Here is a 72,089-nt window from a genome sequence, read left to right on the forward strand (position 1 = left end):
ATCGAATCTCGGCCCCACATTAAGGAAATGAACGGTTGGCGATGATCTTTATTGTTTTAATGCATGAGTTAAAGAACCAATGTGGTTTTGATCAGGGGACCCCAGTGAGTGAAATGGACGGTTTGGATCATCCTGAAAGTCCCTCAGATGGCCCAATTTGAGCCCTCAAGTCTTCCACTTTCAAATTCTTAAAATGGGCGGGAGAAATCCTCATTTTTTTGCGAGTAGTATCGGTCAAATGCGGTTGACCGTTAGGCTAGGTCCAGTGCACATCGTGCACACTATCTTTAAGGTGTACATGCACCATGTGTGTGGGCCAATTTAATGTTTATGTTAAATCCACTCCGTTCATTAGTTTTTGAGGTCCTGTATACGACTTTACACCAAAAATCAGGCGGATCCAAAGCTCAGGTGGGCCATACTAACCAATTGGAGGGTCCAATTATGTACCTACCCTGATCTGAGGGTCGGATGATTCTGAAATCGGATGTCAACGGTTAAAAGGGTCTTATTGGCTTTTTGTATGTCTTTTGTAATGAGTGACTACCCAGAGACTAATATTAATGTAATTTTTATTATTTTTGTACATTACTTTAAAAAAAAATTATTCAATGCTACCTTATTATTTAAAACTTGATTTTATGTCGTGAAATCATCATTCATTGTGTTTATTTAATATTATTTTTATAATGTCTTATATACATTAAATACGTACATATCATTTTATCATGAAAAATATATACATTTCATAGTGTACATATTCACGTTACGTTATATATATATATTGTCATTTTCTTATTTTATTTTTTCTAAAATTGTTATTGTGGGTCATGTCTATTTATTTGTCCACTTATCAAGAGTTTGGATAAAATTACATGGACATTAGTGAAAAAGGGAACAAGGATTTATACATCTTATTTGTTTATTATCTGTATGGCTATGCATGTCTTATGTTAAAATGTTAAATTATTTGAGACATTATTTATTATAAATTTTCATTACTCTTTGTAAAATAAATTTTACGATTCGTAACTTATATAATTTATTTTACGAATGTATAAATATAATATGGATTAGATTTGTCTGTCTTAAGAGTCAACGGTCAAGTGGCCTAATATTTGAATGAGATCGTATCAGATGGTCGAGATTGATAGATTGGGGGCCATTAGATGATGATGCATTAGGTGAGTCACGTGTGTTCTCACACAGGTGTAAGCTGATTCAGATCTCTATAGTAGCACCCGAGTACTTGAAAGTACGGGGTGTTACAAAGATGGAGTTACCTGAAACAAGAGTAGTCATGTATAAAGGTAATAAAATATTTGTGTTCACTTCGGGATGCTGTAAGGAATGGTCCACAAATGTCCGTATGTATTACCTCCAAGAGTCTCAGATTCCTTATTGCACTTTTTTTTTTTTAGTTTTGGAGAAGTCTAGAGAATGAAGAATTCCTTCTCCCACAAGCCTATCCAATCTCTCACGAGAGATATGGTACAACCGCCTATGCCACAATATGGAGGAATTTTCATAGTCTAGTCTTCGTTTAGATCCTGTTTTATTTCCATGCAGGCCATTAACATTATAGACGTGTGAGTATTCAAGTCTAAATGGTATATGTTGTTCACCATAGAGCCAGTCCCAACTTTAATCGAATTAAAGTAAATACTTAATCATTTATTCTTAAATTGAAATGAATATATCAATTTATCTAAACAAGAAATAGAGATCAAATTATGCCTTATATTAGGTACACAAAATGTATCTACCAAATTCAATAAATAACCTGACTTTAACCTAAGCCTATAGACTTTAATAGTCTCCACGTCGACTTTAACACTATTGCATACGTATATTGAGCGCTTTGCATCAGTTGATAGCATAGTCTATAGTAAGTCCTACATAGAAGTACAAATGTAAATAGTAGTTTCTGAATCTATCCAACAAGAATCCACCAACACATCAGTTAGATTAGATTAAAAAAACACTAGAATAGAATCATTATCCTTCTTTACGAGCCATTGCTTATATTTCATACAGTCATTATTTTGATGACTTGACTTATTGCAAAAGAAACAATTATTACCTTTAGCCCGCTTGCGGCTCGATCTATTTCCAGGTCCATTTTCATAATTCCTGCCGGAGGACTTGAGGATCCATTATTAGAATCTTTGTTCCTTTGTCTTTTTTCCTTTATGCCCATGTTCATGTCCTTGTCCTGAGGTTACCATATTAACATTTTGTGCTTTCTCTATCAACTTGATCCTATCATCCTCTTGAACACACTGAGAAATCAATTCATCCAATGTCCATTTGTCATTTAGAGTATTATAGTTCACTAGAAACGTATTGTATTGAGAATGTAAGTTGTTCATAACCAAGTGAACCAATTAGTCATTTGTAATTTCTAGGCCTAGAGATTGAATCTTAGATATAACTTGGATCTGCATTATAATGTATTCACGAATATTTCATTTTTTGTCATAAGATGAGCCGGTTAATTTGTTCAGAAGAAAACATACTTTAGCCTTATTCGATTTCTTAAATCGGTTTCCCATTTCAGTTAGGAAAATTTTAGCCTTATCTACATTAGGCACAGCATGTCTCATGGACTCAGAAATTGAATACTTTATTATTTTGAGACACATTTTATTTGATCTGGACCATGTCTTGTAATGGTCAACCTCCAATTCGGGAGCATTATCAGATGGTCTTGGAGGCTCTGGTTTTACCAAGGTAAGGTCTAATTGTAGGCAACTCATGACAATTCCAATTGATTCTTTCTGTTGAACATAATTTGTCCCGGTTAGGGCAGGAACATGGTGCGTTTGAATTGGAATTGAGACTGAAATAAAAGAGATATATACTCACATTAGTGCATTATTTCATAAAATAATTTATGAATAGAAACAAATATTAGGAAAAACTTATTAATTTAGTTGGTGGGGGTCATCAACTGAACTATTCAGGATGAATATGAGCCCAAACATCTGATCCTGGTGAGAGTTGGTTATATCATTATTACTCCTCCTATGGGAGGAAGTGATAACATAATAGTGACCCTCCTAAACATGAAGCTAAGCGATGTCAATCATATAAATCTGAGACATTCAACACCTGTGGGTAGGATGAGTCTTTTAACTTTACATCACCAACACCATTCACTCCACCTTATTCAAGTCTCTGCCAAAAGGTGATCATCTGTGTTTTCGTCACCGTCTGCATGAAGTATGAACGAAACTGCATGCAATCCTTTAACTTAATCCCAATTACACAATTTTGGACTCATAAAATTTTCACCGATTGAGGTCACTATGGTTGCTAACACAACCGGATTTAATCTCATGAATATGGACTTAGGATTACGAGTATAATCCTGCCCTCAATATGGATTATATCTAAATCAGTCTGATACGGCCCACAAGGTCGTTGGTATTGACCAGTTGAAAAATTGAGGAATCTTAAAGATGGGTAATGGGCTCAAAAATGGGCCGAATCAACACTCTGTATGATCATGTCGTCATTAATGAGCATTACAAGTCTAGCATATGATATTCACAAGATAGAAAGTTAGCATAGAACCATTTAGATGACTGGTTGGATTCATGCATTAGTGTCCATAAGATGGACAGATCAGATCATATTTTTAATATCCACTGATGAAAAGTCAGCATTCTTTGTTGTCCATCTAGTGAATGAGCCGAATTTATATACTCATTTTGAACTAACAGATGGCCCAGATCTAGGAACCAGATCTAAAAAATGGTACCAAAGGGAGGCCCCAAAGATTGAATTTGCACTTAATTGGTCCTAAAAGAATAGGCCTAACTTAGATCCCATACACATGGCCCATTAATGTGGTCCACGTGAGAGATGTAGAATGAGCCCGAATGAACCATTTTTTTTTAATGCGCCCCATTTATCAGTCAGGCCCAACACTCTTGAAAGGGTCTTATTCGGGTCCTGACGCGGGTGTGGAAGGTGGACCCAAAAAATCACTGTAATCGGGTCCGTTGGCCCGACGGAATAAAAAAAGTCGGTTTGCCATTATAAGAGGAACGAGAGGAGGCCCTCGTGCTGGCTTCCTTGAGGGAACGCAGTTCGCCATTACAAGAGGAACGAGAGGAGGCCCTCGCATTGGCTTCCTCGTGCGATCGGAAGCACGGGTGCCGTTAGCCATGGCTACAAGGACCCGTTGCAAATGGAGGGGTTTTACAAGATCCACCATCTGTGAAAGCGGAAGGGCTACGAAGGCTATCACGCTTGTTGGGATGGACAGCCGTAGGTAAGGTTTTTGATTAAGGAATAGATATGTTCAATTCCAGTTTTGGAATTAAAATCCCTAATTTCTGAATCTGGGATTCAAATCCCTAGTTTTCTATAGATTAAAAAAAACTGTTTTTCTGGATTCAGGAATCTAATTCTAAATTTCCAATTTCTTCTGGATTTGGGGATTAGTACCTAAAATCCCCAATTTGGGATTTCGGAATCAAAACCCTTAATGCTGTCTCGATTTGGGATCGAATGCGAAATTCCAATCTCTGGATACAGGGATTCGAAATTTGAGATCCCAGTGTTTAGATTTAGGGATTCGACAATCCCTAATTGCTGATTTGAGATCGGAATTCGACATCCCTAATTCTCGATTCTGGATTTGGTATTCAAATCCCTAATTACCCTAATTTGGGAATCAAAAGATCCCTAATTGGTGTTTGGAATCGGGGATTAACACCTGAAATTCCAATTCGGGATTTGGGATTCAAAATCACTAATTATTGAAATCGATCCTCCATACCTTTAAGTGTAACACCCCACACTTTTCAGTACTTTAATATAAGCATGAACCTAGCTTAGGTGAACGATCACGTTCCAACCGCCGAAAACAATCCACATCCATATGTTAAGTAGTCCGTCAGTTATTATTCAAAATGGGCCCTCATATATTAGAGAAGCCTTTTTTTTTTTTTTGTAGAATTTCGATTCCGTGATAGACAGATCCAACTGACCATCTTAGATCTAGAAGTCTAAATCACTAGATCCAGCCATTGGGTCGTTTGGATGCCAGTAAGGCTAGAACTTGTCAGATGGGCGTTAATAGTAAGAGAGTGAGTACCCGAACAAGTCCCTAGTGCCATAACAGCCGTGGGAATTCAGATTTAAACCAATCAGGCCGCTGGAGTAATAGAAACCAAAGGGAATGGACCACAGACGTTGAGAGCGGTCCATCTGACCTTTAGATTGGCCCCATTCTTGTGATCAGGGCCATTCATGCACAGGATGATCAGATGAACGAAGCAGATCCATGAAAATCACCCAGGTGGACCCCACAACACGTTGAGTGTGCAATGCAAGGACCACGCCTGCAGTGCACCGGACCGACGGTTCGGGTCAAAACCTCGATAATAGAACGGACTCGATTAAAAAAAAAAGAAAAAAGAAGAAGATTTTCTTCCTTCCGTTTTCCCGCCCGCGAGAAAATTCAAACGGATTGAACGTCCGAGGATTAAGTGGCCCACCAAGTAGGCCTGATCCCTGATCCGAACCGTCAATTGGACAGTGGGGCCCCATACGACCAGGGACACGTTGTCTGTTCGTCACCATGCAGCGCACACGCGCGCAAGCAAGGACCCACACAGGTACGTGCATCGATCTCCTCTCAAAACGGGCCACGTGTAGTTGCCACTTTGGCAATTTGCGTCTGCTCTGTCCCGCAAAATCCTAGCCCTCCATCCAACGCAAATCCCAGCCCTTCTCTCGACGCCGAGAAAGGTGAGGCATGCTGCTAATAACAAAAGGCGGTTGGCTGCTTTTCTTTTCGGGAAAACCACGCTGGCTGGATCCAAACCTTCCGCTCGAGCTCTGGAAGCCATCCCGACCATCCACATTAGGGTAGCAACGGCTTCCCGAAAATATCGTTAGTCCGCACGAGAAAAGAGCTGCGGCGGGAGAAACTCGTGAGATGTTTAGACAGTTGATCAGGGACGTGATTTGTGGGCCCCATAATGATCATGGGATATATTCGGTCCCTCCAAATGGATTGGATCAGTCAAATATACCGTCCATGGAAATCTACCATTAACGGGCAGTCATCTTCTCCGTTTAACCGGGAAACCCACCATGATGCAGTGGGCCCCATTTCTAGATCAAAGGTGCCCATTCGGTGGGCCATGATGACGAGAAAACTACCCCACTGGTGGATCGTTTCCATGCTAGACAGAAAGAGAGAGAGAGAGCCCAAGACCACAACATCCGGACCGTCCGTTGGAGGATAAGTGCGGCCCTAGCTCTATAAATAGGTCCTTACCTCCTCGGGTTTCTCACCAAGAAACTCACAGAGAGAGAGAGAGAGAGAGAGAGAGAGAGAGAGAGAGAGAGAGGTCAGGCCGAGTGTGGGTGTAAACCAGGTGCCGCACTGCACCAAGTCGAACCGTCTGAGTCGGATCGAGTCAGGTCAGTGCAGCCCGTAGACACCATTGAGAGAGAGAGAGAGAGAGAGAGAGAGAGAGAGAGAGAGAGAGAGAGAGAGCCACTGCAAGATGCTGAACTCGGTGCTGCACTGCACCAAGTCGACCGTTCAAAGTGGAACGAGTTGGGTCAGTGCAGGCTGGTAGCAGCTGCGTGAGGAAGAAAGTAATGTAGGGGCATTTTCACACTGGACTGGAGTGGGGTCGCCGGTGGGATGCAGGGGCACACTTGGGGCGGGTGACCCATGTGATTTGGGGCCGACGGGAGAGGTCTCGTGTTCGAGACTCCTCACTAGAGGTGATTAATACACATTTCACATCGGGGTCGAGTGGGTTAGCCTATGGGATGCGGGAACACACTCGGGGTGGGTAGGCCATGTGAGGCGGTACCCATGTGATTTGGGGCCCACGAAGGGGGTTCGATCGAGGTCCTAATCCATGAGATGTGGGGCCTGGGCTATGAGATGAAGGGGTTAACTAACAGTTTGAGCTTTTAGAGCAAGTGGTTAATTGTCCTGCGTTAGAAAGAAAGGAGGAGGAGAATCGGCCAGAAAGAAGGAGATAAAAAGAGAGGTTTAGAAAGGAAGAGAGAGTGGTTGCACGTCCATCCAACTCCGCCGAGTTCCAGCAGCTCGCTGTGCAACTCGGTTGGGTTTGCCCAGACCCCCAACCGAGTCCAGACTCTAAGGGTTCTAGGGAGAAAAGAGAGAAGAGATGAAGAGAGAGAGAGAGAGAGAGAGAGAGAGAGAGAGAGAGAGAGGTTGAGGGCTGGTGGCTGTTGGAGTCGGGTTTTGGAACTAAGTCCGACTGGTCCGTGTCCGTGCTTTGCTGAGTCATGTCTCGGGTCACTGAGTTAGGCACAACTCAGGCTTGGTTCTGGTATCCATACCTGGACCAGACCTAGAGAGGAAGAAAGAGGGCAAGGGAGAGAACAGGGAAGAGAGAAGGAAGGAGAAGGAAGGGAGGACTTGGGTGGATCCGAGTGATCCAACCGAGTCAACTCGACTCGGTTGCTGCTCGATTAGCACCAACTTGGTCCAACTCGGGTTTGGTAACACCACCAGTAACAACACCTGGTTTCTTGGTCCTAACTGAGTTACATCTTCAGTTGAGCCTCTTCTTATGATTAAACTACTTTATTAAGTAGGTTGTAGGTTTTTAACTTGGCAAGACATGAGGTTTAGGAAAGGTTAATCTGAATTGGTTCCCCTGGACAACAACAATTGAGGGTGTAGCAAGCTGGACCTTTACTTAAGTATGGTGGAAATCAAGCCCATCGCCTCCTTTTGATAACTAAGACTATAGGAAGATGTTCCTCAATTACTTTGTCACTTGGGGATTAATAAAGTAAATGGGTTTCCAAATTCAATGCCTTATTTGACCATGTCTTCACCTAGGCAGGTAACTCCCGCTCAAAACTGATTTGAAACGACCGCCTTACTCCAATTAGAAGGAAAGCAGATAAGATTAAATCTTAAGGAGCACACACTCACACACTCCTCCACCATAAGGAAAAATGACTCCCAAGGTGAGGATTTGTCATGCCCCAAACTCGGAAAACGGGCTCACAAAATTTTCGATCGTCAAATCCGGCGCCGACAGCCTCCGTAGTGCCCCATTCTCGGATCCCGACACTCACATGCTAGATTCCGATCCTGGGATCCTACAAGGAAGATTTTCAGTATGATATTTTTTTTTTTTTTTTTTTTGTGATGGAGCATAAGCACAAGTATAACTAAGTTACAAAACAACATCACCACATATCCACTATATTAAAAACTTTAAGTACAACGCGGGAAGGGAAATACAAGGTGAAAAAAAAACTCCAAAATGATCAGATGCGCACTCTTGCCTCAACATTGCTGTTGTCCAACGACACCTGTACGCAACGATCGTGCATAAGCTTACAAAAACTTAGAGGATGGTGTAAGTGTGTGCGTAAGGCAAGTGCCAAGTGTACAATATCAGAGTAATACGGAAATACGTGGTAAGTCCATGAATGCTATCAGTTGTATCAAAGCTATGTGATGCAAGACATGAATACTATCGACCATACCAAGGCCATATGATGCGAGGCCTGTGTAGCCAAATGTCATATGCGAGATGCAAAATAAGAATGCCAGTCTTCATCAAGTACACATATCAGTACAGGTCCTCTCTGGATATCACCGGGGTCTAATATACCTCACACTGACTGCCTCCTTCCTAGCTGCACAGTCAAGCAAGTGGAAGAGACTACACTATCCGCCTGACCAGTAGTCTGTCAATACCTACCCGGCTCATCGATAGCGGACTCATTTGCGAGCTGGTCAAACCCAGCCTAGCTTATAGCCCCCTCACTTGGGCGGATAAGGCCACACCCCCTTTCAACCGACCACGACACAGTGGGAGATGCGGCCTACTGGTATTGGGCACTTGGGCGCTCGTGTATTCACTCGGTCTAGACGTTGGAGCAACTCTTGGTACCAAAAAGGTTCTGAGACTTTCATTCAAGGACATCCTAAGTGCCCACAGTGCTAGAACCAAGCATTTCCAGTATCCGATACGGCCATCCACGATGTGCCTGTGGAGTTACGACCCTGATGTCACTAGGGCGTACAATGATCAAGTCACTCATATGCGAGATGCATGAATCACACCGTACAATCATGCAACAATCCCGCACGTACCATGTGCTCATGTGGGGCACTCTGTCTCATAAGGAGTCCCGTAAATGCCTCAGCCCAACGGCTTATGCTTTGATTAAACATACCTCATATCAAGCATACATATGATGCGTATGGCATGGGGCATAGAATTATATTAAGCATGTTATAAAACGATGAACTATCTTCACAACGAAGATAGGCCTAGACGGCCTTCACACAACAAGTATGGGCCTATGAATGGGCCCTAGGGAGAGTCGTAATGCAGACATTTAACCAACATTACCTTACAATGTGGACGTCAAACCAACATTGCTCCCAAGGCATAGCCTACCATAAACATCATTAACTAAACCATGTTGGGATCACACATTGCAATGGACCTTAGGTACTTCACATTGGGCCTTCAATATATCAAATGGGCCATATCACATGGGCCTTATATTCATCAAGTGGGCCACATCAATGGGCCGCACCAATGAGCCTTATGTATATTGCAATGGGCCATAACCCATGGGCCTTAGAATGCATCAAAATGGGCCTAATCACATGGGCCTTACGTGTATCAAATGGGTCATGCCAATAGGCTCCATATATATATATATATATATATATATATATATATATATATATATATATATATATATATATATATTAAATGGGCCACACCCAAAATAAGTGGTGATAATGATTTCCATCACTAAAATTCCCAAGGCTCACCATAGCATTTATTTCCTGTACAATCTATTCATAAGGTCACAAGGACCTGGATTTAAAGGGAAACCAAATATCATACTTGTCCAACCTTGTAATCCAAAGGTTTTAATGGTGGACATTCAATCCAACACTGTTTCTATAGTGTGGTCCACATGACTCTAGATCTGCCTCATTCTTTAGCTCATGCCATAAAATGATCTTTCAAAATGGATAGACGGTTTGGATGCAACATATGCATCATGGTGGGTCCCACTGTCCAAACAGTGGACAGTGTGAATAAACACATATATCATTGTGGCGGATGGTGCGAATGGAACACATATATTACTGTGGGCTCCACCGTCCGCCTGGACGGTGGGAAACAAACACATACATCACTGTGGGTCCCACCATTATTTTTATATGCAATCCAACCTGTTAATAAGGTCACACGGACCTTGACTGAATAGGAAAAACAATTTTCATAATCATCAAAAACTTCTGTGGCACCCAAAAGGGTTTTAAGGGTAGATGTTCAATCCCATTGTTTCCATGATGTGGGCCATCTGAGTTTTAGATCGGGCTGATTTTTGGAGGGGGGCCCACTTCAAGGAGGGGCCCACCCAATGGACGGTTTGGATACTAAACATACATCATGGTGGGGCTCACGGCGGGGGCCGTGGGTCACTGTCGTCTGCCTGCCCGTAATGACGTAGGCGCTGCCTGCCCCCTGCAACAGCAGCGCCTGCTGCATGTTATTATTATTTTTTTTGAAATTGATTTTTCTGAGGTTTTTCACGTGTGGGGCCGGCATCAGGCAAATCTACCCCGCCCACTGGTTCCCATGGCTCGGGACAAGCCAAACAAGCCCAATATCTAATATTTTTCGGTGTATAGAAACGGCAGGATGATTTTTCAACGGTAGAAACCACTATTTTATGTACTATGGCCCGCTAAAAGATCGGATGGGCTTCATTTTTCGGCTCAACGCCTAAAACGGGCTGAGGAATGAAATGGACGACATGGATTGAAGACATACATCAAGGTGGGGCCTACACAAGTGGCCTACCCAATAAGCTTAAAATCGAGCTTATATTTGTTTTCACGTCCAGCGTCCAGGGACGCTGGATGTCCTGGCTCACACCAACGTTCAAGGCGGGCCCTACTCAGGTGGGCCACCACATGGCTGGGTGGTGTGGGACAACACATAAAGTGGGCCCCACCTACAAATGGATTGGATCCAATACATGCTTCATGGTGGGGTCCATCCAAGTGGGCCACACAGCCACCTCATCACACAAAAAAAAGAGGGGGAGAGAGAGAGAGAAAGATAGAGGGACACGCATGATGGAGGGACCCCGATACTATGGGCCCTCCGTTTCAAGCATCCAATCATACATCAAGTGGGTCCCATTGCATGTGGGCCCACCAAATCAAAGATCAACGGTGGAGATCCCTTCTCCACTAAGATGTAAGGTCCAGATGACCCCTTTTTAGACTAGAAAGTAAATATCATGATGGGGTCCATGGAGAATGGCCCTATCATGGAATGATAATAAAATAAAGATGGGCCATCGGCCACATCTAGGGTCCCAAGTGAGATCCATACCATCAATCCGTAGGCCTCACTTGGCCTATCATCAAAACATGAAAAGATCTAGCCTAATAAGCACCCACCTTCGATCTTCTTGGTCCGTTGGAAAGCTAATCTCCTTGTGTCTCACTTTGATGGTGGAAGATGATGTTTGAATGACTAGGATGAAGGTTTTTGGGATGGGAAGGTGGGCCACACACACACATTCTCACATGGAAGAGAGCTTGGACGTGAGTGTTTTTGGTTGCTTGGACTTGTGTGTTGAGAAAGAGAGAGAGAAGGGGTTGTAAAGAGAGGTGATGGATGGGTGAAAGGGTGAGTGATGTATGATGTGTACTTGACATGTATGGTTGTGTAAGAGAGGGTGAGAAAGAGTTGACTTGGTGGTTGCTTGCGGATTGAGTGAAAGATGATGTGTACTTGATATAAGTGATTGATTGATTGATGAAGTGATTGATTGATTGATGAGACATGTTGTAGAGATTCTCTTGAGATTTGCAACGCGCAGTGTTTTCTTCGAAATAAACGCCAGCTTACATCTCTTAACCAGGGTATCGGATCAGTGCGCGAGACGCGGCATCGGAACAGCGGCGACAGTGCGGTCACAATGGCACAAGTCTCGGATTAAGCCGACTCAATTCTATAGGATACGGCTTAGGGTCGCGCGCAAATATCGATTATACGTCGCAAATTGCCAGACTTCAACGGGAAGGATTGCAGGAGTCGACGGAACAGTACGGACTAGGATACAGGTCTTACAGGATTCTACCCCTTGAGCTTTCCTCTTCCATGTTAACTCATGCGTAGTTCAACTATAAATTTACCTAATAATTAATGACTCTACTTTTAAAATTATTTGCATTAGTTATTGAATTTAATTACATGCTCAATACTTATTTTGTGGAAACCTATATATGTGGTATATGCTTAAAGGACATTTATGTAATGCATGCTTGTAAACCTTGAGCCATTACACTTATTTGAATGTCTACCTAAATTAGCTGCTTGTAAATTGGAATAATAATGGCTTGGATTAATTATGCATTCATGACACTTCTATTTTTGAATGGACTGACTGTTTGAAAGGCCATTCATTTCTTAAGTGAGCCGATTGTTTGAAAGGCCAACTATCTTACTTGAGCGAGTCGACTGTTTGAAAGACGCGTTCCTTTGCAAGTTGAATGAGTCGACTGTTTGAAAGATCCATTCTCTTGCCTGAATGGACCGACTATTTGAAAGGTCCATTCCCATATTCGAGATGAGCTGACTGTTTGAAAGACCCATCCCTAGGCATGAATGAGCTGACTGTTTGAAAGGGCCATTCATGTCTAAGTGAGCTAACTATTTGAAAGGCCCACTACCTTGCAAGTTGAATGAGCTGACTGTTTGAAAGGGCCATTCTCTTGTATGAATGGACTGACTGTTTGAAAGGTTCACTCGTTTAGCGAACTGGATATGCATCCCCAGTTGGTGTGCATTCACGCATCCATGCACTTAAACAAGATCGTATCATGAAATGTTTTGTATGTCTTATTGTTTAAAACAATGCTTGGTTAATGCGGTAGTGTGTAAATCTTGAGGGGAGTTCCCACTAAGCTGGCCACTCATCCTTTGAATATATAACCGTACAGATGATGCAGGCGTAGATGAGGGTGTTTATGGGGTGAACTTGGATGCAGATCCCACGGGAGTGGGAGAAAACTTCTATGAAGAGGAGCCCCTCCAGGAAGCGACAGAGTTTTACGGGCTAAATCAATAGATACATTTATTTCCATTCCTAATTATTGATGCTTGAAACATTTGGACCTTATGGTCTGTACTAAATGGTCCCCAACTGAGCGGACTAGAATTTTAGATATGATTTACTATGAAATGGTCTACCATGGTTGCTTCTAGCTTTATTGCACTCTGATTACTGTAAAAGGCTACACGTGTGTGGCATCCTTGCTAACACCTGGGTTTTCAAGTTTCAAAAAGTCGGGTTGTTGCATTAACCTTATGCACAGTGTCTCTGATACCAACTGTTAGTTCTTCACAATGCAGAATTGCCGAAGGACCTGCTGTGCATTGGATATGAAGGACCGATGAAGAAGGTGGCTTACCTATATGTGCCGCCATTATTGTCAAATCGGAGCTCTGAGATCTTCCTTTCCTTACACCCATTAGAGAAGACGTCTATCGGTGATGTTGGATTGGGGACCCAACTCTGTTTTTATAATAATAGCGGGTAGAGGAGTTTGAAACCCATCAAAACTCCTCTCCCTTAAGGCTCCACATGAATTTAGTTATCCCAGTTCTATCAAGACACCGTGTGTGCATCATAGTAGTAGCACACCACCCCTTACATGAATTCTGAATGTATCACAACTTAGTGGGGTCCGCTGGTGCACCCAATCACATTATCCAACCATTAGGATAATCTAGATGGTTGACCAATGGTTGATCAATAAGTCCCACCTTATAGAATTCTTACGAGTAGATCATCTGTTTTGAGGCCTTCATGGTCAATTCACAGATACAATCATGCAAACATAAGAAGGTAGTAAGCGCACCATCATTCTTTATGGCGTGTTAGTTTCTCAACCATTATCTCCACACGCAAGGGAAAATGCCCCATGAAAATCTTCTGTGATGAATTTTTCATAAGGGATAATACAGGGGGGAGTGGATGGCATGCAGGTACTCAGAAACTGTACGTGCGCCATACTCTAGTTTAATGTAAACATACAAATTTCCCTGGCCAGCTATAAGAAGTTGGCATCTCAAAAATAAAAGAAGAAGATTGGTTAAAAGATTCCAAACTCTGATTCGTGGGCTGCTTATTTTCTGAATTAGTATCGTTGGATATTTTCATTTCAATCACTTGGTAAATGTCAACCAATAAGTTATAGCTAGATAATCAGATCAGTGAATTCTTTCGGATTATAATCCATCTAATATGGAACTCAAAACGTCTATGGCTAAATTTGAGTAATTTGTCCGCTATGCATATATTTTCTTAGTGCTTGAGTATGAAGCATGCCACGTACCCTTCCAGAGTTTCAAAAGTTATCTCAAAATTATTATTTTGTTTTCCTACATATAAGATGTAGTGAAGGAATGGGCCTCCATATCTTCTTAGGCTGTCATGATAAGCAGTATAGAGTTGCTTTTATGCGAGTCGCAGCTAACTTTCACCTATCCTGCGTCTCCCCATTGGACCCACATACAGAAAAGTCTGATAGCTGGAACCGTCCATCTCCTAGGTACTAATATAGACCGGCTATGTTTCAATATTTATACTGAAAAAATAATCTTGAAGAGTGGTATCTGGATTTGAACGTGAACTTTGTTTTCAATGGCCCAGATTCATCTGTACACAAGCTAGATGATAGAATCATCCATTCAGCGTGATCGGCAACAAATTAAATTGGCGGTTTCTGTCAACTTGAATATGAACCGGATGGAACGATCCGTAGTAGATTAAGGTGAATCGTGCGCGCCTGACGCTAAAAGAAACTCCAAAGACCAAAAACTAAATCAACCATCCATACTCAAAAGCCCATCCCCTCATGATGGGAAGCAACAATCAATACCCATCCCCTCATGATGGGAAGCAACAAACAAACAATACATGGGGGAGAAAGTGGTAACCCTGGAAATGAATTTTGTTTGTTTGTTACTTGTTAGTCTCCAGTCTCAGGTCATCAATGCAATAATGGGCAAGGCTTCTCCCTTCTACCACTCCACTGCTTTCGTCTCAAGCTCGTTAACTGAATTGATAGAAACAAATCCCGTCGCGTGTAGGTATGAAATAGGAATAGCTTTTTACATATACCATCCCTCCCTATTTGTAACATTATAAATAATTCCTTTATGTTGTTTTAGTATTGCCAGCTATACCCTTTTCCATCTCCCATGTACGGATCATAACACACTCGACAGTTACCCTTCAGCCATAGTTGATGCTTAAAAAGAACATTTACCGTTGACCACATGAAGGCAGCTTTCCCCCTTTTTCGTGTAGAGGGAAAATTACCATTTTATCCTTATGAAAACACAGCAAGGTTATATAATTTTGGGTGAAATCTTGCCATTGGTAATGTGGGCCTAACGCGGCTAAATGATCCAGACCATCAAATGGTGGGTCATCCATGGCATTGCTATATAAACCATTCAGATGGGGAATATTCTAATACATCCATGTGGCAGACCATCTACGAGATGTGATGATCTAAACCACCCAGAAGGTGGATCTAAACAATCATTGTGGTGGTGGGCAATCTATGGGATGGGATCTAACCATCTAAATGATACTTCTAAACCATTAATGTTGCGGGCCATCCAAAGCATATGATCTAAACAATCTAAATGGTAAAACTAACCCATCCACGTCGTGGGCCGTCCACGACATGTGATCCAAATGGATGATCTAAGCCATCCATGTGAAGGGTTGTGCATGCAATTCGAAGCATCCAAATGGTAAATCTAAGTCATCCATATATTTAGCTGACCATGGGATACGATCTAAGCCATCCATATGGTGGAACATCCACGAAGTGCAATCTAAATCCTCCAAATGGTGGATCTAACCCATCCATGTATGGATGCCTTAAATCCACCATTTGGATGGTTTACATCACATACAGTGGAAGGCACACCATATAAATGGTCTACCATTTGAATGGTTTTGATTGCATGCCATTGATCCATCACCATATGGATGCTTAGATATGCCATTGATGGATCACCATATGGATGCTTAGATCCATCCTTTGGATGGTGTAGATAGCATGTCATGGGTGGCCGCTAAATGAATAGCTTCAATATACAAATTGAGTAGTTTAAATCCCATTTCATTGATGACCCACCACATGGATTGCTTATATCAACCTTTTGGATGGTTTATATCAATTTTCATGTTGGCTCATCACATGAATGGGTTAGACCCAGCATTCGATGGTTCAAATTGAATGTCATGGATGGCTTAAAACAATAATATGGATGATTTAGATAGCATGACGTGGATTACCTACAATATGGATGGTTGAGATCCACCGTCTGGATGGTTTAGATTGCATATTATGAATGGCTTAGATTCACCATTTGAGTAGTTTAAATAATATGCAATGGATGATTTACCGCATGCATGCCTCAGATCGTCCATTTGGATGGTTTAGATTGCATTCTATGGATGGTCCATCATGTGGATGTGTTTTATCCCCATTTGGATGGTTTAAATAGCCCGTTGTGGAAGACCCACCACATGAATTGGTTACATCGCTTATTTGGATGGTTTAAATCTTATCTCGTGGATTACCTACCATAAGGGTGGCTTAAATCCACCGTTTAAATGGTTTATATTGCATGGCGTGGATGACCTGTCATAAAGATGGCTTAGATTTACTTTTTTGAGGCTTTAAATAAGATTTTGTAGATAAAACATCATTGGTTGGCTTAGATTTACCATTTGGATCGTGTAACACGTGTTGTTGATGGCCCACTGCATAGATGGCTTAGACAGTCCATTTGAATGGTTTTGATCTTACACTAAGAATTACCCACCGTATGAATGGGTTAGATCTACAATTTAGACAATTTAGATCAAATGACGTGGATAGCCCATCATATGGATGCAGGGGTGTACACGAACCGAGCTAGCTCGGTTTGCTCGCTCGACTTGGCCCGAAAAAGCTTGACTCGGCCAGACTGAAAACTGAATTCGATCCGAGTCGGGCCGTTTTTTACCGCTCGAAAATAAGTTCAAGTCGAGTTTAAGCTAACCCTAGCTCGACTTGACTCGGATCGACTCGGTATTATATATATATATATAAAAGTAAAAACCCTAAATCTCATTTCCCTTTTCAAAACAAAGCCGCCCGCCCTAAGCACCCTCTCCTTGCTCCTTCTCTCCTAGCCCTGGCCTTGCTCGTCCCCCCCACCTTTTCTCTCTCACAACCATTGGTGCAAAAATCCATTCAATAGCTCCACCGGCCAAATCATCCATCCATTCACATTTTCTCACTCATGATTCCAAGAAAAAGACTTTTTTCATTTGATGATTCTACCCATTAGGTTGGGAGTTGGAGGCATCCCATTCCAGTGGAATCTGTGCCACTCTTGATAAGAGACCAATAGCCAAGATCATCATCAAATCAGGTAGGGCATTTGATTCTCCTCTTTCTTTTTCAACCCTTATTCCATTATAGTTTCTGTTGAAACATCTTTTCTTTCCTCAGCCCAATCCTTGGAAGAGCCACGTGAGTTTCTCTTCACATCTGACCCTGCATTCTCTCTCTCTCTCTCTCTCTCGCACGCGCGCTCAAACTTGGCTCAAAATCGGCTCGAAAGCTCGAATCTTGAAACTGGCTCGAACTCGGCTCGAACTGGTCCGATTGTTGATCGAGCTGAGCTCGAGTTGGAGATGTTGGCTTGGTCACCGAGCCGAGCCGGGTTCGAGCTAGGTGTGCCTGGTGACCGAGCCGAGCTGAGTTCGAGCTGAGGCCAGCTCAACTCGGTTCGGCTCGATGTACACCCCTATATGGATGGCCTAAATTTACTATTTGGATGGTTTAAATCACAAGTTATGGATGGACCACATATGGATTGAAGATCCACCATTTGGACAGTCCAACGCAAATCTTGTGAATGACAGACTATTGCACAGTCTATAGATCATTTGCCCGTGGTGGGAACTACATTACAAGTGGTTGAGATCGTGCTCAACCATATAATATTTTTATATTTGCATAGGTATAAAAGAATTTTTTTTTTTAAAAAATAAAGGATAAAAACCATCATTTCATTTGATTCACGATCAAATTTAACGGCCAATAATATCTTTGATCTCTTTAATCATAGGATATTTTATAGTATTTTATATAGACTTATGTACCAGAAAGAAAAAGGGATTATTGCCATATAAACTCATGTACCAAAAAGAAAAGGGGATTACCTGGCAATAATGACAAAGGGGTTATTTTGCATATATTAGAAAGAGAAGGTGGTATGTATAAAAAACTTTAAAAAATTTTCACCCCACTTAAGTCACCATTGCTGCCATCAATACCAGAAAGCATACATAGGTTTCGTACACACTTTACATGTGTCCAAACCTACTTCAAAATGCTAAATTGTATGGTACAGACATTTTTACACGCTATCGAGCCAAATATTCCTATGATGATGATCACCTGATTTGGGAATCAGGCCGATCCAAACGTACAAGGACAATGTCAGTATGAATGGACAGCTGATGGTATGACATTGTGTACCGACGTGGTCCACCCAATCAGTGGATTGGGTTCATCCTGGTGTGGCCCATCTATTGCACGGATAGGATCAAGATTATACATATGTGATGCATTGGCAGGAAAAAATGGCTGTATCTGATCGTATCTCTTTATTAGGGGCTTGCAATGTGACCCAAAATGGACAATTCATGCAGTAGCCAATCACAACAGTTTGGCGGGCCTTTATAAATATCACCACTCTAATCACATAGAAAAAGTAGACTACACCAATTGAAAATGGGTACAGGAGCGGTAGTAATAGTAGTAGCGGTTGTATGGGGTGCTGCTGCTAGCGGGGTATTGTTAGCCGTGGAGGATGAGAAGGCTGCCTTCAACTACGGGGATGCTCTGGAGAAAGCCATCTTGTTCTTTGAAGGACAACGCTCTGGAAAATTGCCTCACAATCAACGAGTCAAATGGAGGGGTGACTCTGGACTCTCAGATGGCATGTTAGACCAGGTATAGATGTCTCTGGGTCTGTATGTCTTTGTGCCTGACTTACACCAAGTGGGTGTTGTTTTGGGCCTTTTGGCAGGTGAAGTTGGTGGGTGGTTACTACGACGCCGGTGACAACATCAAGTTTGGATGGCCCGTGTCTTTCAGCATCACGTTATTGAGTTGGGCTGTTGTTGAATTCAAGGAGCAAATATCTTCAGCCAACCAACTAAGCTACCTTCTCTCCACCATCCGTTGGGGAACCGATTTCTTAATGCGAGCTCACACTTCCCCCACCACACTCTACACTCAGGTTACTTTTTCCCCCTGTTTCATTTATAAGCTGTAACTAATTCATCCTTTTGACTTGGACAATACCGCGAATGTATTGCCAACTAGACCGTATCTCTCTCATTTAGTTGTACAACTATCATATCACTTGATTATTTGGGATTAATCTGGGATTAGTTAGGGGATTTCTGCCGTTTTAAATGCAGACACTCCATTTTGGTGTCCTGATGAAATAAAAATAAATTTCGCCTAGAGAGAGAGCACCTGCATTTGATTAGCTAAGTATATATTTACACCTAATGGGGGACAAGCATCTAATACCTCAGCTCTCTAAATAACCATGGAACCATCCTTGGGTCAGGGTATCCACAGAACCCAAGCCGAAAGAGCTTACGAAAAAAAAGAAAGCCTTCTTGTTTTTTTTTTTTTTTTCTTTTTAAAATTTAAAATTTAAAATTTATTTTAATTTTAATTTTTTATTTATTTAACACATACACCCACACACTCCACATGGGCGGTGGAACCCATGACCCCAATGTTGAAACACAGTGTCTACCACTTAGCCATGAGTTGGAACCCATATTTGAATGATCCAAATGCTATGACAAAGATGCTCTGGATTATTCCGTGCTTTCCCAACTTGCCCAATGCACTGGATTAGCTTGGTTTTTTAGATGATGGCGGATGCTCCAAACTGATTTTAGATTGAATTTTCATTGTGAATCTGTCCTCCAATTCAGCCGGTCTGCTTCCTCTGATAATAGTTAAAATTTCCCTGACGATGGTGGAGAAGATCTTGCGGTATAGCTCTGTTCAGCTCTCTCTACTAAGCAGTCCATTTGCAGCTATGGCAGCCCTGACGCAACGCAGGGCTAATCCTTCATACGTTGCTGGTCTCCGATCTAGTTCCTAATCAGGCCGAAATCAGTCCAGTCTTCTGAGCAAAAATATATCACACCTTTTCCCAATAACCACCGTCAACTTTCCATCATTCTGTTAACAGTTCCAATTTCTATAACACATCAAACCACAAGAATGGTCTAAATCATACCTGAACGAGATAAATTACATGGACAAATTTCCACATGTAAATTCCGATGTTGATCCTTTAATTGAAGAGGTTTCTCATAACGTATTGGCGACGAAGGAGCCGAGAGAACTACACATGCAGACGTGTGATGGATATCAAGAAAGGGTGGGAAGAAGGGATGCTAACGCGCTCTCTCTTCCCTTTCTCCCCGAAGTGTTGTACCAGGGTATCGAAGCTCTCTCTCTCTCTCTCTCTCTCTCTCTCTCTCTCTCTCTCTATGCGTGTGTATGCACGAAAGGAAATTTAAGTTTTAAGAGGTCACTAAATTATGGTGCTCCACTACCCTACGAACTTCGGCTATACCATGCTGTAAAAGAAGTTTGTCAATCTGCCTCATACATACACATACTCATTATCTAATCCTTCTATTATCTAGGCCATTTATCAAAGATCCAAATCCCACAATGCTCAAGTAGTATCCTATCATATATGGGCCAACAAATCATCATCAAGTGCAATAAAATAAATTTTAATGGTTAAAATAAATGGTTAAAAGTATTTATAAAGCTAATTAAAACCTTTTTTTAGTGTTATGCCCAGAGATAAAACCATTTGATGAGTTCATAATCTAATAAGATCTAGCCCTGAAATAATTTCCTAAGTAAATCTAATGGATCCCATGTTGGTCCATGTAAGAATCAATGAACCTCGATGGATATACCCAACATTAACCACTTTCAATGGCATTTGAGAAATGTAAATAAAGAGAGTCAAAGCCACCCAATCAAGATTCAAGACCTATACACATTGTCAGGTCTAAGGATTGATCATCCTTTGTGCACTATTAAGTCCTTGAACACATGATTATGGTCTAGGCTAATGGGCCCTAGGCTATTGACTTGAACTTAATCTTCCATTGCAAGTGTCCAAATGTCCAACATGAGGATCTTATATCTATGACACACTCACACTCCCATTTAAGGTAGGGGAAAAGGCACAACTGAAACCAAGTTTACTTCCAATGGTGAAAGCCTTTCATCTTACCCAAGTTAGCCCCTCACACGGGATGAGCATACATCTTAAAACATGATATCTACAAATGTATCTCAAGCATCTATGTTGGTCACGGTTCATGGTACCGAGATCATGGAACACAACTCTCCTTGAATAGTGATGATTGCTTCTAATTTTAAGTTCCTAAGGACGGGACAAATAACTCATCACACAACCCATATCATATAAGTTTAAGAGAACACCAAATATCATCTAAGTTATATCACATTATCCAATAAGACCCATAGCCATAAAGATTCATAGCTGTGATCGACCCTATCACATTCACATGGCTAGTGGATCAGGATGCACATTAGTTTTTTAATGCACAACTCCGACATCTATTTGTCCATGACCACCTAGTAGGTTTTAGAACAATCCTATGATTATTCTTATGTAGTCATCCTTGTGAGGGAACTGATAATGAGTTGTGATGGAAGGTCTCCACCATCAAGCTCAACAACAAGTTGATGTTATTACCCTATCCCACATAAGAATGTGAGTAATTAATAGATATATGATTTTGTTATTAAACCCATTGGATGCTTACAATGGAAGATTAATTCACATCTCTAGACTTAGAGTCTCATCATTCTTGAACTAAATTGACTTTCGTATGTATTAACTTTAACTAATCCTTAGACATAAAAACATATGGAGACTTCAAGTTTTTAGTGTATTACGCCTTAGCCTGCCTCACGTAGTTAGGGGTGTACACGAACCGAGCTAGCACGGTTAGCTCGCTCGACTCGATTCGAAAAAGCTTGATTCGACTTGGTTCAAAGTTGAATTCGAGCCGAGTCGAGCTGATTTTTTGAGCTCGAAAATGAGTTCGAGCAGGCCCCAGCTCGACTCGACTCGGATCGAATCCATCTTGAGTCGAACTCGGATTGAACCAATTCGGTGACTCGGTTACTTTGCCATTGATGTTACTCACCAAGTGTTTGATAAAATGACTCAACGAAGTGTGGCTGGTGGTAAGGAAGGTATGTACATGAAACAAATACCCTTTTTTCTTGGTTTTTCTTGGTTTTTATGTTACTTAGAAGGTGTTTGATAAAATACATGTAAAACCATTGCTTCTGTTTCACATAAAGAGGGATTTTGAAGGTGCAATCCAGGTGTTTGTGGAAACGCCTCAATGGCGAACTCGGCCCGAGCTGCTGACCGAACCAAGCCAAGCTGGCCGGTCAGGCTCGAGGACCGAGCCGAGCCGAGTTCGAGCTGAGGTCAGCTAGTGGTTGAGTCGAGTCGAGCTGAGGCCAACTCGACTCGGTTCGACTCGATGTACACTCCTACACGTAGTCAATTATAATGGCTTATATCTGGGCATGATTGAGTAAACACATTAAGATATGCTTGATATCCATATGATCAATAAGTGATTCATTCATTGCCTAGAAACATTTTGATAGCTAAGATTTGGTAGATGATGCCATCCATCAAGGTTTTTTTTTTTTCCTGGGCTCATCACTCAAAAGGTTCTAAATAATTTTATAAATGTTTTCAACTATTGATATTTTATTATAACTCTTAAAAGGTTTTAAGTGCACTTGGTAATTTCGATGATTGACACCTTATGGTCCACTATCTAGATTTACATGGGAATTGGATCGAGGGTGGACGATCATGATAAGTGGAGTTATTGGTGCTCGTCGTCCTGGAATACCAATGTGCCCCCCTAATTCATTGGTTAAGTGGATGTGATGAGATTAATCTTAGTTGTAGATCTTGGTGACCATGGGTTCTTATGGACATGCGTGAAATCCATGACTATATTTGGTGTTGTCTAAATGCCGATTATTATATGGGTTATGTGAGGATTAGATCATGTGGTCCATAAAAACTTGACATTGGATACAGTGGTCATTGATCGAGGAGAACAGGGTAAGATCTAAACCATTCCTTGGCTTGCATATTTTTAAAAGTCTGATGTTATGGTACTCGGGTTGTTCTTGAATATGGATCCATTGTAAATCATAAAAATCATGTGCATCCGTTGCGTCTTTGCTCAACGGACCAAAAAATAGTTTGTAGAGTGGTGAAGCACTATAATTAGTATCTCTCCATCACCCCAAACTCCTTATAAATAGATCCTATGTCATAAAGATTAGGAGAGAGCTTGGGCATTTAAGAGAGAGAGAGAGAGAGAGAGAGAGAGAGAGAGAGAGAGAGAGAGAAGAAGAAGAAGAAGAAGGAGAAGAAGAAGAAGAAGAAGAAGAAGAACCCTTCTCTTGTCCCCTCACATTCATAAGACCCACGTGTGGGATTCACCTTTGGATGACTCTCGGGCACTCCCATAGCCCTACTCTAAGGGTGATGTGTTGGCTCTCACCTTTCTCCTTCACATGGGATAGATTGGGATTAGACCTTTTACTTTAAAGGAACAATATCAATTCTTTACTTGATTTTGTGAAAACAATGAAAATCTAATTTTAGTTGTAAAATTTTTGTTTTAATAGTAAAGACTTGACAATAGCCAAATGGGAATCCGTAGAACTAAGTTAAAAATGTAGAAATTTGACAAGTTTTAAATTCCCTACATTTCAAAAACTTTAATGGCATCGATAATGTTGCATGAACATTCTTTGAAAATCTTCTTCTTTATTCCGCATATACAATTTTTCCATGCATCATCTATATCAAAATCCTAGCCATAACCTAATTTAATCATCAAGGGAGGCAGAAAGGCGATCTGATGAAAGAGGCTTAATCTTTTTAAATTATATGATTGATTGAATTTTTTCCTTTTAATCAATAAGACTCCCTTCTTTCATTTTTCTACTCATCAAATTAGATTGTTAGGTGTGGTTATATTGTAGTAGTGTAGTCCTAGTAACATTCTCACACTCATTGATGAGTTAAAAAGTACATTTTGGTCCGTTTGTATCATCTATATCAAAAACTTTAATGACATCAATAACACCGCGTGAACATTCTTTGAAAATCTTCTTCTTTATCCCATATATACAATTTTCCCATGCATCATCTATACCAAAGTCTTACCCATAACCTATTTTAACGATCAAGGGAGGCAGAAAGGTGATCCAATGAAATAAACTCAAACTTTTCAAATTGTATGATTGATTGATTTTTTTCCTTTTAATCAATAGGACCTTCTTTCATTTTTCTACTCATCAAATTAGGTTGTTAGGTGTGGTTACATTGTAATAGTGTAGCCCTAGTAATATTCTCACACCAATTGGTGGGTTAAAGTACATCTTGGTCCATTTGCCAAAATGAAACTACCAAGATCACAAGATCTAAGAACTAGTTGGAGCATTTGTCTTGTTATAAAATATATTTAAAATATAATATAATATAATATAATATAATATATTAAAAATTTTTGTAAAAAGCTTTTTTGGAGGTTTTGATAATAGTCCTACATGAGAAAGGGAAGAGAAGATTTCTTGGTTTAAATGAAAACAGTGGAGTACCTTATTATTTGCCTAGATAGTCCATGGACCATGGAACTTGCGTGTACCAGTGCGTAGCAGTGGAACACCTGCGCGCGCTATCGGGCACGGACACGGGCTCGGTACGAGGGCGTGGGCATGTGAGGTAGTGTGGTTGTATAGGCGCTAGGGGCACACTTTGCACTTCACGAACTGAGCTATAGCCACTCCTATCCTATACTCTAGTGACTCCAGCAACAATAACAAGGTTGAACAATTGCTTGAAGATTAGACTAGCGGTGTGGTTTAGAACGATTCAACTGAACTAGTAGCTGAAGAACAAACCACTGCATTGGTCTAAATCACAAATATTCTTCTCTTTTTTCTTTTCTGTATTTCTGCCAGACTGTGTAACAGAGTTCCAGTAGTGGGCTTTCGTGTTTGCTGAACGCAGACCCACATCAGGCTCGTCGTATCTTAGAAGCTGTTTGCCTGTAACCTTAAAGCATAATCAATTCACTTGAGTAGGGGCAAATAACGCTTTAAGGACAGCGTCCCAGACATGCTTCAGCATGTCCTTATTCCAGATCACTTGGATTTTCGATTTTCAAATTTTACAGAAAAATCTATTTTGCAAATTTTTTGTAACGATCTTAAAGCGTAATTTTCTGATGGAAGCCGATAGTATATCATCCATCAAGTTGATGAATCAGGATTTGATTCATCTTGACCGGTTTGATGGAACCAATTTCACTAGACGGCAAGACAAACTGAAATTTCTTCTGACGGCATTGAAGATCTACTACATCCTAGATCCAAACTTACAGCCGTTGCCTGAAGCAACTGATAAGGATACTCCTGAACAAGTGGCTGCCCGTACCAAACGAGCTGAAGATGAACTCATGTGTCGTGGACACATTTTGAACGTGCTCTCTGACCGTTTGTACGATCTGTACACATAAATGTCATCAGCAAAGGAAATCGGGACCGTTCTGGAATTCAAATACAAGGCTGAAGAAGAAGGTACCAACAAATTCCTCATCGCCAGGTATTTTGACTTCAACATGGTAGATAACAAACCGCTGCTACCCCAAATCCAAGAATTGCAGCTAATAGTAAACAAAATCAAAGCCATCAAAATTGATCTTCCTGAATTATTCCAAGTCGGGGCTATAATCGCTAAATTGCCACCGATGTGGAAAGACCATAGAAAGAAGTTGTTGCATAAGACTGGGGACTATCATTGGAACAAATCTAGAAACATCTTCGAATTGAGAAAAAATCCTGTAATCGCGATAAAAAGAATGACAACGGGAATGCCTCGTCCAAGGTACGTGCAGTAGAGACTACTAATAACAAGAATCCCGAGAAAGACGATTCCCTGAAGCCTAATAAAGGAAAATTCAAGAAAACCACTCAAAAGAAGAACAAAAAGTTCAAAGGCCCACGTCATGTCTGTGGAAAAAACGGGCACTATGCTCAAGTACGCCGATATCGCAAGTCTAAAAAAGAGGCAAGTGCAGTAGAAGAAGGCAATATTGTGGCCATGATCACTAAGGTGAATACTATTCGAGGAAAGGTTCTTGGTTGATGGTATGATACTGCTGCTACCATATATGTGTGCTACGACAGATCAACCTTCAAAACCTATAAAGAATTGACCGATGGTCAAGAAGTCCAAATGGGTAATGAAGTTTGATCGAAGGTTATTGACAAAGAAACTGTCGAACTAATATTCACCTCTGGAAAAAATATGATTCTGACAAATGTCCTGCACGTCCCAGACATGAGGTGAAACTTAGTTTCTGGGGACCTTCTGGGTAAACTAGGAATAAGGGTGATGTACGAGTCAGGAAAACTGATTCTGTCTAAAAATGAGAACTTTGTCGGAAAGGGATATGCTTGTAACGGAATGATTAAGTTTTCTCTAAATGAAAGTAGCACTTCTGCGTATATGGTTGAATCCGTTGGACTGTGGCATGATAGACTAGCCCATATAGGATATAGTACCTTGAAGTTTATGGCTAAGAATGGTTTAATCTCATACATAAATAATGAAATCAAAAAAATGTGAAGTGTGTATATGATCTAAAATGACGAAAAAACCTTTTCCAAGTGTTGAAATATCGTCTCAGGTATTGGATCTTGTGCACAGTGATATTTGTGAGTTAAATGACACTTTTACTCGTGGAAATAAATGGTACTTCATAACCTTTATTGATGATTGCTTTAGATATATGTATGTTTATCTGTTAAAAAATAAAGTGAAGCATTGAACATGTTTAAAATATATAAAACAGAAGTAGAGAATCAACTAAATAAGAAGATAAAAATTTTCCGTAGCAATAGAGGAGGAGAATACTTCTTCAATGAATTCGATAATTACTTTGAAGAACATGGACTAATACATCAATATACTGTGCCATATACACCTCAACAAAACAGAATAGCTGAAAGAAAGAATAAAATATTAGTAGAGATGGTAAACTCAATGCTACTAAGAGCAAAGTTGTCACTAAGTTTATGGGGTGAGGCACTGCTTGTAGCATGCCTTATACTAAACATAATTCCATCTAAAAAATATAAAATATCTCCATATGAAATATATAAATGAAGAAAACCTAACCTAGGATATCTTAAAGTGTGGGGGTGTCTTGCATACTGCAGAATTCCTAATAAAAAAAGAACTAAGTTAAGACAGAGCTATTAAGTGCGCCTTCGTAGAATATGCACAAATAGTAAAGCTTATAGACTTCTAGATATAGAGTCTAATACAATAATAAAATCAAGAGACGTTGAGTTCTTTGAGAACTTACTATCCTTGGAGTCAAATAATAATAAAGTTCAAACTCTCGATAGAGAACCAGTTAGCACAGCTTCACAGATAGTGGAAGCTCCTGTTGAATCTCATAGGAGTCAAAGGACAAGAATAGAGAAGAGTTTAAGAGATGACTACATATACTCACAACGCGTCATTTTCCGTCTTGTAGAAGGAGATAGAAAATGTTATAAGAAAAATACCTATAGTAATGACTATAGAAGATGATCCTAAAACATATAAAGAGGCTGTATCCTCTAGAAACTCGGCTTTCTTAAAAGAAGCCGATGAAATGAAATTTATAATGTCAAATCAAACATGTGAACTAGTTAACTTACCTCCAGGTTCTAGATCCATAGGTTGTAAGTGAGTATTTAGAAAGAAATATCACACTAATGAGACTATCCAAACCTTTAAAGCTCAACTAGTTAAGAGTTTTAGACAAAAAGAAGGGATAAATTATTTTGACACATACTCTCCTGTAACTAGGATAACATCCATTAGGATATTATTTGCGCTAGCTTCTATACATCATCTTCACATCTACCAAATGGATGTAAAGACCGCATTTCTGAATGGTGACCTCAATGAGGAGGTATACATGGAACAACCTGAAAGATTCGTTCTACCAGGAAATGAAAATAAAGTATGTAGATTAATCAAATCTTTGTATGGATTAAAATAAGCATCAAAACAATAGTATAAAAAGTTTGATTTCAAAATATTATCTCATGGTTTCATGTATAATGTAGCTGATAAATGCATATATTCTAAAGTAGATGATTGTTGTACGGTTATTATTTGTCTGTATGTTGATGACATGTTAATAATACGTAATAAAATGGAAGGTGTGACTGAAACGAAGAGGTTTTTATCTTCCGTATTCAAAATGAAGGATTTTAGACAAGTTGATACCATCTTAGGTATCAAAGTTAAAAAATATTGTGGGGGTTATGCTTTATGTCAATCTCATTACATTGAGAAGATACTAAACAAGTTTAACCATCTAAATATAAAAGAAGCAAAAACCATATTTAATCCAAGTATCAAGCTAAAAGAGAATAATGAAAGAATAGTTGCACAATTGAAATATGCGAGTGCTATAAGGAGTCTTATGTATGCTATGTAATGCACGAGACCTGATATCGCATATGCTGTAAGTAAACTTAGTAGATTTACAAGTAACCCTAGTACTAAACACTAGAATGCAATCAGTAGAGTCCTTGGTTACTTAAAAGCAACCAAAAACTTAGGACTATTTTATTCAGAGTTTCCTGCCGTATTGGAAGGATATACCGATGCGAGCTGGATATTGAGTGCATGAGACAACAAGTCTACTACTGAGTGGGTATTCACCCTAAGAGGTGCAGCTGTATCTTGGGGATCTAAGAAACATACCTGCATAATTCACTCGACTATGGAGTCTGAATTTATAACCCTAACTGCAATAGGCAAAGAGGTTGAATGGTTAAGGGATCTTCTATTAGAAATCCCTTTCTGTGTAAAGCCTTTATTGGCTGTGTCACTACATTGTGATAGTGAAGCTACGTTAGCTAGAGCCTAAATTATGGTAAGTCTAGACATATAAGTCTTCGACATGATTATGTCAGATAGTTGATTCGAGATGGAATCATTACTATTTCCTATGTGAAATCAAGCAATAACTTAGCAGATCCTTTTACTAAATCTCTACTACGAGAGGTAGTAAAGGCTACATCTAGAGGGATGAAGTTGAAACTCTTCAACCAAAGTTTCACCAGTGATGGTAACCCAACTTAAAGTCAGAAAATCTCTAATTTCAGGTTTAATGGGTAAGAACAAGTCACTGATATGTGGAAAGTTTTTCAGGACTAAATTATAAAACCTAATCCATAATAGATAAGTTCTGAGCATTACGAAAGATGGTTAAGTCTTAGAACTCTTAATAAAATACAGTCTAAAGGACAAGGGTCTTATAGTAATGAAAGCACTGGAAGGATTTCACCTATATGAACATAGAGATGGTGCCGTCTCTCATGAGAGTTATGAGTTTTCTCTCGAGATTGTTCACAAAATAGGATAAGCACATGACCATTAATTGTGCTAAGCAAGATTGTGGGAACTCTAATTAGCACATAGCGAATATGTGTGTGGTTTCTCCGACTCTGTTATCTAGGAATAATTGGTTCAACGCTGCGGCTACCAGTAATTTCGATAGAGTTTTGAGATACTTACACTAAATGAAGATTAAAATCGAAAGATATCTTTTTGCATATAAGCTGATTATTCTGACCGAAATATTTAATCGAGAATATATATATATATTTAAAATCAGTGGGGGATTGTTATAAAATATATTTAAAATAAAATATAATATAATATATTAAAAAGTTTTATAAAAAGCTTTTTTGGGGGTTTTGAGAATAGTCTCATATGGGAAAGGGAAGAGAAGATTTATTGGTTTAAATGAAAATAGTGGAGTACCTTATTATTTTCCTACATAGTCCATGGACCATGAAACTTGTGTGTTCTAGTGCATAGCATTGGAACACCCGTGCGCGTGCTCGCACTAGGGCTCGGGCATGGGCATGGGCTCGGTCTCGGTCTCAGTCTTAGACACGGGCTTAGTGCGAGGGCGTGGGTATTTGAGGCAGTGTGGCTATAGAGGTGCTAGTGACGCACTTCGCACTTCGCACGGAATATAACTGTTGTAGCATATGTGTAACAGCTGTGCCATAATTGTAGAAACTATGCTGTAATTGCTGCATGGCTAGCCCAACAGCTAGCCAGCTCTTATGACAGTCAACATGCAGCTGCTCTGATGAGCCATGCACAACAGTTAGAAACGGCTAGTTCTCCAATAGATAGATTTGACTTAATGGGAGTTAATTCCCTGAACCATAACTCCCAGCCCCAAATTCCCTGGATGGGTTTCCAAACCATCACTCAACCTACTCCATCAAACCCATATGAACTGAGCTATAGCCACTCCTCTCCTATACTCCAGTGACTCCAGCAACAATAGCAAGGTTGAACAATTGCCTGAAGATTAGACCAGCGGTGTGGTCTAGAACGGTTCAACTGAACCAGTAACTGAAGAACAGACCAGTGCACTGGTCTAAATCACAAATCTTCTTCTCTTTTTTCTTTCTGGGATTTTTCTTTTCTGTATTTCTGCTAGACTGTGTAATAGAGTTCCAGTAGTGGGCCTTTGTGTTTGCTAAACGCAGACCCACATCAGGCTCATCGTATCCTACAAGCTATTTGCCTGTAACCTTTCAACATACTTAATTCACTTGAGTAGGGGCAAATAATGCTTTAAGGACGGCATCCCAGACATGCTTCAGCCTGTCCTTATTCCATATCCCTTGGATTTTCGATTTTCATATTTTACAGAAAAATCTATTTTGTGAATTTTTTGTAACAATCCTACCTTTATTCTTATATTTTAGAATATACCTGAAAAATCACATCCTTCGCCTAAGGATTAGTTTTGGGAATGGTTGTATGAAATCATTTCTTTTATAGAAATTAGAGCTTAAGCTGAGAGCCTTTTCCCTGGAGAGTTTGGAAGTATTTGAGCTACTTAATTATTATTAAAACCCTAAAAATGTCTTTTCATGATTGTTTGAAAGTTGCTCAAGATTTCATCAAATTGATTAATTTGAGTTATGTTACAAATCCTTTTCCACAGTACCACTAGTTTCTTTCTCCCGTGCATGCTTAGGAAATGCAATGATAATCTCAATAATTTTCTAAGGAGCGACTTGATTCTCCTTGAAATCTTCAATTTTCTAACCACATGCCATTGCTAAGTCATGCACATAAGGTGCCACCACATCCTACACGTGTCCCACTTGTAATAAAGGTATGCCCCACGATGTGTGCTTCATAATTTTTCCCAACTTGCAAGAAAATCCACCACAAGTTTGTATCTAGTTCACCCTAGAACATTGTCAAATCTTGAAAACTAACTCTAAGAAGAATGCAAATTAATTAAAAATGACATATTCTTCTCTTGTCATACCAATTACCATTTAATCTTTTTAGGATTTGACACAACACAATTATTTATTATGTAGTTTATCATGTGTTAGGGTTGATTAGGGTAATCTTCAAGAGAAGAATATGTTGTTTTTAGTTAAGGTGTTTTTGTTAAGATCTCTCTCTCTCTCTCTCTCTCTCTCTCTCTCTCTCTTCTCTTTTCTATAATTTTTTTATTTTTTTATTTTTAGCGAAATAAATAAGTTGTATTTTTTTACAATGTAGTCTTGTATGGTTTAACATGGTATTAGAGTAATAGTTTAGATCAACTGTGCAGCTATGCCCAACCACTACCATTTACCCATTTCTCTGCATCTTCATTGTTTCCAATACCTTCCTCTGGCATCTTTGTCTGCCATTGCCCTGCCGCTAGACTAAAGTGGCCACTAGCAGAATCAATGTCATGTGGTTTGTGCATGACACCATCACCCTTAGCACACAATGGGGTCGTACCACCACTGCTGAAACACCCTAATTTGATCGTTGCACTAGCTTGATACTATCTCCCAACTCTATAGCCATGGAACCCTTTAATCTCTCTCTCACCACATCTCCTGTTTCCCGATGTCACATGCTACCAATGGCTAGATTTGTGTATCACCCAAATTCCGCAACTCCACCGTTGATCTTAGCGTCAAACCTAATCTGACTAGTGCCCGATCCGAAATTCGCTTGTATCGACTTCATCTCCAGTGTCAATGACAGACTCACCGCTTGAAAACCACTCCCATACCTGTTGTAGTTCCCCAACTTTATCGCAGTTCTCTAATAATCATTTATAACCCCAACAACCATTGTCAGTTGAACCTATCTGTTTTCAAGTTCTATCTATTAGATTTGACTGTAATCGGCCATCTCTATAACATCTTAGATTTTATAACCCGAGTTTAGTACTTGTTTCCCGAAAATCCGATTGTTAACCTTTAAAGATGGCCAAAAAACTTTTTTTTTCTTTTTCAAGAGTGAGCATTGTAGCAGAAGAGACAAATCAAGCATAAAGGTAAGTCCGAGTACACATTCAATATATACGAGCAGCTGCCTATGGTGCTTATACAAACCAATGTCTCATTACTAACAAATACATGAAAAAAATAATTTGACGCATGACAGAGAATAAAATGCAAGTAGACTTGAGCTACAAGATGGTGCAACTTCTCTTGGAGCAGATACAGCCATACATCCCTGATATACGTGTCCTACTCCTCATCAATATGAACACAAGTGTCTTTCAAATCACCTACACATCTGTACGGTTATATATTCAAAGCATGAGTGGTTAGCTCAGTGAAAATTCCCCTCAACTTTACACACCACCGCATTAGTCAAGTATAGTTAAAACAAAAAATATACAAAACAATCCGCGATGTAATCTTATTTAAATGCACGGATTTGTGAATGCACATCAGCCTAGGATGCTCATGCAGCTGGCTTTTGGGCAAAACCCACGAGTGGAGTTGAACCCATATGCAAGTGGCTACTTACCAACGAAAATACATCAAGTATGTGCTAAAGTGACTAGCTCATACAAATTGGGTCGATTGTCGGTGGTCTGGAAGCTAGCGAAACATACCACGACAAAGGATACGTGGTAACATCCATAATTAACAACTCGTTATCGCCCGTGTGCCATGAATGCATGATTAGCTCAATACTTATTATTTCAATTGTAAACAACCATTTTAAGGAAGCTCAAAGGTCACTATGGGGGGCTCGTCACCCAGCATAGGCCAACAACTTGGGCATAGTATCCCATACCACCATCCTCGGCTCATAAGATTCCAACAACTAGGATGTTTAATGGTAACCTCTTCACTTAGTTGCCAATCATAGTTCAACAGGTGAAACTTACCATAACAGGGTTATACGGAAATAGTCCATCAAAGCCATAGGGCAAATAGTCCATCAAATGATACGATTAAAAAAAAAGATGATCTACAAAAGCTACATAGGTACAAATGATCCACAAGATGGTAAGTCTAAAAAAAAATTCCATTTAACCTAGTAGACAAAAATGACCACTAGTTTGAGGGACCGTTGTAATCATAATTATTCAAGTTTACATCCAAATTCTGGATATACTAATATTAGTGGAGTTTCCCACTAATTGATGTGACGATTCAAGCTTCGTAAACAATTCACAAGTATGAGAAAATAAATGTTGAGCATACGAATCGATGATCTATTCCAATAACTAACACGAGTAGTTATGAAATAAAACTATCAATTATCAGTCAAAATTAAAAGGAAAACTATCACTTAAACTAACATGAAAGTAGAAAGCCCAAGGGGAAAGGTCATCACCTTATGAGTTGAATCGCTTGCAATGTCGTTAGGAACTGCGTGTGCCTCTAGAGTCAAATCCTACCACGAATTGTGAAATTGTATGGTTAAATCAAAGTTCTATACATTATCCACGGTTAGGATCAACGTTAAGGTCTTAATTATGTAATCTAGTGAACTAACCTATAATCTAACCTAAGGTTGGAGTTTTACCAAATTTAAATCCAATTATCTTAAATTAAAATGGGATTTTCACACTAGAATTACAAAGACTACTAACCTCTCAAATTGGAATTGTAAGAGGTCGGCTCGGATCGCAATAACACTAATGCTCCTTAATGAATGGTGGATTTGAGTGTGGCAATTGGGGGAAAATATATTCCCTACATACCCATCACCGAACTAACTCAATTAAACTCGGCTTAGCTCTAATTCAATTCCAACAGAAAGTTGAGAGAATGACTCACCTCAACTACAATTCGATTCACTTTGCTTAATTCGATTTGAATCAACTCTGCTTAACTTCAATTTGGTCCAAACAACAGATGCCTACACATGGAATTTAGGTGCATCAATAAGAATTTAATGACATGGATTTAAATAGAACTAAAACCCTAAAATTTTCATGACTAACTCAACTTGTCCAAACTGAGTTGACTTGAAACTCAACTATCTACTCGAACCAAACTCAGCGAGTCACCTAGATGTGGTTGGACTAAACTCAGCCAACAACACTTCCCAAAAGTTGAGCCCAACCCAGATATGGACTCGACCAAACCCCAGTCTTAACCTGACTGAGACAACTCAACCGAGTTGATCTCTCCCTTTCTCTTCTCTTCTTCTTCTTTCTTTCTTCTTTCATTTCTCTGATTTTTCCAACAACAGTTGTTGGACTTGACAAAGCTCACCTGAAACTTCTTAAATCAGTTTGACCCAATGAAAACTCGAATTTCTGAATTAGATGCTGAGATAGTTGAACCTAATTAGCCCCAAAATTGGACCCGCAGAATGCTAGACTCGGTGATTACTACCAAGTCAACTTGGTAGAACAGTGCACAACTCTCTTGGTCTCTAATCAACCACGTCCAGCTAGATGGATCACCACAAACTCCAGCAAAGCTTCCTCACACTGTTGGATATGAGTACAACCCATCCTAAACGCAGTACAACCCGACTAAAACGAGCGGCTCAAGTTCAACTCGCCCGAGACACAATGGCAAACAAATAACAACACGACTACTCTCTCTCTCTCTCTCTCTCTCTCTCTCTCTCTCTCTCTCTCTGCTTCCCCTTCTCGTTCTTCTTCGTTTCATTTCTTTTTGTCTTTCCTCAACTCGTGGCCAGAGATGGTCGATGGATTCAACTTGATTGAACAAGTCAGCGAGTTGAGACCCAGCTGAACCCGATATTCTCCCACTCTCTCTCCCTTTCTCGCTCTTCTTCTTATCTTCCTTTCCTACTCTCTTCTTCTTCCTTTTCTCATTAATGGGGTGTCCAACAACCCTAGACCCGAACCAGACTCACCCCGATCCTGTCCTGACTCGGCAGCGAGTTGCCACAGCGGGTCACGAATGGCCGAACAAAAATCCCAGCTTTGACTTCTTCCTTTCCCTATCTCTTTCTTTGTCCTTCTCTTTCTCTCTACTCGGCCAGATATGGGCTGGCTTCAGCCCGAACTCGGCCCAGACGCAAGACTCGGTCCAAGTCACCTAGTGTGGCGAGTTAATGAAGTGCGGCACAAGCTCAAGCCGACTCTCTCTCTCTCTCTCTCTCTCTCTCTCGATTTTCTATTCTTAGAAAGGAATGCCCTAAAAGGTTTAAATAGGTCTGATTAATCCTCTAGAGAATTCGAATGCCAACTAATCACTAGATTAGTTATGGGCAACAATGATTTTACTCTGACGCCGCACGAAGGTTTCTTGTTAATCTCGGATTTGATCCAATCAAACTAACCTGCTTGGCTGTCATCAAACATTACAGATGGACCTCTGATTCAATGGTCCACATGATGATTGCCTCTAATTTCAAGATAGAAGTCCATTCCGGATGATGGGTTTTTCCATTCGCTTGAGGAAGATAATCCAGCCGTTAATGGTGGAAAATCTTCGGATGGCTTTTCCTTCAATCGAATGCATATGGATGGCTTTGATTGGATCACTAAACACAGTGGAACCCACATTTTGGAAAGTGATCAACGAAATCTCGGTGGTGCGCGAGATTTTCTCGCTCCGCACGGTATTTCCTGAGTCGGTGAGATCTCGTATGAGATCTTCAAACCAAGGAGAAGGGATTCACTAAGGCCCTAAAATCAACATCCCATATGTACTGAGGGGGCTTCTAGAAGCGAGGAAATGGTGGAGGTTTAGCCACGACTCAGAAAATGAAAGGATCCTTCTCCATACGCTCTCTTTTTCTCTAACTATCGAAACTCTAAAGTGGACTTATATTTGAATAAAGGGCTGAGATTGCCCGAACTTAGATGGCTAGGATTGTAAAAAGATTCCGCACTCGGATTGCCAGCTAAGGAGAAAACGGAGTTTCTGTTTTCAGAAACCATACGAGCGCACACTCCACTTGCGGCCAATGTTATGCGCTGCACTTGTGCATGAGTTCGTGTGGACAGCATGGTCTTGGTCGGATTTTCCTCCCGAGCACGATGAACTGTTCGGATCATTGAGATGATCTGTAATGGTAGGCCACAGCCGACGCAAATGGGCGTTGTCCATTTAAATTCCACCCGCACGAGAGATTCTGACGTTCGACACCGTGCGCTCGCACGTGCTCTGCAGCACATAAAATATTGGATTTGATCAAATCTTCCCGATCAACAGGATGGACGAATCAGATCATTAATCAAGATGATGAAGGTGGGCCTCATTTCAAACGAATGAACCTTGTTCGTCACTGGCAAGAAATGAAAGAGAAGGTGAAGATTTCCTTCTTCTAGGTCAAACTTTGTTTGACCAGGTTAGTGGTTCAGTGCACCGCAGCTGTGCACGGGCTGTGTACACGTGCAACCAAAACGTGGGGTCCACAAGACTTGTTCGCGAGATCTGCACCAATCATCAACTTCCTCCCAACACGTCTAGACTCCCGACCAATGATGAGGCAGATCCAAATCGTACGAGGGCCACAACAATGAATTTTGGTCTTTAAGAATTGATTTTCATCAATCCAACGGTCAAATTGACTCTTACTCTGAACATAAACTGTCCAAAGAGCCCTAGGACCTATCTATGTGAATATCATTAGTAGATTTGGTGATCAGATGACCCAATGGGGATGACCAAGTGGTGGGTTGTTAGATTGAGGGTTGTGAGTCCGATGAATGGTGAATCTTACTATCCGGATCTCGAAATTGATTGTGGACTTTTAAATTGATGCGTTATTAAGTTTATAGGCTAATCTTGAGGTCAATTATATGAATGGCCTTATTCCATGGTTAAGATGAAGATTGCTTTTGTTGGTTTAGGACAAAAATCGAGGGATTGGTTTTTTCTTTCTACCTGGATTGATCTGAAGTGTTCAGCTGTGACATCATATGCCTTAATAGGTAGATTTATATCGTGGGGTTAAATAACTATTGATGGTGTAGTTCTACATTGAGAAGTCAAGGGTCAATCAAGGACAGATTGATCTCGAAACAGAAGGTTAAGATGAGTGAATTGTGAGTGATCAAGTGATGTTTAAGTTATAGGTTACGTGTGTTTCCACATATGCTCAGACTAAATTTTGTTTAAATGGTAACACCTGAATACTGAAAAGTAAGGGGTGTTACAATCCATTTTCATATGCAATCATCTATCTCCAACAATATCTAGATCTGGTCCAATTGCCTCTTATTTGCACGCCTCCATTTCCCTCATATCTGCACATTGCTACTTCTTCAGTGCTGGTAGCAAGGCTGCAAACCCTTGGTGAGCCCTTTGCTAATTTTGTATTTGGGAAAGAAGGGCTCCCCTCGAGCTTTCTTCTTCTTCTTCTTCTTTTTTTCATTGCAGGTGCACCATGTTAAGTGTACCCTTTAGTCCTTTGGTACTCCTTAGTTCATCAGTTTTGACATTCTACAAGAGCACCTTCCTCTGTAAGTGCACCAAACTCGCACTTTTGATAATGTGTTTTTTCTATCAAGAATGTGTTTTTTTATTTATGCCAGGTATTTAGATCAAATTAATTTTTATACTTGACGTTTGAACTGGACTTACTTTTGTGTCAAGCGTATGAATAAATAATTTTTTATTTGTTGAAACATCTATAACTACCAGAAAGGCAATGATTGAACTCTTAGACAAGGAGTGTGTATTCATTGAAAGAGTAATAGTTGAACTCCTTGCTACCAGAAGTGCAACTAGATTATTCATTAGTCATTAGAAACGCCATCGTTTCATATCTCAAAAGTCGTCAAAAGTGTCTAGTCACCTCACATTACTCGTTGTTTTTTATTTTGTTTTGTTTTGTTTATTATTATTATTATTTTTTTTTTTTTACACCAACACCCCAACACCCACCCACGCACACACCCCGTAGTGGGATTTCACCACCTATGGGAACTCGACCCCAGACCTCATGTTGAAACTCACTAGAGACTACCATCGAGGCAAGGATAAGGACACATGCCATAGTTTCATTGCCTTTAGTCATATATTATCATTCCATTTTTCTTTTATTTTTGAATAAATATTTGTTGTACATCTCAAACTCAAGTTACTCATTTTAAAAGTTCCTCAAGATTGGGATTAGATGCATCAGGATAATGTTCAAGATCAGAATATTTTCTTTTTAGTTAAGATTTTCTATTATTCTTAGTGAAATAAGTTACATTTCTACAATGCAGTCTCTAGTGGTTTAATAATATAATTCCTACTAAAATCTATCCTTCCTCATATGCACATTTTAACAAGTTGCGAGTTATTCCTTTTAAAGTGCCTTGAGTTTGAGAGTAGATTTTAGAGTAGATTTGGGCAATATTCAATATTAGAATATTTATCTTTAATTAAATGCACATCTATTATAAAAGATCTCTATAAATTTCTCTTCAATATATTTTTATTATTCTCAATGAAATAAATAAGTTGTAGCTTTCACGATGTACTTTCTTGATGCTTAACTATACGTGCCCTCTTGAAATCTTTCCTTCCTGGTATGCACTTGTAAATCAATGATTCTGATTTATAATGGAAAACAAATACGGTTGTACAACATTGATTAGAGTGGTGTTTGTTTGTTTGGTAGATCGGTGATGGAAACTCTGATCACCAATGCTGGGAGCGCCCTGAAGACATGGATACCCCTCGAACATTATATAAGATCACAGCGACTTCTCCAGGCACGGAGGTGGCTGGTGAAGCTGCCGCTGCCCTTGCTTCTGCCTCCTTAGCATTCAAGGACGTTGATTCTAACTATTCATCAATCCTATTGATTAGTTCAATATCAGTGAGCGAGCAAACTATCATCTCAGTCTTATTGGATTCACATTTTTGTACATGATTGCCAAATGTTTTCCTTTTACACCGAATAAATAAATAATAAGAGAAATAATAAACTTATTGATATTTTGATTTTTTTCTTCTTTGGATAATCTAACCTCATACTTTGTTAAGTTCATCCTTATTTAATCAGACATTTGGTAATTAAGTGAAAACTATTCTTCATTTTCTTTCTCCATGTATTAATCACATGTAGTAAAAATTGGGCATTGTTTTTTTTATTTTTTTATTTTTTAAATAAAGTAGTGTACCTAATATATCTAACTGCATGTCCACAAAAAATGGGCTTGTCTTTTCTTTTTCTATTTCTTCCGTCACTTGGATGAGTGAATGATATTGCTATAAAAAGCTGATGGCCATAAATGAAGAATCCTCTTCAAGCATGCAATAGACATCACTTACATGTGTGTTTATTCTCAATTGTAAGCCTCAATCTCGTGGGTCCTTGCTCTTGCTCGGGTGGTATACTCTCAGGAGTTTCAACACTTGGTGGTGGGTTGAGTACCCATAGGTGGTGAAATCCCACTACGGGCTGAGTGTGTGGTGTGTGTGTGTGTGTGTGTTTTTTTTAAAAAAAAGCCTCAATCTCGTGGGGTAACTTGAAATTCGAAGAAAAGGGAAGAAAGGGGGGAAAAATCTCAAATAAAATACCGATAGAATTCTATGACCAGCGCTGATTGCACATTGCAATTAATTAATTACCATAGGCAGATCCATTCTCCTTAAGCCTTAATTTCTAACTCGATAATGGTGTTTGCTCTCAGCTTTTTGAGTTTGCTGACAACTACAGAGGATCTTATCAAGCTTCATGTCCTTTCTATTGTTCCTACTCTGGCTATCACGTGAGGCTTCTCCCATATTTCTTCAATCGCTTGCTGGCTTTGCTTTGTTAGCGTGTGATAAAAAAGAAAAACCAAGAAAAAAATTCCATCGAAGTTATCATACAATGCTCCAGGCTATAGACAAGTTAACATGATGGCACAGACCATGGAATGGATGGCTCATGTACTAAAAATCCCTTGGAATGGAAGGATTTAACAAGAGAATATTTGGAATATTTGGCCTTTCATTGCTTGAATGAGAACAGTTCATGTATTTTCTTTCTCAACCATTTCCTTGTTGGCCACCTGTTGAAAGATCTGACGTTTTGTCTATTTGGGAGATTTTTGGTGCACGGGACCAATCATAACGGAGGCACATAATACCAACCGTTTGGATCAGGAGTAAATGTGCCCCATTTTTACAAGCCAAAAGTAGAACAATATTGTGCTCCCAGCCTGAGCGTAGTATCATACCTCATAAAAATTAGCCCCTGTTCGCTTAAAATTGTCTGAATTTCCTTTTTTTTAAAAATGTTTTCTTAAAAAGGATGAGCTATTGTGGGCGGCTGCTTGGCTATTCAAAGCAAGTAAAGACTCAAAATACATGAGGTTTGTAATGGAAAACCAAGGATGGAGTCAACCTGTTTCCGAATTTAGTTGGGACAACAAATTTGCTGGAGCACAGACATTACTAGCAAAGGTTTCCTTAGCATCTCTCTCTCTCTCTCTCTCTCTCTCTCTCTCTCTCTCTCTCCAGTTGCTGCCTTTTGTTATGAGGAATGCTCTTACAGGAATACGTGGCCGGGAACACAAAACTGGGAAACTATAAGAGTGATGCCGATTCGTTCGTATGTGCATTGATGCCAGGAAGCAGCACTGTGCAAATTCAAACAACCAAAGGTATTTGAAGGAGAGAGAGAGAGAGAGAGAGAGAGAGAGAGAGAGAGAGAGAGATTTTCACTCCGCTTGCATCATATTTTGATTTGCCTTGCGTTTTGTCCTGTGCAGGAGGGCTGCTGTACACACGAGATAATAACAACATGCAATATGCTACGAGTGCTTCTCTCATATTGCTTGTCTACTCCAAAACGATTCATGGGGGTGGATTTGGTACAATCCAGTGTGGCTCACTTTATTTTTCAGCAATCCAAATCAGAGCATTTGCTAAATCACAGGTAGATATAAACACTATAAAAGGACCAACTAAGATAACAGTTGTGTCTTACTCATTGCTTCAACATAGAGTCAGTGTTGTTTCCCCACTCTCAATAAAATCAAGAGATTAGTAGTCTATACTGGCTAATTACAAAACCAGGTTGCAGTGACAACACTTGGTTAACTATATTAAAGGCGCATGTTTAGGACAATCAACATAACGTTATATGTTTTCTTAATGCATCTTCTTCCTTAGAAGAAAAAATGTGCAATTGGCCTTCGATATTATAGGCACTCCCAGGGAAAGTTTTGGAACCATTATTATCTTATAGCAAAATTTTAAAAAATAGCAGTAAGGTTTTGGATTTATTATCACTAGATTGTAACAGGATTGTTTGCCCATTTTTTATCTCCGGGATGTGGCGTCGATCAATCCAAAACCACATACAATTATCCACAAGTAACAAGAATATAGAAAACATTAGAAGGCTAACCACATTTAACAAAATGGAAAATTTTAACCAAACAAACTGCACTTACCCTTCATGGAAGAAGGAAAGTCTACTCTCCCGAACCATTTTTTTTCCTTCTCAATTTAACAAAGTTTAAGAGCCCTTTACACCCTTCTAATTACCTTTTATACTGTTGTAATGACAGCAATTCTCAGCCCTTGGACCTATTTCTACTTCTAATATCAAATCTAGATGAAATGAAAGAGGGTAAAGTTATTTAAGTGCTCTTATTATTAAAGTGTGAGGCGAGGGAGATGCAAATCCATGAGGAATTGGCAGAGTTCCCTACCTGGCAAAAAGTTCTTTCGTGCCAGCTAGAGGCCTGTCTGGAAAAATAAATTTGTCCACCAGAAAAAGCCTCCCCTTGCAGGAATCCATGTGGAATAGGCAGAGTTCGCTAGCTCCTAAAGCTTGTCATACTCTCCTGTAGGAAAACTTTCTTTTGTCAACACAGCCAATATGTAAAGACCAATTACAACCTGCAATTATCATTTGCCTATGGGTTCTTTGTGCATATAAAACCTGCAATCATCAGGTGGGCCACACCATATAAAACAAGGGAGAACCACCCGAAAACCTCGAAATTCATGTGGTGGGCCACTTGATGGTCAGACTTGCCTTATTTTTTGCATTTCCCATTTTCATTGCAGAGAGACCATGTTGAACAGGTTGGATGACATATACGCTTGATGATAGGCCAACGTGTCTACAACTAGTTGTGTATGAGATAGGAGTAAAAGTAAAACAGCCAATTAGTCGAAGATAGTAGTGTTGATAGGCCAACGCGTATACAACTAGCTGTATGTGAGACAGGAGTAAAAGAGTCAGTTAGTCGAGGATAGCACAGTCAATGGTTAGTGTGGGGAAATCTGCAATGAATCTATAAAAAGGAGGCACTTGCAATAGTCTAAACTACAACACTATATAAAAAAGGGCTTTTCCTATTATGTATAATTTCTTTATTATCTAATATACCATAAAAAGAGGGAGTTTCCGAGCATTTTCCTTTCCAATTCTACCCTACATATATACTATCTACAACACTATATAAAAAAGGGCTTTTCCTAAATTTACATGCCACTCTAATTCTTCCTTTCTTGATTTCAGTTTTGTCATGAGTTACCAAAATACCCCTTATTATTATTATTTTTTGATGGTAGTAAAGTCGAGAATTGTGAGGCTTACTTAGATGTGTACAGCAGCTTAGCTGTGTACAACATCCTATCCATCCAAGACATTCATCCCACGATAATTAACAAGCAAACCAAAAATCAAATGGATCCAATCATATGATACCATAAAAATCAATATATACTATGATGGTTTTTCACAAGAATAAACAGGGAAATTGAACATGTTTACACAAAAACATATGTTAGTGTCCAAAGGATCTCCGGTGTAGATCAGGTGTAGATCATGTTAGATTTCTAAATTAATATAAACATAAAAATGGTTTAGATCTTACCTTTACACTATCAACCGCTATCATTCACAACAAGAACAATCCAGTCGCCAATGTTGATACTCCAAGCTAGGACGTCTCTCTCCAAATCTATCCCAGTTGTAAGATGTTAAAAGCCATTGTCTATGCCGCGCACACATGTAGAGAGATTGACCCTCCCTCCATCCCATTTTTTAATAATTTTAAATCTTTATTTTGATAATTAAAGTTGTAAAAAAATGTATATTCCATTCAATGTTCAATAAATAAAAAATTATATTCCATTGCAAGTGTTGATTAACTTGGATATGGATATATTGCCCTTACTAACCTTAAATAGATCGGTCAGGCTGATGGGCCTGTATACATGGCCTGAGCTTGGTCCAATTAACAAATGGGCTTGAACTTCAGGCTCGGGTCCATTGCTAGGGCCAAATACGCTAGCCCAAGACCGACGGTCTTCTGATGGAGCTAGCCTATTGACAGTGCTACCTTCAATAAGCGCCTTCTCTTCATCCAAGAGGTCATGGATGAACGCCCTCAGCGTTGTCAGGACCACTGCATTTGCTCTTGCCAAGCTGATGCTTTGCCCTTAAGATTTCATTGACAACTAGCTTAACTTGAATCCAAAGACCTATGCAGCAACATTTAACCAGTCTACAAGATCTTCCTTAGGGGGCGTTTGGCGCAGGGCAGGGTATTAGATGGGATTACGTGGAATAGAATTGCATTTGGTCCCATGCAGCATTTGGAGAGGATGGGAAAGTTTGGGATTAACTGGGACGTAATTGCATTTAGTCCCATGCAATTGCATTTGGTCCCACGTAGGATTTTCGTGGATTTTGAAATCCATTACACATGAGGGCCCCACATTGATGCATGTGTTTATCCATGCCATCCATCCATATACACCATTTACATGTGACATTCTAGTTATATATGTGTACAAGTCAACGACATCCATTGTGAATTTGCTCCATTGATTACAATTCCATGGTCCACCAAACATGATTTGGCTTAATCCGGTGTTTTCCCATAGCAAAATTTTTATCCCAAACATAGAGTTGGATGGCAACAATACCATGGTATTTCTAGACATGCAATCATTGTGCAATAATGATGTTAATTTCATCTAATACAATTCAATACCATTTAATTCCACGGACCAAACATGCCCTTAAAGTCCTAAGTGGAACTCGAGAATCTCTACTATGGTGCCATAGTCATCACATCATTCCTCAAATTGACAGTTCTGCTGTCGATCTTGCCTCACTTCGGGTGCATACTTGTCAATGAAATGGTTTTCATCTTCATTCGGTGACATGGAATCAGTGCCTAACTTGATAGACTAATTAATCAATCTGCCTTTATAATTGTGCATTTTCCTCGATATGTGTCAATCTCTGACTATTCATGTTGCATTCTGTGCCCCGACTTGGAGTACAGGGTGGCATAGCTGCAACAAATTTCTGCACTAGTCTAGATTGGTTTGGAATTTTGTACAACAGGTGACGTGCATCACAGTGATCAACCCATCCTAAGCAAAATTTAGCGCAGCTCTTACAAACCGACATCTAGCCACACTTTTGGCCACGATTCACTCCCCTCATCACCTCAAACCAGTTCTAGCGATTCGTCAAACATCTCGACGACAAACTAACTTTGACACCAACTTACATAGGGAGGTGGTGCCCATCAATCCAAAATCACACACGGTCCATAAATGTCAAGAATATATCAATAATAAATCAACCAAATTACTTACCCTTTAAGAAAGAAGAAGGAAAGTTGAGTCCCCTCTCTCTAATTCTTTTTTATTTCTTCTCAATCCAACAAAGTTCAAGACTCTTTTACACCAATTCAAAAATCAATTTTTATACTACCCCAATTGCAACAATACTCGACCCTTAGCTCTCTAACTTCTAATCACATCCCCACATGAAAGCAAGGTAGAAGTACTTGAATTCACTTCCAACCTATGAGATAAGGGGATGCAAAAACCATGCAGAATTTGCAGAGTTCACTAGCCGGTAGAAAATTCTTCCCCGCAGAGCACTCGTTGTCTGGTGGAATGAATTTGTCTAGTAGCCAGTGAAGCCTCTCGCAGTTCACTGTCTGGAAGGCAAAATCATTCTGCCACCCAATCAACTCTGTCCCGAATAAGTCCTCCTGCCATGAGTGATGCTGACCTTATCTGAATCAATATATTCTTATTCTTGTATTGATTTTTTTTTTTTTCATTCTCAGGTGGATTATATACTAGGAAAGAATCCGCTGGGCATGTCATACATGGTGGGATTCGGTGTCAAATACCCAATGCAACTACACCACAGAGGTGCATCCATCCCTTCCATAAGAGCTCACCCAACCAAGGTGGGATGCAGTGAGGGTTACTCCACCTGGTATGCTGCAAACATGCCCAATCCAAACACTCATGTGGGTGCAATTGTTGGAGGTCCAAATTCCAATGACCAGTTTAATGACATCCGATCTGACTACTCGCACTTGGAACCGACCACCTACAGCAATGCAGCATTCATTGGTTCCTTGGCTGCAATGCTCGGGGGAAATGGGTGCTTGCAGGTCATAGGCACCCATGCAAACCATACCAATTTACTAGTAATGTAATGCAATGGTTTAAAATGTAGTAGTTGGATCAATACCAGTTCAATAATACAGTAATTGTGATGAAGCCGCTAATATAGAAATCCTGCTTGCTTGAGGGGAGCCAGTAATGACTAGCTTGTTCATGCCTAACAACCCAACTCCATTCAAGTTGGTGCCATCAAATGATCAACAAGTAGGCATGTATTTATGAAATTGAGCCATCACAACTCTGCCATGTTGCTTTTCTTTTTGTCAATTTAAATTGATCTAAACATCATCTTCCATCCAGCCGCTAGCAATTGGTTTTTGTGGGAAAGTAGTAAGGAGTGGCGACATTCTGTCCTTCTGTAGTAGCCATACCAAGGGACGCAAATTTCCTACAACCCTAGTGACATGAAGCCCCTAGGAACCTAAGCTCTAGGGGGCACGCAAATTCACTCCACCCTAAGCTCGTGTTAGGACGTGATCTCCAAAATTAGGTAGATTCAAAACTCAAGTGGGCACACCACAAGAAACAGTGGGGATAGAATACCCAGTTGGAATTTTCAATTAAAAACAGTGAAATTGAAGTTCAGATTTATTGTGCCCTAATGGATCACCGTTCATGATCATGCCACACAAAACACACATCCATGATGCATATACCTGTGTACGGAAACATACACCCTACTCTTGTTGTTGCCAACCACTCAACACAAAGTCTCTGCCCGATCCATCTCAAGTGAGTGGATGTAATTGTGTTTGTCCTTTGTCCATGTCTATGTGACGATATCAATAGATTGGATCTGCCTCATTTTTGGGCGCTTATGTCCTTTAATTGTTGTTGATGTCTGAAACCTTTAAACAAGAGGGTCTATTGATGCCATCAATAGACAACTCGATGCCATCGGAAAAATTCAGAAAATCCAAGTTTAGTCGCTGAAACGTTTCGGTGTTCTACTTGATGTCATCAAAGGTATTCGATGCCATCGACATTTTGGTGGCATCCAAAACGGCCCTAAGCGACATTTTTAAGAGAGCCCAACCCACTACCCATGTACTTGGCCCAAATCCTCCTAGGAAGCGGGTGTTGCCAGTTACCTGACCTGTTGCCACCCTTACAAATGACACAATTTTTAAAAATAAAATTGATCCTATCTATTAATTTTTCTATATTTATTCCATCACATTTTTTACTATCAGTTGTTTTTGTTTTCTTTGTCATTTTAAGGCCATGGATATTGGATGATTGCACTAGCCAACATTATTGTCTTTAGTGATTCACTTCACTATTTAGACAGGTTTGTTCTTCAGATTGGTTGAGAATTTACTATGAAGGATTTAGGTCTATTACATTATTTTCTTGGTATAGAAGAAAATCTCAAATGCAAATAGCGGCATCAGTATATTTTCGTAATGATTTTGCATTATAAATAATGAAAAAAATGCAATTATTATGATTTTATTGCCAATAAACCAAACAACGAAATAGATGGTCAAATGAGTTAAGATCTGTGGATATAATGCAGGCAACACGGTAGTCTCCACAAAGATGAGGGTTACAAGGGATTCATGTAACCCCGATTTACAGGCAAGTCGTCGGTATGGGAAGTAGATTGCGTACTGAGTAAACTCTGTGGGGCCATCATGATTTATGTATTTTATCCACTCCGTCCATCCATTTTATCAGATAATTTTAGGGCTTAGAGTCCAAAAATGAAGCATATCCAAAACTCAAGTGGATCACACCATAGGAAACAATGTGAATTGAAAGTCTACCGTCGAAAAATCCTTGGGGGCCAGGGAAGCTTTGGATCAAGCTGCTATTTGTGTTTTTCCTTCATCCATGTCTCTGTGATCTTAGGAACAGGTTGGATGACAAATAAACATCACTGTGGGCCCTAGGAAGCTTTCAACGGTGGAAATCATTATTCCCACTTTCTTGTGGTGTGGTCCATTTGAGCTTTGGATATGCTTCAATTTTTGGGCTCAACCCCTAAAATGATCTATAAAAACGGATGGACGGTGTGGATAAACCACATATTCATAGGGGCCCAACAGAGTTTACTCTATACGATAAAAGCGTACCAATACGCAATCCGATTTCGTCGGTATGTATTTCACCAAGCCTATGTAAGCTCTGGCGCACCGAGCGTATATTAGAACAGGGATGACAAGAGAGATTCGATTTGAACATCTTGTGCGTTTGGTAAATGCAGCAATGGACTTTTCAAATAGATCTCTTGATTTCCATTTCTCTTTCTTACAAAATACAATCCTCCTCTCTCTCTCTCACTCTCTCTCTCAAGGAGCATCGACTGGGATCAAATCTCCATCCCTACTGAAGCTCTAGATCTCCTCACATCCGAGAATCGATAGAGAATTACCAACTAGATCAGTGGAATTTGTGTTTTGTTCACATAAGATATAGTTTTAGAGGACCACGTATTGACACTTTGCAAAGAAATTTTCATTATTTGATAAATCCATACTTGTAAGAAATATAAATCGATAAAATTTCATTCGGTGTGACAAAATCTAAGAAAACAACCCCCATTAATTCATGCAGGTACCAGCCCAAGAACACTTTCAAGGCACCATTGATCGATAGAAAACAATATCACTAGGTAGCAAGGTAGTCAGTCAACTCAGGCATGATCAAGTATCCATGGAGTCTTGATTCCAGAGCCAAACCATGCAACAAGGAAGTAAACTGTTAAAGAAAATTAACATAATAACATCGATAATATCCAATATGATTGTGGACGGAGTTTTACAAATACTAAACTACTCAGTCAGAGGTAAACTGGGTTTAACTTCTCTCCTAAACCCTAACCCCTAAACCCTAAAACCCTAAAACCTATAACCCCCATAAACCCATAACCACTAAAAACCCTAAACCCTAAAACCTTAGACCCCTAAACCCTATATCAATCACCCATCACAACTAACATTCATCATTCAGCCAACTCAGTATTAAAAGTGAAGGAACGGTTTCAAAAATTTGCATGACTAGAATGAAAGTAATTAACCTAGTATTATCTATTACATACCCTGAACCCTAAACCCTATATTAATCACCCATCGCAACTAACATTCATCATTCAGCCAACTCATAACAAAACGTATTAAAAGTGAAGGAACGGTTTCAAAAAATTACATTAGTGGAATGGAAGTATTTAACCTAGTATTATCTACTACATACTAGCAACATACAACCAATGTTAGGGCACCATACCATAAGCTACAAAAATATTATGTCTCCCTAAACAAGGTATCCTCCATTGCTAACATATGATATACATATACAGACATAGATATCTATTATAAGTTTTTTATTTCCATTCATCATCCACTAACTATTAACATCATTTATAAAAATAAAAGATATCCAACCGTGTATAAAAACTTGCTACTTAACCTGCTGGGAACTGTCATACATTGTAATATAGCTTGGCTTGAATCGAGATCACTAAACATAAGCCAAATCATATGAATGGCACGTAAGATCGAATAGGGCTCAATCAAACTAATGGTTTGGATAAATGAAAATCAGCCCAAATATATAATGATCAGTTTATATCATTAAAAATCCTCTCGAATATGTCATTAATTAGATTACTAAACATCAGCCTTCGAATATAACTTAGCTAGAATCAACGAGATGGCCCGAAGGATATGAAGGGTTTGGATCATTAAACATAAGCCAGATCATATGAAAGGCTTGGAAAATCGAATAGGGCTCAATCAAATGAATGGTTTAGATCAAAGAAAAACATCCCAAATATATATAATGATTGGTTTATATCAATGACAATCAGCCTAAATATAAATCAATTGGATTACTAAACATCAGCCTTCAAATATAGCTTGCCTTGAATCAACGAATGGCTTGAAGCATATGAAGGGCTTGGATCACTAAACATAAGCCAAATTATATGAATGGCATGGAAGATCAAATAGGGCTCAATCAAACGAATGGTTTGGATCGATGAAAATTAGCCCAAATATATATAAGGATTGATTTATATCAATGACAATCGGCCTAAATATATCATCAAGTTTATTACTGAAAATCAGCCTTAGAATATGACTTGGCTTGAATCTACGAAACAGCCCGAAGCATATGAAGGGTTTGGATCACTAAACATACGCCAAGTCATATGAATGGCTTAGAAGATTGAATAGGGCTCAATCAAACAATGGTTTGGAATAATAAAAAATCCGCCCAAATATATATAATGATTAGTTGATATCATTGAAAATTCACCCACATATATCCTCAATTGGATTACTAAACATCAGCCTTCGAATATAATATATTTCAAAATTTCAAAATAATATTTGTACACCTCTAATCAACAAGTCACCAGGCAGTTTGAACTTAGAACCTAAGATCTTCATGATGATCGGTTTACCGTGATGTTCTTGTGGCCCGTTTGGCAGATCCGATTAGGATGGGTGGTTAGATGACTTGTTAAAAATATGGAAACTTGATGGTATGCACTCCGGCCATGTATGTGGGTTGATGTACGGTTAGTTTTGTAAACAGATGGACATAAAATAGGTTTCTGGAGTGATTAAGGGTAGGGCTTATATAACGTTCAATGACGATCCGCTCTATTCATCGTGTTTAACATGCCCTGCTAAGATTAAGGTCCAAAAATGGGGCAGATTTGTTGATCGGGTGGGCCATACTATCCGATCAAGCATTAATGGTGGCATGTAGTGGCATTCACTATTTACGAATTCGCCATCCATTTCTCAATCGGCATCCGACGCCCGTTATGTCGAAATGTGCCGTCTGAATGTCTTGAAATTTGGTGAACATGCATCATTTTTCGTGCTCTTTCCTGTGATCCAGTTTGGGTCCCGATCTCCCGAGGATGAATAAGATGTTCTTTTAATCATACTATCCGATCAAGCTTCAATGGTGACATGTAGTGGCATTCACTATTTACGAACTCACCATCCATTTCTCACAGGCATCCGACGCCTGTTATGTCGAAATGTGTCGTCTGAATGTCTTGAAATTTGGCGAACATGCATCATTTTTCGTGCTCTTTCCTGTGATCCAGTTTGGGTCCCGATCTCTCGAGGATGAATAAGATGTTCTACTTTTGGTTGTACGATCTAGTAAGATAGATCGTGCTGAATCTCGAGGACGAGATTCTCTTTAAGGGGAGTAGATTGTAACACCCCGAACTTTTCAATACCCGAGTATTGAAAGTCCTCGAGTGTTACCGTAAATTTAACCTACTAGCTAACCTAACCCTACATCCATCCTCTAACGTGAATCTGACCGATTAAGCATGATCTTCATCCATAAATCAAGTCATCTGACTGCTGATCAAGTGGTCTGATATACATACATTCCCTTGACTAAATCGGTGATAACTCTTTATCATAATGATTTGCATGTAAGTTCTTTTGTAAGGATTGTTTAAAAATGGGCATAGAACCACATAGAACCATTAGATTTCACAAAAATCCTATATCAACAATAATTACAAAGATGACATTAACCTAAACCCCTGAACTCTAGATTACATAGTTCCTATGATCTGTTTCATGTAAAATTTTATACTAAGCCTAATTATCATAAATTAACAATACATGTCAAATTTCCGCCCTTAGACCATCGTAAATCAGCTACTTGACCTCTACACTCGTTCGTACACTTATCAGATCAAGATTCTAATCGGCCGCTCTAACCACGGGCTTTAACAAAATGTAGGTGGGCTGACTGTGGGCCTCAATAAAATACAGGTGGGCTGATTGTGGGCCTCACCAAGATGCTTGTACCCTAGCCGTCCACCCTACCAGCCCTGGTCCACCATGACTTACATATTTTATCCTGGCCGTCCATCAATGGACGTCCAGTGCTGGACGGTTGGTACTTATATGTATATACATTCATCCAACCACTCATCCTGATTGGATCTGCCAAATGGGCCACAAGAACATTACGGTAAATCGATCATCATGAAGATCTTAGGTTCTAAGTCCAAACTGCCCGGTGACTTGTTGAGTAGAGGTGTACAAATATTAATGGAAAGGATCCAGATTATTTTACTTATTCATTGAGATTATTTTGGAATTTTGATAGGGAAAATATCAAAACAAAACCATGCAGGGCGAGTATCAAAACGAGCTACATAGGGTGAATATCAAAATCATGCGATAAAAGACCATCCTTAAAAACCATTGAACACAACAACCTTGGATGGTAGGCCCACATCAATGATCCATCTAGACCACCACTCAATAACCACGAAGTCGAAGGTCCATTACGATCACAACTAGTCAAGTTACATACCAAGTATGGGTGTACATTCATATGTGAGAATTTCCCACTAATGTACCAGTTTAAGTTCCATAAGCAATCCACAAAAAAAAAATTTACAAGCATGAGCAATTATACAGGATAATCATAAAGCATGTAATACAACAATTCAATTTTCGCCAGCTAACACATGTTATTATAAAGGGAGATATCAATTATGAATTTAAATAAAAACTATAACTTAAGCTAATGAGAAGATGGAAAGCTCAAGGGGAAGAATCATCACCTTATATTTTGAACCGCCTACCCGTGTTGTAGAGAATGCATATTTTCCTTAGAGTCAAACCCTATCATGAATTGTAAAGTTATACCGTTAGATTCAAGCTTTACACGCTATTCTAGGTCAAGTCTTAACCTAGGGTTTGGATTACCTTAGTTTTAGGGTTTTAATGTAGAACTAGGTTTTCGTCTTATAATTTAGGTCTATGATAGGTTTTTAGGATTTGGATTATAGTTAGCGTATGATAATTTTAATAATTGAAGAGTAATTGTAAACATTAGTGTTATAATTAAAGTTAGCCAATTTATTAATAATAATCATTATAATGCTAGTAATGGTATGATCTACTGTTAATGATTGTACCAAAGAATGATAATTAAATTACTAATATGTAATAATAATAGTTTTGTTTGTAAGCACTACTATTAGCATGAATAATCTGCTAATGGTTAGTTGTGTTTAATAACCGCAATTATTATCGTAATTCTAATGATAATCAAGTATCAATAGTGGATTCAATCATGATATATATACTATAATTGGCCATTACAGTATTTATAATCATTTGTTTGGCTCACCAAGTTGTGGTTCACAAATCCAACCCATCCATTAAGTGTGTCCCGCTAGTTTAAGGGGTCAAACCAAGTTTCAGGTGCATCCAAATCTCAGCTGGACCCCAGCAAGTGCTTTTATATGGTTTAACGTGTCTTCACAAGATTGTAGATGGTGTGGGCTACCCGAGCTCTATGTATGGCTGATTTTTGGGGGCACCCCATATATAAAGGGAACCCATCAGATGGACGGTGTTGATGTTCAACACAACACATGGTAGGGCCTGTGGTGGGGCCATGGTAGCCAAAATTTCAAGCACAAGGAGGTAGCGTCTTCTGGACGTTTACATGCATGTTCCTTATATATTTATTATTATTATTATTTTTGATAGGTGGGGCCCACCTCAGGAGGATCTACTCCGTTGGTTGGTTTTCAGGCTCAGGACAGCTCCAATAAGTCAAATATCAATATGTCTTGACGCACCGAAATATCACGGCGGGCCCTAATGATTTACCACTATTAAATTAGTCTTTCTGCTGGTGTGGCCTACCAGAGAGTTGAGCTGGCTTCATTGTTCAGGTTAACGCCTAAAATGAGGTGGGAAATGGGATGGACAGTGGAGACATAACATACATCTAGGTGGGGTCCCACTTCAAGCAAAATCGATGGGCAGTGTTGAATAACACATGCCACAGTCAGACCCACGTAACTTGGTAACGTCTTTACAGCAGTTATATAGCTGGTGTACACGTGCACCAGCAATCACTTCTTAAGTGGGTCCCAGGTGAGGCCCATCACCCACTTATACAGTACTATGTGTATATATACCACCTTATATGTTTTTATTATATTATTTTTAGATATATGCATATATGTAGATACATATAAGTACCAACCGTCCAGCACTGGACGTCCATTGATGGATGGCCAGGATAAAATATGTAAGTCATGGTGGACCAGGGCTGGTAGGATGGACGGTCAGGGTACAACCATCTTAGTGAGACCCACGGTCAGCCCACCTGTATTTTGGTGAGGCCCACAGTCAGCCCACCTACATTTTGGTGAAGCCCGTGGTCAGAGCGGCCCGTCAGCTGCCAATGGTGAAGAACGGCCCCCTGTTGCAGGCTGTTTTGGGAACCATTTCTGGCCCTGGTTTTCAGCTTAAACGTAGCTCATCCCGGGGCCGTTTTTCGACCCATTTCAGAGCTCAACCATTGGCACAATGGCTGCCATTTTCTCGGCCAAAAAACGGCCCGAACAGAGCTTATTTCCGGACTGTTTTTCGGGCTGTTTTTAGCCAGATTTTGAGGCGTGTTGCAGCTCAAACGGAGCTTGTTTGCATGCCATTTCTGGACTGTGTTTCAGCCTCAAGCTGGGACCATATATATGCCATGGTTCGGCCCCAAGCAGGGCCTAAAACTCAAGCCACGTTCAACCTTAAAGCAGCGCCTGAACGCAGGCTATTTCCCGTTTCAAAACAGAGTCTGCCTATGCAGTCCTTGTTGACGGTTGTCATTCAACTATGAACGCGTGTGGTTGAGGTGTGGTGGGGTCTTAGTTTGGGTTTTTATTCTAGAGTTCTAAAAAAAATGGAGGGAAAAGTTTTACCTCTCACGGTTGGGTCTGACCCGATCTTGAGCTGGCGTGTAAAGCTCCTACTCCTTTCTTTTATCTCTCTTTCCACACGTGTGGTGTGGCTGCAGACTTACACTGACTCGGCCAGGTCCGTTCTCATGGACTGAGTGGGGACAGTGCGAGCCGAGCTCACCTTCCTTCTCTGTCTTCTCTCTCTCTCTCTCTGTTTTCTCTCCTTCCTTCCTTTCTCACTTCTCTTCTGTGTGGAGTCTGGGAGGGTTGAACCTCCCCATTTATAGGCAGGGAGAGGAAGGGTCCAGCGGCTGGGATAGACTCTGCAAATCCCTAGGCAATGGCCGTCGGTGGCTGCCTCTGTTTTTCTCAAAACGGATAAATGTAGCTTGTAATTCCTCCCGTTTTGGCTATTTTTGGCATGAGAGAGAGAGAGCTGACGTCTGCACGTCGGAAATCCAACCGACGCGGCTCTCCCCATAACTTCAGTGGTCTGTTCGCCTTCTGTAGAACGGACGGTCAGGGATAAATTCCCTTCATTTGTTTTCGGGGGCCCATAGAGATGTTTAGATGAGATTCACTTCGTTCACTAGGTTCATTTACTTATATAAGGCTATGATCTCAAGAATGGGTCCGACCTAACTTGTTTGGGTGGGCCATACACCTAAACTTTTACTCCCAACGGTGGGTTTCTGACAGCACCTGAACGCAGGCTATTTCCCGTTTCAAAACAGAGTCTGCCTGTGCAGTCTCTGTTAACGGTTGTCATTCAGCTATGAACGCGTGTGGTTGAGGTGTGGTGGGGTCTTAGTTTGGGTTTTTATTTTGGAGTTCTAAAAAAAATGGAGGGAAAGGTATTCCCTCTCACGATTGGGTCCGACCCGATCTTGAGCTGGCGTGTAAATGCCCACCGCTCCTACTCCTTTCTTTTATCTCTCTTTCCACAGGAGTGGTGTGGCTGCAGACTTACACTGACTCGGCCCGGTCCGTTCTCACGGACTGAGTGGGGACAGTGCGAGCGGAGCTCACCTTCCTTCTCTGTCTTCTCTCTCTCTCTCTATTTTCTCTCCTTGCTTCCTTCCTTTCTCACTTCTCTTCTGTGTGGAGTCTGGGAGGGTTGAACCTCCCCATTTATAGGCAGGGAGGGAAGGGTCTAGCGGCTGGGATAGACTCTGCAACTCTGTCCTGCGCAGACAGATGATCGATGTATCGGGCGCAAACCTACTACGACCATCTATTCGTGTTAGCTTGAACATTGGAAATTTGAAATTTTTAAGGGGGGTAGCTTGTAATGACTCTAGTTCTAGTAAGATAGATCGTGCTGAATCTTGAGGACGAGATTCTCTTTAAGGGGGGTAGATTGTAACACCCTGAACTTTTCAATACCCGAGTATTGAAAGTCCTCGAGTGTTACCGTAAATTTAACCTACTAGCTAACCTAACCCTATATCCATCCTCCAATGTGAATCTGACCGATTAAGCATGATCTTCATTCATAAATCAAGTCATCTGACCGCTGATCATGTTGTCTGATATACATACCTACAACAACCTTGGATGGTAGGCCCATATCAATGATCCATCTATACCACCACTCAATAACCACGAAATCAAAGGTCCATTACGATCACAACTAGTCAAGTTACATCCCAAGTATGGGTGTACATTCATATGTGGGAATTTCCCACTAATGTACCAGTTTAATTTCCATAAGTAATCCACAAAAAGGAATCCATAAGCATGAGCAATTATACAAGATAATCATAAAGCATGTAATAAGCAATTCAATTTTCTCCAGCTAACACATGTGATTATAAAGGGAGATATCAATTATGAATTTAAATAAAAACTATAACTTAAGCTAATGAGAAGATGGAAGTTCAAGGGAAAGAATTATCACCTAATATTTTGAACCGCCTACCCGTGTTACTAGAGAATGCATGTTTTCCTTAGAGTCAAACCCTATCATGAATTGTAAAGTTATACCGTTAGATTCAAGCTTTACACGCTATTCTAGGTCAAGGTCTTAACCTAGAGTTTGGATTACCTTAGTTTTAGGATTTTAATCGAAGTTCAAATGAGTTCCATTAAACATCCTAAGGTGGTAGTCTCATGGGCCGGGGATGGTGGTAATGGGACACTATGCTCGAGCCGTCAGCGTACGCTGGGCTATACGCTCCCCGTAGTGACCTTGAGCTTATTTGAATTGGCTAATTATAACTGGACTAATAATGGTTTGACTAATCATGCATTCATAGCATATTGGCGATGACGGGTGGCTATTCTGGATGCTGTAGCACGTGCCCTAGAGTTGTTCGGGTATCATTTCGCTAGCTCCTAGACCGCTGACTATCGACCCCTGTTCCGACTGGATGATTTTCCCAGGTCAATGATTTGCATGGGTGATGAGCCCAAGTCCGACTGGATGTACATCCCTAGGTCGATGTGCATTCACGCATCCATGCATTTAAAAAGACTGCATCATGTATTGTTTTGATTGCCTTGTTGTTTTATAACTATGCTTACCTAATGCGGCGGTGTGTAATCTTGAGGGAAATTCACACTGAGCTGGTCATTCATCCATCAAATTTACAACTGTACAGGTAGTGCAGGTGCCCCTGTATATTGGTGAGGAGCAGGCTATGGTTGATAAGGGTGCATAATTCTATTTGCTAAGGGTTGCTATAGGATTTCACAGTTCAAGATTTTTGCAGTTTACCTTGTTTCACATGTAATATTATGTCATTTTGTATTCATAAGAATGTGGACATTGGTTTGTATAAGTCATTATGGGCAACCACTTGTATATTTTAAATGAAAATTGAAACTTCCCTTTTAGCTTACTTGTCCATTCTACGCTTATCTACTTACTCTGATAAAGAAAAAAATATGTGAATTTGACCATCCTTTAAGGCTAACACTCGGGTTTTTGGGAAACGAGTCGTGTACTCGGGTCCTGAAAACACGAGGTGTTACAGTTGGTATCAGAGCATAGTTTTGACAAACTTGGCCTTGGGAAATGACCTTATACAAACTTTAAATGTCTCAAGATAGGATGTTTGAAATTAGAAATTTGAACTTAGGTAAACTTTTCTTATTTTTATATATGCATATATTTAGATACATATAAGTACCAACCCTAAACCCTAAACCCAAAACCCTAAACCCTAAACCTTAAACCCTAAACCCTAATCAACAAGTCACCAGGTAGTTTGGACTTAGAACCTAAGATCTTCATGATGATCGGTTTACTGTGATGTTCTTGTGGCCCGTTTGGCAGATTCGATCAGGATCGGTGGTTAGATGACTTGTTAAAAATATGGAAACTTGATGGTATGCACTCCGGCCATGTATGTGGGTTGATGTACGGTTAGTTTTGTGAACAGATAGACATAAAATAGGTCCCCATTTATAGGCAGGGAGAGGAAGGGTCCATCGGCTGGGATAGACTCTGCAAATCCCTGGGCAATGACCATCGGTGGCTACCTCTGTTTTTCTCAAAATGGATAAATACAGCTTGTAATTCCTCCTGTTTTGGCTATTTTTGGCATGAGAGAGAGAGCTGGCGTCTGCACGTCGGAAATCCAATCGACGCGGCTCCCCCCATAACTTCAGTGGTCTGTTCGCTTTCTGTAGAACGGACAGTCAGGGAACGATTCCCTTCCGTTTGCTTTCGGGGGCCAACTAGTATGGTTTTCAGAAAAGCCATTCCTTCCATCAGTGTTGTAAGGTGATGTTAGGCTAGCGGCCACAATATGGGATGTATCCGAGTTTTGGATGAGCCACACTAGTGCTTACAAACAAAACTATCATTATTACATATTAGTAATGTAATTATCATTCTTTGGTACAATCATTAACATTAGATCATACCATTACTAGCATTATAATGATTATTATTAATAAATTGGCTAACGTTAATTATAACACTAATGTTAACAATTACTCTTCAATTATTAAAATTATCATACGCCAACTACAATCCAAATCCTAAAAACCTATCATAGACCTAAATTCTAGGACGAAAACCTAGTTCTACATTAAAACCCTAAAACTAAGGTAATCCAAACCCTAGGTTAAGAACCAATCCCAGCCTTTGAATCTCCATCTCCTTGCCTATAAAAGGGGACGTTGGTGCCCTCAGGATCCACACCCAAGGAAGGAAGAAAAAGAGGAGAGAAAGCTAAGAGAGGGAGGAAGCAGAGAGGGAAAGTGAGTGTTAGGTGAGCTCGGCTCGCACTGTAATGACCCGAAAAATTTCGTGCCAAGACCCGAGTACTACCTCTATGTTTCCTTGGAAGTTATGTGTGGGTTAATTAACGCTAAACTCAATTGCTTGTGAAATTTGCACCAATCACTTTAAATTTGATCTGCAGGACTCAAAACCTGTAGAATCGTTAACGCTATGTTACCCTGAAATTTAGGATTCAATGCTAATTCCAGTTGCTCTCGGGAGTACTTGGAAACTTTGTATCAGACTTGGATCGCGCGTCGATAGTCCGATGGCGTCGATCTTAGGCCATGTTGGTCATCTTGTTGGGCTTGACCATCACCTCAAAAATTAAGTCCAGATGATGTCCTAGGTCGATTTGCTTGAGTCCGGAGTAAAGAGTGTGAGAAAGCTGAGAAATTAAATATAATTTATGAAATCTGAGTCGTGTCGCTTGCGCGATGGATTTTAAGCACTCTAACCGTTGGATTCTAACCCAATTTCACCCTCGGATCAGGGAAGATGGCCCTGGCATGTCCTTGTGCCGGTGGACCTGATCGAGTTTCGGTGATCGTTGAATTGAGAGTGGTCCGCCACGGCCGATTTGTAAATCTTATCGGTACGAAAACTCAGCCTGACCTAGATCCATGGTCAGTGAGCTTAAGGCCGACCACACGTGGAAAAGGACCACCAGAAGTGTTTCGTTGGATCGAAATAGGCCGGATTTGGTTATAACCTAAGTATACCTTGGCCCTGAGGCTATTTTCATCAATGTTAGGCTTATATAAAGACCTTATATCCCTCACTCTCTTTTCCATACGAATTTCCTAACCTTAGCTAAGAAAGAGAGAAGAAAAGAGAGAGAGTGAGAGAGAAGTTGGCGAATCATCTTGAGATTCTTTCCTGCTATTCTGTATCCCTAAACCATCACTTGTGAATCGTTATTCCGGCCATTCTAAGTTCATTCTTGGGTAAGTTAATCAAACCTTAGTCTGTTTTAGAGCTTAGACTTGTCTAAGTGTTGATGTAGCTCATTTCTATTCTTGCCTTAGGTTGTCTTAGCGCCATTGACGAAAACTTATCGTCTGAATCAGATCTGTGTGCTTTTTCTGGTTTAAGGTGCGGACTATATTCGTATAGGTTATGGTTTTCAAGGCTTTCAATGTTTGGTAATGGTTTATTATTGTTGTGGATGCGATTTCATATGCCAACTACGATGTTTATATTGCGTTTTTGTTATATATGAGATATACGGAAATTTGTGTATTTTATGTATATGTAGGAAGTATCGTATATGTATAAAATATGAACATGCGTTTGCTATGATTAATTGTCGTGTACTTGTGCTAATTGTATGTGTGTTAACTCCTTGGCGAAAGGAATTGTCCAAATGTGCGTTAGCACTAACATACGTCATGTATGTGGGACTATGTAGTCTAAGTGTTTGTAGAAATGTCTGAATGGTTAAGTGTGTAATATATTAACCTATTATGGGCGTTGAGAAGAGATTCTCAACTACCCTATTGATGTGTATGATTTCCTACATGATATTCACATTCTTTGTTGTTTAACTTCAAGTACTACTTATGTGTAAATCTATGTTAAGTTGATATTCATCACATGCTTCCATATTGTATGATTAGAATTGTTGTTCCATTACTGTGATATGAATATCTGTTATCATTGAATATGTTTGGGACTATGGAATAGTCCAGAAAATCGGTAACAATCCTTGAGTTCGTGGCCGAGGCTGTTTTCGCCACGTAGGACGTGTTTGACGAACTCGAGTCATATTAGGGTTGTCGGCAGTGGTTTGGCCACATGGAGTGTTTGCGCACTCTATGTCGTTCAACTCAACGTGCGCTCGTGCTAGTCGAGTTCGTCAAGTAACCTGATTGTCCCGATGTATGTTCACCATGTATGGACGCTATTATTTGAATCTAGGGTACCAAACTTACCGATGTAATCCTGTTAACCGTTGTAACTTGATCCGCTAAGACTCATAAGCCGGGCATGGTGGTATGGGACACCGTGGTCGAGCTGTCGGCCTACGCTGGGGTGACGAGCCTCCCCGTAGTGACCAGTGAGCACACCAGACTCGTGAGCCGATTATGGTGGTATGGGACACTATATTCGTGCTGTCGGCCTACATTGATTGGTGACGAGCCCTTTGTAGTGACCTCGAGCATACCTTGCTACTGCATTGAGGCGATGAGCCTTAGGGTAGTAACTAGGGTATGATAAGCATGCATTAATTGGTGACGAGCCCTTTGCAGTGACCTAAAACTATATGATCGTATGAGATTGTCTAGGACTGACGACCCTAGAATGGATCACTGTTTGGGAAGTGATATGAGGAAGGTACCTTAGCTTCCCAATCCTGCTGTATGAAAAGGACTAATAACAACTGGGTAATCATGTTCATGCACCGCATTGCATGTGCGTAGGACTCGTTGGCACTGCGGGAGGTTGCCATCCGTACTGTAAGATGAAGACGCTGAGGGAGTGCAGGCGAGAGCATGCATCATTCCTATATACATCCTTGCATTAACAAGAATAGTTAGGACGTGTTTGATTATATTGCCTTATCATTACTACTTGATTGATTTGATAGCATGTTAGCTTTTACTGTATAGTTCCACTGAGTTGATCACTCACTCTCACATTCTGAGACGGTGTTTCAACACCAACCAGGCCCTGTCTTAGATGCAGATGTTGACGCGACCCCTGAGGCAGAGCCGGAGTACGAGATGATGAGGAAGTGTTTTCTTTTATGCAGTTCTCAGGCGGGTTCATGTGAACCATGTCCTGATATGCGGGGATTCTGAGTTTTCTTTGTAATTGTAATAGATGATGTCATTTTGATACTTATGTTTTGAAACAACACTTGTAATTATGACCTGGCAGAGTATACGTATTTCAGGGACTTACACATGTGCACATATGTTTATTTAAGTCTTCCGCTTGCGTCTTTCACTTATCCTTGAATTATGTTTGCAGTTTGGCTTAATCTATTCCATGTTTTATGCACTCAAACAGACAACATACATCCATCATTCAATATGTTGCATAAGTGATGTTTTGAAACTCCGGAGCTGAGTTATGCTCGACCCCCGAATTTCAGGGCGTTACAAGTTGGTATCAGAGCATGATTTGGATTAAACCGGACCTGGGTTATGGTCACACACCACAGGCTGTAGCCACCTTAGTGTAGGAGGGTGCGAGTTTATTTTGGAATTTGTGTATGTTTTCCCGTTGCTCCTATCGGTGAAAGTTTACTGAAAACGATCGCCGAGATCGAGTCTGTCCTCACTCCTGATCACACACAACGACCCAAAATCTCTTCTAGACCGTCCATTGACGAGTTTAGATGGTGTATCATCCCATCCCAGCCCTTAAAATGTCTGTAAACCTGAATCTGTATCAGATTTTATTCCTAGTGGCCCGATATGCGTTGAATCAGACTAAGGGCCCGATCGGGGCAATTCCAGGGGGGACCCACATTATTTTTCAGCTTAGGGGCCAGGAGGACCTCGCCCAAATGGTGAGTCATCACCGGATTGTCTAGAGATAGGCGATGACCTCGTCGGTTCGGTGAGCCCTCGCCGCCCAGCGGGCCCGGGCGGGTTGGGCCGGTCGGGCCGATGTTGTTTGGGGTTAGTGTGGCCCACTTATCTAGGGTTGCTCGATTTTAACCCTTCCTAAACCCTATTTCCTTCACAAACTCACCCTCCAAGCTTTCCTTTTCTTGAAATTTCTCTCAAAATCTCACCAAAATCCCTCCCCAAACTCCTTCTTCCATTTTCGTGCACACCCATCCAACCCATCTCAAAAACCCATCTTCATTGCTGTTTTCTCTTTCTTTCCTTTCCATTTGAGCACCCAAATCCTTCCTTTATGTCTCAAAATCGTGGGAGCCTCACCATTCTTCCCGTTTCCCTTTTTTCCCTCATTTTTCATGGCCTTATTTGAGTTTGTTACGGCCATATTTTCCATCTCCACCTTTCTCTCTTTGATGGGGAAGAAGAGAGCGCCTGTTGATGAAGCCGGGCCTAGCCGCCCAACCCGTGCACGGAGGCCGAGAGGTTCCGCAGCGAGCACGACCGCCACTCGAGAATTTCAGATGAAGCGGGACCTTGATCCTCAAGCTTCCATTGGAAGAACTCTGTTGGCGAAGCTATCTCATGGAGTGTATGAAGGCTGCATGGTCCTTTTTGAAGCTCATGTAGATCCGCGGCTATTTGACGGACGACTTCCGCTTGCTTCATCACATGTGCACATTCAATGTTTATCCAAGGTGGAGCAACCGCAGCGAGTGTACGCGCCTGATGGTAGATTTCTTGTATCAGGTGGGGCAAGAAAAGAAGCTATGTGTGCCAACGTACATCTTGCGTCAGATTATCCTTATCGCTCGTTCGAATAGGAGGACTGAATCGCTTCCATTTGGACGACTCATTTGTAAGCTTGCACATGAGTTTGGCTATAGGCTTGGAGCAGAAAAGTCGGTACATGTTCGATACATTAATGAGACGACCCTTAATCAAATGGACATTGGGCCTCGTCAACGACAAGCCTCACCTGAAGAAAGTGAGGATGAGACAGAGAGCGATGAGGAAGAGAGTTATGGCGAGGGTGGAGCAGAGATAGAAGAAGAAGAAGAGCAGGATGAGGAAGAAGTGGAGGCCCAAGACACGAGTGAGAGTTCTCCTCCTGTGGCACCAGAGCAGAGCGCAGATCAGGCTGCCAAGGATGCCCGTATTGCTCGGCTTGAGGAGGGTCAGGCTGTTCTACCCCAGGATATTATGGATTTTCGAGGCCTCGTGAAGCATAAGTTCAAGAAGATGTCTCGAACTCTGAAGTCTATCCTGTGTTGTCTGTAGGATAAGGGTGCCCCTCCTCCATCTCCTGATTCTGACGAGTAGTTACAGTTGTAGTCGTCCCTTGCTCTGTTTTATTGTTTATTTTTGTGTGTAGCCGTTGTTGGAGTAGTAATTTGGAAGTTGTTTATTGTTTGAAGTTGTAGATGCTTTAGCTCACATGCTTTCTCTGTCATGATTCATGTAATGTTGTACTTCTTGTATTGCGACAATTTTGTTAATGAAATGCATGTTGTTTTTCCTTGTGTTGTGATGTAAATACTGTATGGGTGGATTATGGGGATGTTGAATCTCACAAGTTGCATCCTCTGTTGAATGTAGGGTATGCCTCCTAAGGGTTCGAAGACTTCGGCCCGTCTCTCTTTGGTCGAGTCGCTTGCCGGGGTTTCTCCCCTAGGCGATAGCTAGACGGATCCACAGTCGGGCCTGTCTCATTTTGGTGCTAGGCCGAACCCTCAGCCAGCTACTGGCCCCGCTGCTGGGCCGACTCCTGTGATACCACCCATGGCTACACCAGTCACGCCTTCGGTTCCTAAGCCGAACCATGCATCTGCGTCGACGCCTTATGTATCTTCATCCGCTCCGCCTCCTAATAGGTTTGAGCAGATGATGCTGTTGATGCAGCAACAGTAGATTCAGTAGCAGCAGCACCACCACCACCACCAGCAGCAGTTTTTATCTTCCATGGCTGGCATCTTTGCTCAGTCGATGGGGCGACTCCACCTGCTTCACCTATGCACCCATCTGGGGGCTAGTGCGAGCGGCACATTTGAGTAATTCCAGTGCTTACGACCTCCCACATTTGCTGGTTCTCATAGACCCGAGGAGGCCGAGTACTGGATTGATCGCATCTTTAAGATGCTGAGGCCGCTGCACTGTTCTGAGGTTGAGCAGGTCGAGCTTGCCTCCTTCATGTTTGAGAAAGAGGTCAGTTTATGATGGGACAGTGTTCTCCGCACAGTTGCGGAAGGGTTTGAGTGGACGTGGCAGGCGTTTGAGGCACGGTTCCATGAGAAGTATTTTTCGGTTACGTACCGACACGAGAAGGAGAGTGAGTTCCTTCGCCTCCGTCAGGGAGGGATGTCGGTGACTGAATATGAGAACCGGTTTACTGAGCTAGGTTGCTATGCTCCATTGCTCCTGAGCGATCAGCCGATGTGCATGCGGCTTTTTTCTGAGGGGTTGAGGCCTGAGATTCGATCGAAGATGTGCTGTGCTAGCATATCTTCTTATGCTGAGTTGGTAAGCATATCTCTGCGAGCTGAGCAGGATGGGGACAGGTCGTCCCGTATGTGAGAACCTATGGTTCCCAGACCGCGACTTGACTTTTCGAGCGCACCTTTTCTTGGCAAGAGGCCGCGGGCAGATTCTCCTCCGAGGCGTGCAGCGCCGCCCGCTCAGCAGATGCGTTCTGACTTTCGCTGTTCGTACTGTGGGAAGATGGGGCATTCGGATCGTAATTGTTTTACGCGAATGCGGGATAGTGGATTTACTCCACCGCAAAGGATCAGCCGTCCGATGCCGCAGGTCATATCTCCTCCACCCCTTCGTTTAGCGCCAGCTCATCCGTCCGATGCCGCAGGACGGGAGAAATAACTCATCACACAACTCATATCATATAAGTTTAAGACAACACCAAATATCATCTAAGTTATATCACATTATCCAATAGGACCCATAGTAATAAAGATTCATAGCTGTGATCGACCTTATCACATTCACTTGGCTAGTGGATCAGGATGCACATTAGTTTTTTAATGCACAACTCCAACATCTATTTGTCCATGACCACCTAGTAGGTTTTAGAACAATCCTATGATTATTCTTATGTAGTCATCCTTGTGAGGGAACCGATAATGAGTTGTGATGGAAGGTCTCCACCATCAAGCTCAACAACAAGTTGATGTTATTACCCTATCCCACATAAGAATGTGAGTAATTAATAGATATATGATTTTGCTATTAAACCCATTAGATGCTTACAATGGAAGATTAATTCACATCTCTAGACTTAGAGTCTCATCATTCTTGAACTAAATTGACTTTCGTATGTATTAACTTTAACTAATCCTTAGACATAAAAACATATTGAGACTTCAAGTTTTAGTGTATTATGCCTTAGCCTGCTTCACGTAGTAAGGGGTGTACACGAACCGAGCTAGCTCGATTAGCTCGCTCGACTCGATTCGACTTGGTTCGAAGTTGAATTCGAGCCGAGTCGAGCTGATTTTTTGAGCTCGAAAATGAGTTTGAGCCGAGTTCGAGCAGGCCCTAGCTCGACTCGACTCCGATCGAATCCAGCTCGAATCGGACTCGGATTGAACCAGTTTAGTGACTCGGTTACTTTGCCATTGATGTTGCTCACCAAGTGTTTGATAAAATGACTCAATGAGGTGTGACTGGTAGTAAGAAAGGTATGTACATGAAACAAATACCCTTTTTTTCTTGGTTTTTCTTGGTTTTTATGTTACTTAGAAGGTGTTTGATAAAATAATTGTAAAACCATTGCTTCTATTTCACATAAAGAGGGATTTTGAAGGTGTAGTCCAGGTGCTTGTGGAAATGCCTCAATGGCGAACTCGGTCTGAGTTGGCCTGAGCTACTGACGAACCGAGCCAAGCTGGCCAGTCAGGCTCGAGACCGAGCTAAGCCGAGTTCGAGTTGAGGTCAGCCAGTGGCTGAGCTGAGTTGAGCTGAGGCCAGCTCGACTCGGTTTGACTCGATGTACACCCCTACACGTAGTTAATTATAATGGCTTATATGTGGGCATGATTGAGTAAACACATTAAGATATGCTTGATATCCATATGATCAATAAGGGATCCATTCATTGCCTAGAAACATTTTGATAGCTAAGATTTGGTAGATGATGCCATCCATCAAGGTTTTTTATTTATTTTATTTTATTTTTTTTAATTTTTTAATTTTTTTCTGGGCTCATCACTCAAAAGGTTCTAAATAATTTTATAAATGTTTTCAACTATTGATATTTTATTATAACTCTTAAAAGGTTTTAAGTGCACTTGGTAATTTCGATGATTGACACCTTATGGTCCACTATCTAGATTTACATGGGAATTGGATCGAGGGTGGATGACCATGATAAGTGGAGTTATTGGTGCTCGTTGTCCTGGAAGACCAATGTGCCCCCCTAATTCATTGGTCAAGTAGATGTGATGAAATTAATCTTAGTTGTAGATCTTGGTGACCATGGGTTCTTATGGACATGCGTGATATCCATGACTATATTTGATGTTGTCTAAATACCGATTATTATATGGGTTATGTGACGATTGGATCATGTGGTCCATAAAAACTTGACATTGGATATAGTGGTCATTGATTGAGGAGAATAGGGTAAGATCTAAACCATTCCTTGGCTTGCATATTTTTAGAAATCTGATGTTATGGTACTCGGGTTGTTCTTGAATATGGATCCATTGTAAATCATAAAAATCATGTGCATCCGTTGCGTCTTTGCTCAACGGACCAAAAAATAGTTTGTAGAGTGGCGAAGCACTATAATTAGTATCTTTCCATCACCCCAAACTCCTTATAAATAGATCTTATGTCATAAAGATTAGGAGAGAGCTTGGGCATCAGAGAGAGAGAGAAGAAGAAGAAGAAGAAGAAGAACCCTTCTCTTGTCCCCTCACACTCATAAGACCCACGTGTGGGATTCACCTTTGGATGACTCTCGGGCACTCCCATAGCCCTACTCTAAGGGTGATGTGTTGGCTCTCACCTTTCTCCTTCATATGGGATAGATTGGGATTAGACCTTTTACTTTAAAGGAACAATATTGATTCTTTACTTGATTTTGGTGAAAACAATTAAAATCTAATTTTAGTTGTAAAATTTTTGTTTTAATAGTAAAGACTTGACAATAGCCAAATGGGAATCTGTAGAACTAGGTTAGTTAAAAATGTAAAAATTTGACAAGTTTTAAATTCCCTACATTTCAAAAACTTTAATGGCATCGATAACGTTGCATGAACATTCTTTGAAAATCTTCTTCTTTATTCTGCATATACAATTTTTCTATGCATCCTCTATATCAAAATCCTAGCCATAACCTAATTTAATCATCAAGGGAGGCAGAAAGGTGATCTGATGAAAGAGACTTAATCTTTTCAAATTATATGATTGATTGAATTTTTTTCCTTTTAATCAATAAGACTCCCTTCTTTCATTTTTCTACTCATCAAATTAGATTGTTAGGTGTGGTTGTATTGTCGTAGTGTAGTTCTAGTAACATTCTCACACTCGTTGATGAGTTAAAGTACATCTTGGTCCGTTTGTATCATCTATATTAAAAACTTTAATGACATCAATAACACCGCATGAACATTCTTTGAAAATCTTCTTCTTTATCCCATATATACAATTTTCCCATGCATCATCTATACCAAAATCTTAGCCGTAACCTATTTTAAAGATCAGGGGAGGCAGAAAGGTGATCCAATGAAACAAACTTAAACTTTTCAAATTGTATGATTGATTGATTTTTCTCCTTTTAATCAATAGAACTCCCTTCTTTCATTTTTCTACTCATCAAATTAGGTTGTTAGGTGTGGTTACATTGTAATAGTGTAGCCCTAGTAATATTCTCACACTCATTGGTGGGTTAAAGTACATCTTGGTCCGTTTACCAAAATCAAACTACCAAGATCACAAGATCTAAGAACTAGTTGGAGCGTTTGTCTTGTTATAAAATATATTTAAAATAAAATATAATATAATATATTAAAAAGTTTTGTAAAAAGCTTTTTTGGGAGTTTTGAGAACAGTCCCACATGGGAAAGGGAAGAGAAGATTTCTTGGTTTAAATGAAAATAGTGGAGTACCTTATTATTTGCCTACATAATCCATGGACCATGGAACTTACGTGGTAGCACTGGAACACCCGCGCTCGGGCACGGACACGGACACAGGCTCGGTGCGAGGGCGTGGGCATGTGAGACAGTGTGGCTGTAGAGGCGCTAGTGGCGCACTTTGCACTTCGCGAACTGAGCTATAGCCACTCCTCCCCTACATTCTAGTGACTCCAGCAATAATAGCAAGGTTGAACAATTGCTTGAAGATTAGACCAGCGGTGTGGTCGACAACGGTTTAACTGAACCAGTAGCTGAAGAACAGACTAGTGCAGTGGTCTAAATCACAAATCTTCTTCTCTTTTTTCTTTCTGGGATTTTTCTTTCTGTATTTCTGTCGGACTGTATAATAGAGTTTCAGTAGTGGGCCTTCGTGTTTACTAAATGCAGACCCACATCAGACTCGTCATATCTTAGAAGCTGTTTGCCTGTAACCCTTCTGCATACTCAATTCACTTGAGTAGGGGCAAATAACACTTTAAGGACAGCGTCCCAGATGTGCTTCAACCTGTCCTTATTCCAGATCACTTGGATTTTCAATTTTCATATTTTATAGAAAAATCTATTCTGTAAATTTTTTGTAACAATTTTAAAGCATTATTTTCTGATGGAAGCTGATAGTGTATCATCCATCAAGTTGATGAATTATGACTTGATTCGTCTTGACCGGTTTGATGGAACCAATTTCACTAGATGATAAGACAAACTGAAATTTCTTCTCACAGTGCCGAAGATCTACTACATCCTAGATCCAAACTTTCAGTTGTTGCCTGAAGCAACTGATAAGGACACTCCTGAACAAGTGGCTGCCCGCACCAAACGAGCTAAAGACGAACTCATGTGTCGTGGACACATTCTAAATGCGCTCTCCAACCATTTGCATGATCTGTACACACAAATGTACGTCATTAGCAAAAGAAATCTGGACCGCTCTGGAGTTCAAATATAAGGCTGAAGAAGAAGGTACCAACAAATTCCTCATCGCCAGGTATTTTGACTTTAACATGGTAGATAACAAACTGCTGCTACCCCAAATCCAAGAACTGCAACTAATAGTAAACAAAATCAAAGCCATCAAAATTGATCTTCCTGAATCATTATCAGTCGGGGCTGTAATCGCTAAATTGCCACCGATGTGGAAAGACTATAGAAAGAAGTTGTTGCATAAGACTGATGACTATACACTGGAACAAATCTAGAAACATCTTCGAATTGAGGAAGAATCCCGTAATCGCGACAAAAAGAATGACAACGGGAATGCCTCGTCTAAGGTACATGCAGTAAAGAATATTAATAACAAGAATCCTGAGAAGGACGATTCCCTGAAATCCAATAAAGGAAAATTCAAGAAAATCGCCCAAAAGAAGAACGGAAAGTTCAAAGGCCCACGCCATGTCTGTCGGAAAAACGGGCACTATGCTCAAGTATGCCGATATCACAAGTCTAAAAAAGAAGCAAGTGTAGTAGAAGAAGGTGATATTGTGGCCATGATCACTAAGGTGAATACTATCCAAGGAAAGGTTCGTGGTTGATGGTATGGTACTGCTGCTACCGTACATGTGTGCTATGATAGATCAGTCTTCAAAATATATGAGGAATTGACCGATGGTCAAGAAGTCTAAATGGGTAATGAAGTCCGATCGAAGGTTGTTAGCAAAGAAACTGTTGAACTAATATTCACCTCTTGAAAGAAAGTGATTTTGACAAATATCCTGCACGTCCCAGACATGAGGCGAAACTTAGTTTTTGGGGACCTTTTGGGTAAACCAGGAATAAGGGTGGTGTACGAGTCAAGAAAACTGATTCTGTCTAAGAATGACAACTTTGTCGGAAAGAGATATGCTTGTAACGGTATGATTAAGTTTTCTCTGAATAAAAGTAACACTTCTGCGTATATGGTTGAATTCGTTGGATGGTGGCATGATAGACTAGCCCATATAGGGTATAATACCTTGAAGTTCATGACTAAGAATGGTTTAATCTCATATACAGATAATGAAACCGAAAAATGTGAAGTGTGCATATGATCCAAAATAATGAAAAAACCTTTTCCAAGTGTTGAAATATCGTCTCAGATATTGGATCTTGTGCACAGTGATATCTGTGAGTTAAACGATATTCTTACTCGTGGAGGTAGACGGTACTTCATAACCTTTATTGATGATTGCTCTAGATATGTGTATGTTTATCTGTTAAAAAATAAAGATGAAGCATTGAACATGTTTAAAATATATAAAGTAGAAGTAGAGAATTAACTAAATAAGAAGATAAAAATTCTCCGAAGTGATAGAGGAGGAAAATACTTCTCCAATGAATTCGATAACTTCTGTGAAGAACATGGACTAATATATTAATATACTGCACCATACACACCTCAACAAAATGGAATAGCTGAAAGAAAGAATAGAACATTAGTAGAGAATGTCAACTCAATACTAATAAGAGCAAAGTTGCCACTAAGTCTATAGGGTGAGGCACTGCTTGCAGCATGCCATATACTAAACAGAATTCTGTCTAAAAAATATAAAATATCTCTATATGAAACATGAAAAGGAAGAAAACCTAACCTAGTATATCTTAAAGTGTGGGGGTGTCTTGCATACTGCAAAACTCTTGATCTAAAAAAAACTAAGTTACGACCCAGAGCTATTAAGTGCGCCTTCGTAGGATATGCACAAATAGTAAAGCTTATAGACTTCTAGATATAGAGTCTAATATAATACTATAATGAAGAGATGTTGAGTTCTTTGAGAACTCACTATCCTTGGAATCAAAGGATAATGAAGTCCAAACTCCCGATAGAGAACCAGATAGACAGCTCCACAGATAGTGAAAGCTCCTGTTGAACCTTGTAGGAGTCAAAGGATAAGAATAGAGAAGAGTCTACGAGACGACTACATAAACTCACAATGCGTCATTTTTCATCTTGTAGAAGGAGATATAGAAAATGTTATAAGAAAAATACCTATAGTAATGACTATAGAAGATGATCCTAAAATATATAAAGAAATTGTATCCTCTAGAGACTCAATTTTCTGGAAAGAAGCTATAAACGATGAAATGAAATCTATAATGTCAAATCAAACATGCGAACTAGTTAACTTACCTCCAGATTCTAGACCCATAGGTTACAAGTGGGTATTTAGAAAGAAATATCACACTGATGGAACTATCCAAACCTTTAAAGCTCGACTAGTAGCTAAGGGTTTTAGATAAAAAGAAGGGATAAATTATTTTGATACATACTCTCCTGTATCTAGGATAACATCCATTAGGATATTATTTGCACTAGCTTTCATACATCATCTTCACATCCACCAAATCAATATAAAGACCGCATTTATGAATGATGACCTCAATGAGGAGGTATACATGGAACAACCTGAAGGATTTGTTTTACCAGGAAATGAAAATAAAATATGTAGAT

At 40.2% G+C, this 72,089-nt stretch overlaps 1 protein-coding gene and 2 long non-coding RNA genes across 5 annotated transcripts; 2 read left to right on the forward strand and 1 right to left on the reverse strand.

The window, feature by feature from the left end:
* The first annotated feature begins 4,036 nt into the window (after positions 1–4,036).
* LOC131241346 (uncharacterized) lies at positions 4,037–13,291 on the forward strand. The gene is made up of 2 exons (XR_009168998.1): positions 4,037–4,282; positions 13,028–13,291. It is a non-coding gene; the product is annotated as an uncharacterized LOC131241346 (long non-coding RNA).
* A 5,402-nt stretch (positions 13,292–18,693) lies between these two features.
* Positions 18,694–46,155, forward strand: LOC131241347 (endoglucanase 20-like). Of its 3 annotated transcripts, XM_058240163.1 has the most exons (8): positions 18,696–19,126; positions 19,203–19,415; positions 39,228–39,428; positions 40,246–40,323; positions 40,850–41,002; positions 41,094–41,202; positions 41,311–41,477; positions 45,658–46,155. In XM_058240163.1, the coding sequence occupies exons 1-8, from the start codon at positions 18,905–18,907 to the stop codon at positions 46,036–46,038; spliced, it is 1,524 nt and encodes a 507-aa protein (XP_058096146.1). In that variant the 5' UTR covers positions 18,696–18,904; the 3' UTR covers positions 46,039–46,155. The 3 variants fall into 3 exon arrangements, with proteins under 3 accessions (XP_058096148.1, XP_058096146.1, XP_058096147.1); XM_058240165.1 differs by lacking the exon at positions 39,228–39,428 and having other exon boundaries at positions 18,694–19,126; XM_058240164.1 differs by lacking the exon at positions 40,246–40,323.
* Positions 41,479–43,110, reverse strand: LOC131241348 (uncharacterized). Its single transcript, XR_009168999.1, has 2 exons — positions 42,259–43,110; positions 41,479–42,157 (listed from the first exon to the last, which is right to left on the reverse strand). It is a non-coding gene; the product is annotated as an uncharacterized LOC131241348 (long non-coding RNA).
* Positions 46,156–72,089: the final 25,934 nt, after the last annotated feature.

This window comes from Magnolia sinica, chromosome 3 (genome assembly GCF_029962835.1).
Source record: "Magnolia sinica isolate HGM2019 chromosome 3, MsV1, whole genome shotgun sequence".
NCBI classification, from domain to species: Eukaryota; Viridiplantae; Streptophyta; class Magnoliopsida; order Magnoliales; family Magnoliaceae; genus Magnolia; species Magnolia sinica.

Coding starts and splice junctions, on each gene's coding strand:
- LOC131241347 (XM_058240163.1), top strand. CDS start 18,905: ATGGGTACAGGAGCGGTAGTAATAGTAGTAGCGGTTGTATGGGGTGCT. Junction 19,127..19,202: donor CAGATGGCATGTTAGACCAG/GTATAGATGTCT, acceptor GCCTTTTGGCAG/GTGAAGTTGGTGGGTGGTTA. Junction 19,416..39,227: donor CCACCACACTCTACACTCAG/GTTACTTTTTCC, acceptor TTTGTTTGGTAG/ATCGGTGATGGAAACTCTGA.